General features: G+C 42.5%; 1 protein-coding gene across 5 annotated transcripts; it reads left to right on the top strand.

Moving 5' to 3' along the window:
• The first annotated feature begins 14,698 nt into the window (after positions 1-14,698).
• On the top strand, positions 14,699-53,562 carry C9H14orf39 (chromosome 9 C14orf39 homolog). 5 transcript variants are annotated; one of them, XM_075614825.1, is made up of 18 exons: positions 14,699-14,804; positions 16,522-16,579; positions 16,666-16,722; positions 18,242-18,368; positions 24,126-24,215; positions 35,700-35,887; positions 35,967-36,009; positions 37,232-37,352; positions 37,571-37,653; positions 38,727-38,863; positions 39,633-39,721; positions 42,533-42,621; positions 42,715-42,767; positions 42,862-42,926; positions 44,186-44,394; positions 44,959-45,088; positions 52,536-52,590; positions 53,347-53,562. In XM_075614825.1, exons 2-18 carry the CDS (start codon positions 16,528-16,530, stop codon positions 53,520-53,522), a joined length of 1,764 nt encoding a protein of 587 aa, XP_075470940.1. In that variant the 5' UTR covers positions 14,699-14,804; positions 16,522-16,527; the 3' UTR covers positions 53,523-53,562. The 5 variants fall into 5 exon arrangements, with proteins under 5 accessions (XP_075470940.1, XP_075470938.1, XP_075470943.1 ...); XM_075614823.1 differs by having other exon boundaries at positions 14,709-14,840; XM_075614827.1 differs by having other exon boundaries at positions 14,717-14,761.
• The last annotated feature ends 18,527 nt before the right edge of the window (positions 53,563-72,089 follow it).

Here is a 72,089-nt window from a genome sequence, read left to right as displayed (position 1 = left end):
CCCTCCGGAACCGGAGCTATGGATTACCAAATTTCAGCTTTTCACACTTAGCCGTTTTCCTGAGCCGTTTCTGCCGCCGCCATTGGAACCTATGGCGCAACCCGCTCTTCTCGGTTCGACACTTTTCGGGGGTCCAGGATACGGGGACCCGGTTGTGGTCGAGTGGGGGGAGGTCTAGGAACTAGGGGCAGAAAGAAATTTATTTCTAGGTGCTCTAGAACTGTTTATTCCCACGCCACTTGTCGTTGAACTTGACTTGTAAGTGATCAAAGCTCTCCTATTGAAAATGTATCCGCTTTGCGGTTAAGCGGTTTGGACGGCAGCCAACTCGTTCCTGGAAAGGTCTTTCGAGGATTCTCCATTGAAGTCAATGAGCCCATTGACTTATAATGGAATGGGAAACCGCCGCTCTCCCTCTCGGACGCCATCTGCTGGTCTTCTCAGGAACAGGACTCAACAGCAAGATTCGCCATTGAAATACAGAGAGCCTCAATGGTGGCCTATGGGAGCCTGCAAAATGGTGCCTGAAAAGGCAGGAAAATTACACAAAGGGCTATAATCACTAAACAACTATTAACCCTTGTGCTCCCGGATGGATCCTAGTGTGTGTGTGATGCAGACACTGATTAACCAGATGTTACAATAAAACAAGGGAACAGGGGAATACACATTTACATGTCATAACAGGGGTTAAATCACATTTCTGGACCTCAGCCCAGTTAACCCCTTGTCTCCCTGGTGAGGTCAGGGGATGGCCAAATGGGGTGTAACCCCTTTAATACCGGGCCACCCCCTCTCTCCCTCTACACCTCCCCTTCTTAATGGGTGACCTGTGGCCCACTGGCCCTAACGGGGAGTGGGGCACTGCTGTAAATTCAGTCTCAGAGGGATAGTCCTGGTGTGAAAGTCCATCAGCATTGCTGTTTTCACTGCCCTTTTTGTGCTGAATGGTAAATTCAAATTCTTGCAAAGCCAAGCTCCATCTCAGCAACTTGGCATTCTCCCCTGATACCCTCTGTAGCCAACTCAGGGGATTGTGGTCTGTGATGACCGTGAAAGCCCTCCCATATACATAGGGCTGGAGCTTTTTGAGTGCCCACACAATGGCCAAGCACTCCTTCTCAATGGTGGCATAGGCCACTTCCCTGGGGAGCAGTTTACGACTGAGATACACCACAGGGTGCTCTTTGCCATCGTCCCCCACCTGGCTCAACACAGCCCCCACACCAAAGTCTGAGGCATCAGTTTGTATAAGAAAATGCTTGGTATAGTCTGGGGCAGCCAGTATAGGGGCTCCAGCAAGCGCAATTTTCAGTGCCTGGAAAGCAGTTTCACAGGCAGGAGTCCAGGTAATAAGCACAGGCAGTTGCTTCTTAGTCAGATCAGTCAGGAGTTTGGCCACGGCGCTGTACTGTGGGACAAACTTCCTATAGTACCCTGCGGTTCCCAAAAATGCCATGACCTGTTTCTTGGTTTTTGGAACAGGCCACTCAACTATGGCTTCTACCTTGGCTGGCTCTGGTTTGAGATGCCCTCCACCCACCCTGTGCCCTAAGTACAGGACTTCTGCCATCCCTACCATACACTTAGTGGTTTTAAGGTAAGCCCAGCCTCCCTGATCCTATCCAGCACCGCAGTCACATGTCCTATGTGGGATTCCCAGGAACTACTAAAAACAGCAATGTCATCTAGGTAAGCTCTGGCATAGCTCTGCATCCCTTCCAGTAACCTATTGACCAGGCGTTGAAAGGTAGCCGGGGCATTCTTTATCCCAAATGGCATCACCAAAAACTCATAGAGGCCACTTGGAGTGATGAATGCTGACTTCTCCCTAGCCTCCAGGGTCAGTGGGATTTGCCAATAACCTTTGCTCAAATCCATGGTGGTCAGATACTTTGCCCCCGCGAGTTCATCTAGTAACTCATCCATGCGGGGCATGGGGTAAGCATCTGACACCGTCCCAGCGTTGAGCAACCAGTAGTCCACACAAAACCTGGTGGTCTTGTCCTTCTTAGGCACTAGGACTACTGGACTTGCCCAATGGCTCTGGGACGGAGTAATTACCTCTAGGGTCAGCATCTCCTCAATCTCTCTCTCCATACTTGTCTTGACCTCTGCTGACACTCTATAAGCGTGCATATGCAGAGGCTGCAGGTCCCCTGTGTGTACTGGGTGTTTTGTGAGATGTGTGGACCCTGGCATGTCAGTGAAGAGGGCGCTAAACTGAGCTAGCATGTCCCTGGCTTCTCCCTTCTGCCTAGCACTCAACTGTGCCCCTATCTCTACCTGCTCTACAGTGTTTCCCTGCCTAGCCTCCCCTAGGAGATCAGGCAGAGCATTGCTCGCCGGATCCTCCAGCAGTGGGCTACAAATGGCCAGCACTGCTCCCATACTCGGTGCTCTGTATTCTTTCAACATGTTGATGTGGTATGTCTTGTGCCTCTCAGGCGCTACCTGTACAACATAGTTGCACTCATTCACCTTTCGGATAACCGAGTACGGTCCCGACCAGGCAGCCATCAGCTTGTTCTCCCGAGTGGGTTTGAGAACAAGCACCTGCTGTCCTGGGATGAATTCTCTGCTACGGGCCTGCTGGTCATACCATCGCTTTTGCTTGGTCTGAGCAGCCCTGAGGTGGTCCTGGGCCACCCCCATGAGCATCTCTAACCGGTCTCTGAGATCTACTACATGCTGGATCACTGAAGCATCAGTAGCAGTAGTCTCCCCCTCCCATCCCTCCCGGAATAGGTCCAGATGTCCATGTACCCTGCGGCCATATAGTAGCTCGAAGGGGGAGAAGCCTGTAGATTCTTGCGGTACCTCTCGGTATGCAAACAGCAAGTGCTGCAGGTGAATCTCCCAGTCTTTCCCCTCCGCCTCTATAAAGGTCCGAAGCATCTGCTTCAGGGTACCACTGAACCTCTCACATAATCCGTTTGTCTGGGGATGGTAAGGGGTAGTGCGCCGGTGCTGTACCCTGCAGGCATCCCAGAGACAATGTAACAGTTCACTCATGAACTGCGACCCCTGATCGGTTAGGATCTCACTAGGGAAACCTACCCTAGCAAAAATATTCAGCAAAGCTGCTGCCACTGTCTTGGCACTTATGGTGCCAAGCGCTACCGCCTCAGGGTACCGGGTGGCAAAATCCACCACCGTGAGGATGTAGCGCTTCCCTGACCTGCTAGGAATCATGAGGGGTCCTATAAGGTCCATCGCTACCTTCTGGAAGGGTTCCCCTATTATCGGTAGGGGTCTCAGGGGTGCCATCACACGGTCGCCCGCCTTACCCACTCGCTGGCAGGCATCAAAAGAGCGGCAGAAATTGCTCGCATCTCGGGATGCCCCCGGCCAGTAGTAACGCTGTAATAACCGGGCTCGCATCCTGGTGACCCCCTGATGTCCCGCTAACGGAATAGAGTGAGCTACCCGTAACAATTGCTGTCGGTATCCCTGGGGCACTACTAGCTGTCGCTTACCGGTCAATCCCTCCTCTATCCCCGGGTTCCCTTCTTCTCTGTATAGGAGTCCCTTATGCCATAGGCAGCGCTCAGTGCCCTCCCATGCCTGAGATTCAGACGCCCGAAGTCTCACGCCGGCCAGGGTAGGGTCTGCCTTCACTGCCTCCCTAAACTGGGCTCCTAAGTCTGGCCACCCCCCAGTCATGTCATTGTCAGGGGAAGGGGACAGGGTAAGAGGGAACAGTAAGTCAGCCTGTGGTTGCAACTGATCCTGGCTTACCTCCCCGGGCTCCTCTGCGCCCTCCGCTAACGTTGGTCCCAAAGGCTGGGGGACTGGAGCGGCTGCCGCCGGCATTGCCGCGGTCTGGCTCCGGGTAACCGCCGCCACTGCAGCGGGCTAGGACACACGGTCGTAGGTGCAGGTCATCGGTCCCAGGTATTTGCCCAAAAGAATGTCGGCATCCAAACCGGGTAAAAACCCCACCTCCAGCACACCCTTGCCCACCCCCCAATCCAAAAAGATGCGGGCCACCTGCAGGAAACGTGGCTCTCCGTCGGCCACAGTGATCTGCATCCCAGGGCCTGGGAGCAATTCCTCTGGCCGGACCATATCAGGTCGGACCAGGGTCACTGCAGCTCCTGAATCCAGCAAGCCGACTGCTTGCCGGTCACCGACTGTGACCGGGGTAAGATGTTTGCTCCGGCCATCCGTCTGCTGCAGGTCTGCGCCGAGATGTCCTCCGCTCCTGACTGTAGGCACCGATGAAACCGGGGTAGGGGTGACATGGGACGTTTCGCTGGGAGTTGTTTCCATGACCGGTCCTGGTTCTTTGGTGGAAGCCACCCGCACGCGGGCTACCGGCTTCGCAGCTGGGGTGCGTTGCCCCTGATGGGGTCTGTTGGAACGCAGGGGTTCCGGGCAATCTGGTCTGAGGTGACCAGTGCTATTACAATTGTAGCACCGGCGCTCATGCCGGAGCTCTCCCGCCTTCTGTGAACTGCTGCCCGCAGGCGGCTTTTGGGTCCACTGGGGGGTACTCACAGCTTTCTTGACCGGCACCGGCACGGTCGCCGCTTTGGTTGGTACCTTGGCGGTCATCTGGGACCGGCTGACCACATAGTCATCTGCCATCCTCGCCGCCTCTGTGTAGGTCTTGGGTTTTTTATCATACACCCAAGCTCTCACCGCCGGCGGGCACTGCTGCATGAGCTGTTCCTGAAAGATGAGGTCCAGCAGGCGTTGGTAAGTCCTGGCCTCAGAGCCCTCCACCCAGTGTAGCCCGTACAAAGCCATGCGGGTCACATAAGTGACGTAGGTCTCCTGAGGCTGCCTCTCCTCCAGCCGGAATTTACCCCGGTAAGCTTCAGGGGTAAAACCGTGCTGAAATAGCAAAAGTTCTTTCAGGTGGTCATAGTCATCAGCAAACTCCTCTGTAAGCGCCATCAATGTCTGCTTAGCCAAGCTGGAGAGTAGCGGGTCCAGGCGTGCAACCCTATGCTCGGGAAGCACCTTGTACCGCCGGCATTGCGTTTCAAAGTTCCTTAAAAACATGTCGATCCGATCAGTGCCTTCCACGTACTTGGTGAGACTGTGCTTGTCCAGTTGGAGTTCATCTTTGCGGGTTTGGACCGGGGGGCAATAAGCGAGTCTGTTCACTGCCATTGAGAGAAACGTTAGCCGCTCCTCCGCTGTCCCTCGGTCTCCCCACTCGGTGATCAGTGCCAACATTTCAGGGGTAAACAGACTGGTGGCCGCAGCCATCAGTGCCCCTCTTGTCGCACTTATCCCCGGAGGTGCACTTGTCCCCTCCCCAGGATCCTGCCGCTCCGGCACTGGGTTCAGTCCCTGATCTGCGGGCGGCTGTACAAGGGCAAGCTGAGCCGTATCCTGAGACTCTGCAAGCTCGGCTTCATGTGCTGTGATTGCGGCTATCATGTCCTCGACCTCCTGGTCCACATATTCCAGTCCATATGCACGACACTTGTCTTTTAGATGATTTCTAGTTTTCAGGTAATAGGCGTTCTCTGCTTCACTCATGGTTCTGGGTCGCAGCAGGTGAGGTGGTGTGACAACTTGTGTTACTTGTTGCACTAACGTGAGTTCAATATCTTTAGACCCAGGAACTTGCAATTACCATCAAGTTCCCACTAGATCACAGTACCCAGCAGAATACTGTAATCCAGGTCCAGTTCAATCCCGCCGCTGCCACCAGTTAACTTAATAGCCTGTGACGATAGCCTGTCACAGGTATTAAGGTTACACAAATCACTGGGTTGAACTGAACGAGTCTTAGATATAATAAAGTATATTTATTCCTTTGGATAGGTGAACACACGAATAATACAGTAACACACAAGAAGTACACTTACTTTGGGGTTGGGGAATGAGAAGTAGAAGCATAGCAATTCTCTCGCAATCAGGTAACAATCAGATGGTATCACAAGACAAAGGATAAAGGGTGAACAGCAGTTTATAAACCTTTTGTGCCCTATCCTTAACATTGAGTACAGTGGATTGTTTTTCAATTAACTCTAGCCACTCATTAACGTGGGAACACAATTTGACACATGCCCCCCTGCTAGCTGGTACATGCGCAGTAGAGCTCTGGGGTCTCATTTCTGTAACCCCTCCTCTGAATCAGGAATGCCAGCTAGTCTATCAAACGGAATATCTGGCAGGAAACCCTTTGTTGTGAGGTGTGAAATGGAACACTGGAAGACTGCTCTGGTTTGAGTAATCTCCGCCCTCATGCAAACATTGGCGGTGACAAAATCCTTTGAAACATACTTAAGTCCTAGACATTGGGTCACCTTTCTGGCCATATGCTACCCTGGTATGCAAAGGAATTTCCTCTGGGTTTTACCCATACATTGAAACACAGTATGAAAGATAAAACATAAACATATTAAAATATCCGGTTCCGTTAGGTCCAGCAGGTCCAAACTTCCCAGTTCTCAATGCCGGAACTGGGACACCCTATGGTCCCATTTGCGACTTGCTACGACCTTCGGAACCGGAGATACACAAATACACTTAAAACCGTTTTACATTTTAATACAAAAATCTCCGCTGTAAATGAAATCACGTTTTTTCACTAAATCCCCATTGAAAACAACGGGTTCCGCCGCCATAGACTTTCAATGGCAAACCGCCGCCGTTGGCGGCTATGGGAATCCCCGCCATAGACTTTCAACGGGGCGACGCCGCCGTTGAAGTCAATGGGGTTTTTCCGCTGTAGCCGGTCAATGGGGTTTGGCCGCCATTGGAGTCTATGGGAAAAATCCCAAACTTTCCAAGGGGGTCCATACTCCGTCGGGTTGGTCCAAGCGGGTCAAGGATGGTTCTGCAGCGATGCCGGAGCAGTGGCTACAGATACCCCAAACCCTGATCCGCTGGGCCCTCCGGAACCGGAGCTATGGATTACCAAATTTCAGCTTTTCACTTAGCCGTTTTCCTGAGCCGTTTCTGCCGCCGCCATTGGAACCTATGGCGCGACCCGCTCTTCTCGGTTCGACCCTTATCGGGGGTCCAGGATATGGGGACCCGGTTGTGGTCGAGTGGGGGGAGGTCTAGGAACTAGGGGCAGAAAGAATTTTATTTCTAGGTGCTCTAGAACTGTTTATTCCCACGCCACTTGTCGTTGAACTTGACTTGTAAGTGATCAAAGCTCTCCTATTGAAAATGTATCCGCTTTGCGGTTAAGTGGTTTGGACGGCAGCCAACTCGTTCCTGGAAAGGTCTTTCGAGGATTCTCCATTGAAGTCAATGAGCCCATTGACTTACAATGGGAAACCGCTGCTCTCCCTCTCGGACGCCATCTGCTGGTCTTCTCAGGAACAGGACTCAACAGCAAGATTTGCCATTGAAATACAGAGCCTCAATGGCGGCCTATGGGAGCCTGCAAAATGGTACCTGAAAAGGCAGGAAAATTACACAAAGGGCTATAATCACTAAACAACTATTAACCCTTATGCTCCCGGATGATCCTAGTGTGTGTGTGATGCAGACACTGATTAACCAGATGTTACAATAAAACAAGGGAACAGGGGAATACACATTTACATGTCTTAACAGGGGTTAAATCACATTTCTGGACCTCAGCCCAGTTAACCCCTTGTCTCCCTGGTGAGGTCAGGGGATGGCCAAATGGGGTGTAACCCTTTTAATACCGGGCCTCCCCCTCTCTCCCTCTACATAGGTACAATAACATATTGGAAATTATGGACAGGGTTGACAATAAGTATCTCAATCAATTTTACAAATCAATGGTAATTTAGAAAAGTCAATTTTAAATTTAAAGGTTACCTTTATGATGCCTTTCAATTAACCAAAAAAAGAGCGTTCTTCATAAATTAAATGATAGCGTACACATCGACCAAAACCTCATAGGTTTATTCTTAATGTGTACTGACAGTTCAACTATTCACTTGGAAAATGATGTACGCTATAATTTCATATACTGTATGAAGAACTCTCTAGTTAGTCTATTAAAAGATATCACATTCTACAACAATTGTGGACTACTCCAGGACCAATTTTGTTAATAGAATTTCATAGTATTGACCCTTTAACAAAAGACATTGAATCTTGTCATTTAATGCGGTCAGGTCAATCATTCTTTTGGGAGAATCAATGATTGTTGGAAGTGTTGTAGCAGTACCATTATGAGATGTGGCCGTCAAAGGCATAGTTAAACTCATATCTTTTTGATGTAATTACGTTGTAGGAAATGCTGGGCATTGATTGTCATGTACAAATTGGCCTCTACTCAGACTTTACTCCGGGTATGGACAGCAGATCCTGCAAAAAAACAGAACCGGCCTTAGGATGTGTAGGGCCCAAGGCGGCACGCTGACAGTGGGGCCCCTCCGGTTGAAGGTGTGGGGGTAGTTACCTAGAAGAGCAGCTCTCCTCCTGCTGCGTTGCAGCATCATGACGTAGCGGCGACATGTGATATCACCTTATCATGGCAATGTATCATCATGTGACGTTGAGTCACCATGACAACGCAATGCAGCAGGAGGGACGCTCCGGAGAAGGTAAGACCCCCCTCACCACATACACAAACACTTTGGGGTGAGGAACATGCACTTACCTCTGGGTGAGAAGCAGTCCTGCTGGTCCGGGGGCCCTGCGCTCCCTCCTCCAGTCGGGTGGACGTTGGATCCTAGTGCTGTTAGGAAAAGGGAAAGGAGGGAGCACGGGGCCCCCAGAAGGCGCGGGGTCCAAGGCAACCGCCTTGCCCTAAGGCCGGCACTAATTTGAATGTACTATACAGAGGGAAGATTCTGGACTTGGAACCCTTTCTAGAGAGGTACAAACTGGTCAAGCATAAATCTTTAGCTTCATACAACTAAAGTACTTCGCCAGTTGCTTAGCTCCTGTTGGAGAATTCCCTAGTCATACCCCATTCGAAAAATATATGTTGACTAAAGGCATACCAAAAGGGTCTAATCGCTGCCATATACCAAGAATTAGTCCCTGCTGTCCCAACTGGCCAATCACAGGCGCATCAATATATGATAAGATGTGAAAAAGATTTACAAGTGGAAATTAAGGCAGATGACTTGTCAGATATCTGGGACAACGCCTTCAAAATGTCGATATGCACACTAATAAAAGAAAATATATATATATAAAATTCTATTTGCATGGTATCTCACACCAAAAAAATTACGCAAGATGTACCCAGGTTGTACAGACAGATGCTGGAGGGAATGTAGGGGTGTGGGTGATTTGGTCCTTGTATGGTTGTCACGCCCTGGTGTCTAATGATCTCAAAAAAATGACAAAAGGTTCAAATAAGTTTAATTTGGATTATAGGGAATACAAAGCCCTTCAAGATCTTGAGAAAAATGACAGCATCACTATCAAACCATCTGACAAAGGTGGGAATGTTGTCATTCTGAATACTGCCTAATATGTGAGTGAATGTACCAGACTTTAGTCGGATCGACACTGCTATAAGATACTACCACATGACTCGACTGAAACTTTCCAAACTGAACTGTTGGAGATTTTACACTTGGCTATTGAAAATAAGGTTATCACTAAAAACGAAATGGAATTTATATTCATTAAATATCCCCCTTTGTCCACATTTTACCACCTACCAAAGGTCCACAAGGGTGTCTACCCACCACCAGGTAGGCCGATAGTGTCAGGCGTGGGTAACCTCACTTCCCACGCCAGTATCTATCTTGACACATTTCTTCGCCCCTTTGTGGAAACCCTTCCCTCGTATCTCAAAGATACAAAAGCAGCTTTATTGAGGTTAGAGGATATCATAGTGGACAATAACACCTTGTAGGGATTGACGTTGAGAGCTTATATACAAGTATTCCCCATTCCTCAAGGTTACAAGCTGTCCAACATTATCTTCGGGCAAGAGATACTCACTCAAGGGTACACAATGAATTTGTTTTAGAGTTGTTGAATTTTGTGTTGACCAGGAATTTCTTTTTATTCAATCAAAAAATTTATCATCAAATTCAAGGCACTGCCATGGGCACCACGTGTGCTCCCACCTATGCTAATTTATACCTGGGCTGGTGGGAGGAAACCGTGGTGTTCATGGATGATTACTCTCGGTATACAGACCATATTGATCTTTGGTCACGGTACATCGATGATGTGCTTCTCCTATGGAGCGGCACTAAGGAACTCGTGGTCGAATTCATCAATAAGTTGAATGACAACACACACAATCTCAGACTTACCTTTGAAATTCAAACTGAGAGTATCAATTTCCTTGATATCACTATTAACAAACAACCTGATGGCAAATTAGAGACAACTATATACCGCAAACCCACCGCGACGAATAGTCTCTTGGCAGCAGATAGCCATCACCCTAGACATCTCATTTCCAATATCCCTACTGGGCAGTTTTTACGCCTTAAACGTAATTGTACCACAATTACAGAGTTTAAAATTCAAGCCAAAGATCTCACCAGACGGTTCTTAGATAGAGGGTACTCTAAGACATGTGTCAAAAAAGCCTATCATAGGTCACTTGTCACACCTAGACCTAGTCTCCTCATTGATCACTCTGTCACTGATAATGACATACAGACAATTCGGTTCATTGGTACTTATTGTAATCAGTGGTCGACCATACGCAGGATTCTGAACAGACACTGGCATATACTACTCCAAGATCAGGACCTGGCCAAAATTTTACAGACCAAACCAAATATGGTTAGCCGCCGAGCGGTTAACTTACGTGACCGCTTGGTTAGAAGCCATTTTCAAATGAAATCATCACGCACATGGCTAGATCACAAACCCAATGGCACATATACATGCGGACGCTGTAAGGCGTGCCCATCAGTCAAGGTAACTAAGACCTTTACAAACTCCACAGGCGCACACACGTATACCATAAAAGACTTTATTAACTGTCTAACCACAGGTGTGGTGTACCTTATCCAGTGTGCATGTGGCAAACAGTATGTTGGGGAAACCCACAGGGCATTCAAAATACGGATTTTGGAGCACCTTGGGTCAGTGCGTAATAAATTAGACACCAGTGGCAAGACATGTTAATGATGCACATCATGGGGGACTCCTCTTGCCTGAGGTTCATCGGCATATCTCACATACCCTGGGGCCCACGCAAGGGCAACTGGGACACCAAGATACGTCAGCATGAATGCCGTTGGATTCATTACCTTAACACACTGGCACCTCATGGCCTGAATGAGGGCTTCATCTTTTCCTCATTCCTCACATGGGGTTAGAGGGATCCAGGTATACAGATATATTTACTTCTAGCGTAGAAGGAGCCGTTTTGACTTTTTAGGCGGCTCCGCCTAGTGTAGTTCACTCCTACACCTTCCACCTCTACTTTCAGTCTCCACTACCCCCCTTTTTGTGCATCATTCATATGTATTGCAGGATTACTTGTGAATTATTCCCACAATATACATTATTGACCCTCTGCATTTATCCTGCACTTCCACCTGCAGGTTTGCTTACAGGCCACCTTGTTACCATTGGGACATCTATTTGCTCGTTTTGGTCTGTATTAAATGATCTATCCTATTTTGGAATTCGACATCCAGTGACTGTTTCAGCCTTTGTCCTTATGGTAGTTGCCCCCCCCCCCCCCCCCCGACCCGATTCCTTTGTGTTATGTAATGACTACAAATGTATCCGCTATGCCTCTTTAATACAATTAGGCATACGTCACTCGCCCCTCTCCTCCAGGGAGGGTACAAAAGGTTTCACTACAAGACTGGCAGATATGGTGCACAATATATAACATTGTTTAAGATGATTGTATCTAAATGTGTGATTCATATGAATTGGTGGAACTGTGTCGTTCCCCCGCCAACCCCCTCTTTATTTTCTGTATCCCCTCCCCTACAAAACTTCCATAAACACTGAATGGAAAAAAATATTGTCCTCTACTATCTTGTGGTAGTACTCAAAGACAAATCTGAACACATTTCCCTGTAAAGATATTTGTGATTGTGGCAAATATTCTGAAATGTAAAAGAGCCGTCAAATCAAAGATTTACTATACAATTTCCATGTGGTCTCTAATTAAGTTTTAATGGAGCAATCCAACTGCGTCATTTCTTTAAAATGTTTTTTTTTTACACAGGATTGAAGCAGAGGGTCTCCTGAGCTGAACCCCATTCATTTCAGCTCCGGGAACCCTCTGCCTCAAGTGATACTTACCTCCAAATGGGGTACCGGTATCTCCTGCAAGTTTAAAACACCCGCGTCATGTGGGCCAATAGGAAGCCGCTCCGGATGATGTCACTGCTTCCTATTGGCCTGCAGGATGCGGAAGGTTTGAAAAGCGGCCATTACTTGAACCCCAGCCAGCGAGCTGGAGCAGATACGCATGTGCGATCTCGGTCGCCCCCGTTCTGCGCATGCGCAGACATGGCAGCCGTGTTCTTGGTACCGCCGTATTGGCGGATGACCGAGAAGCAAAACACCGAGAAGCGGGGCCGCCTGTACTCATCTTCATATAGGGAAGTTTTCCCAACTACGTAATTTGTTTTCCCATATATTAGTTTTGTACTTAGTTCCTACGCTAACTCTAAACCATAAACAACTAACTTTTTGGCCCACTCTGGAGGTATTATCAGGACAACACACATGGAAAGAAGAAGAAGACGCTGCTTCTTGCTAGTTCTGTGCCCTTTGTCAGGGCCGATATGTTGCCTGGTGCTTCTATGGATAGTATCAACACTCCATGGGATATACAAAACATTAAAAGTATTTGGAACAACTCCACAAAAATACTAGTCTTATTTTTCTATTACATAATTGCAAGTGTGCCATCTAAGGCTGCGTCCAAGGTGACCATGCGCATGGCGTCATGCGCGCCTGTAGCTGGAGCGATTTGTAGCCTAGGGGTAGACGCAATGAGGCGTTTTGGAGGCGTGGGTGTGACGTCACGGAGCTGGTTCGCCCTCATTGGGTGAACCACTCAGGTGATCCGGCCGTCGCGCGGCAGAAACACATTTGTCTGCTCCATAATTGCGAGCGCCGGCGCTTCTCATCGCGCTTGCGGTCGCACGCTCTCAGGTCTGCCTCGTAGAGGCACGGAATTTTAATTGCGTCGCATGCCCCGTCGCGCTCACCGCGGACGCGGCCTAAGGCTGCAGCCAGACAGGGAGCAAGCGCGTTGGCACTCGTGCGTGGTGACATCACGCGATCAGCCGGGCGATTTGAGGCCGGCTAGGTGCGCGTGCGGGGGGCGTGTCGGAGGGCGTGGCCATGACGTCACCGAGCTGGTTCGCCCTCATTGGGCGAGTCGCTCACATGACATGCCAGTGAGTGCGCAAATCAAATTTACTTGCTCTGCAAGCAGCTAAACGCCATGCATGTGCGGGCGCTCGCTCACGCTGGCCACACACATTGCAGCAATGTGTTTAATCGTGGCCAGCGCGAGCATGAGCACCCGCTCAGCGACACCCTGGCCGCAGCCTAAGGCTGTACTTTCATAACCTTCATTTAATCACCTCAACTGAATGAGCGGATATAGAGTATTATTCCTATACATTGAATGGCAGCGTGGCAAGAAATATCGAATTGTTTTAGAATAGCGTATGTCTTTAATCAGCATTCCACGCTTACCTGAATTGGGGGCTTGTCCATACTGCATCTTGGATTCCACACTCTGGAATTGGGCAAAATATGTGCCCGCCAGACACAAAATGGCAGCGGGTCAGGCCCTGGTGAACAACATAAAAGCCACAACGTCCTCAGATAATGTCGCGGCTTCCTATTGGTGGCCATGAATGTAGTCTGGTGACCATATTTGTGGTGGTTTTGGGTCAAAACCGGCACAAAAAACTATAACTATATCTAGAACCAGGGGTCAACTACTGCTTTAAATCTTAGTACTCCAAATATTTATTTAATGACTTATCATTTTGCACTAATTCTCCAGTAGATGGAGCATCTACATAGCTGCAGTCAAATGTATCAAATTAGGGAAATGTCAACTCTGTAATATATTAAGGAGCAGCCAATTCATGCAATGTCCAATCTAGCTCCTTGTTGGAAATGCACACACATTTCCAGGGGATTACTTGCTAGCTGAGCACTAGGAAACATCTGATTGTCTATGAACAAATGTATTATAAAAGAGGAAACTTACATTGATATGTCTAGGACAAAGAGTGAGGTAAAAAGCTACACACATCTAAATCACCCCAAAAACATGAGTTATCAACATCCTTTGTAACAGATACAAAATGTAAATATTTATTTGTGGTCAGTTTAAGTGAGGTGATAGTTGTCTGAATTCCTTTCACCAAATTATTATGTTTTAATGTTAAAAAAAAGGTATAGAGAAGGCAATATAATTTGTCACGCAAGCTATGTCTGGTTGTTACATAAGACACAAGCTGTGTGAAAGTTCACAGAGAAAAGGAAACGTTGTGTTTTGCTGACTTATAATAAGGCCTTCCCCTCCCCCACACTGGGACATCATGGAGACACTCCCGTCTGTCACAGGACATTGGCGGTTGCGCACCACTGGTGCTTTCGGTCGCGTGGCCTTCTCCAGCTGCACGCCACCGGTGTGCATTCGATCACGTGACTTTCTGCGGTGGCGCGCCACTGGTCCTTTCGGTCACGTGGCCTTCTCCGGCTGCGCGCCACCGGTGTGCTTTCGATCACGTGACTTTCTGCGGTGGCGCGCCAATGGGTCTTTCGGTCACGTGACCTTCTTCAGCGGCTCACGAGCCGGGTTTAAATTTCCCGCCTTTTTTATTTGGCGCGCTGCTAAACAGACATCGCGTGACCACCAAGAGCCTCTCTGCTCGTCGTGGGTGTCCTCTTGTACAATACACACGGAAACAAATATCCATGTACATGTATATTGCACATTGCAATGTGTACACTTTGTATGTATTAGAGGGGGTTAAGGAGACGATGACCGTGGAAAAAAGTATAGAAAGTATTGGCATTTGCATAATAATGCTGAAAAAAACATACATTTCAACCTCCTATACTGAAGCATTCACATTCTGCAGAGGATCATGCTATGTGTTTTTAGCTTTCTTACACTAGTTTCTTATGTTGAATTCTGTGGTGATATCACTTTTATATGCACAGTTATGTGTCCCCATAGGCTTGCATCAGAGTGGTGATTTTTCAGATGTTTTATTTTATTGGACTAAAAATGGTTGCTTGAACCTCCTGTGATCTAAATGTAGGGAAGTGCTGGTGTACAACTACATGCAATGCCTCCCCCGCCTGCTTTTGGAAAATGCACCGATGTTTTGAGCCATTCGACATTAAAAAAAAACGTGAAGCAGAATTTTTCTCTAAACGTTTGGTCTGACATCCTGGAATATAATAATATAACGTAAAAGGCAAGCTCGTTCTTTATAGACCTTTGCCCTATAACCTAGAGCAGAGGCACCAAATCTTAAGGCATAGTTTGTTCTGTTTCACTATATGAAAGGAACACCACTACCATTAGACCCAATTTCCTCTGTGCCAGAGTATCTGTATTTTATGTATATCATGGTTATATTTACTTTTTGTGTGTTTATCAGTTGGTATTCTGCTGATTTTTTTTTTTCCTCTCCAAAATTTATTCGGGCCAGGAGGTACTTGATGGGACCTTGTGCTTGTACAACTTGGGAAACACCGCTCTGGAGGAAGGGATGTCAGACCAATTAGTTAATTGGATAATTTGTGAGATTTTCTCCTCATTGCTATATGATAAACAATTCCCCTTGGATGATTTTGAACTTGGTGCTGTTTACTCCAGTTGTTTTGCAGGTGGTAAATGCTGAACCAATGGTTTTGTTACGGTCGCCATTGTTCACTAAAAGTCATTGGAGGATCCTATCTTGTGCCCCTGCAAAAGTGACTAAAACAGTTTCATGTGGGATAGGATTAGGAGTCCAGGTTTGGACCAACCTAAACCTGATTCACACAATCCTCTGTAGCGAACGAAGCTTCTGCATGCTCACTCGTGAAAACCATCAGGGCAGGGTGGCCAACTCCAGTCCTCAAGAGCCACCAACAGGTCAGGTTTTAAGGATAGCTTCAGCACAGATGGCACTGCTGCTGAAGCAGGGATATCCTTTAATCCGGACCTTTTGGTAGGGTTGCCAGGGGTCCAGTATTGAACCAGACTGTCCTGTATTTGGACACTGTCCAGTAAAAATATAGAAGTAATACTGGGCATATATGTGTCCGGTATTACCTCTGGACATAGTGACCTAACCGGCTTGGGGGGAGTCGTGGGATTTCCATGAGCAGGGCTGTTGCTAAGGGGTTGGGCCACTTCTTCCATCCTGATTGGCTTCTGCTGGGTAATGCAGCCAGTCAGGAGCCTGGGGGTGGGGTTAAGGAGAGGAGGAAACAGCGTGGAGAGGTGTGTGCGTGTGTGGAGCATGGAGCGTGTCACACCTTTTACCATTGTGTCCAGTATTTTTGGAGAAGCCACCTGGCAACCCTACCTGTTGGTGGCCCTTCAGGACTGGAGTTGACCAGTTCTGATCTAGAGGGATTTTAAGTCTTGAACTACTGTGCATTCATTTTGTAAGCTTAATGTCTTTGTGTTTTCAGTTGAAAATGAATGAGATTAACTTGATGAGCAACTTGGACAAGCTTATGATAGAGCTTGGTATGTGTAATGATTTCTCTACCCCTGCCCTTTTTCTAAATCCAGGTTTTTAACATTCAATGTGTATATAAATATTTACACTTTAGTTTTTCAGCTTGAACAGGACTCCCAATATAAAGAACATATGAAAGAACAGATTCAAAGTAAGTCTTGTTGCCTTTCACTAAGAGTCTTCCTGTTTATTCACCCGAGACTAAAATCTAAATCAAGCTGCACAGTATATTCATACAATCAAATTAAACAGATATAACATACACAGCAAAAAGTGGTTTTGTATGGATTCCAGTCCAGGCTTTGGCTGGAACCTGCCCTTCTCCTGGCTGCTGTGAACTCTGTTATTGGATGCACCTGTTCCAGGGCTTAAATAGCAGCCATTGACTCCCAGCTCCCGCCCGAGCATTGTATACGTTTAGTTGTGTTCCTGAGCTCTAGTTCCTGAACCTTCCCTGTTCCTGAGCCTTCCGTGTGGCTTGCCTGTTGCTGTGGCGCGCCATTTCCCTGTGGCTTCCCCGTTCCTGAGCCTTCCGTGTGGCTTGCTTATTGCTGTGGCGTGCCTATCCCTGTGGCTTCCCCGTTCATTGGATTTCCCTGTTGTTGACCCCGGACCGTGCCCCCGACCTCGCTGCCTACCGCCTGCACTGATCCCTGCCTGTCTCCTGGACTTTGCAACTCTGCCGCCAGCCCTGACCCCTGCTTCGATACCGACTACGGATACTCTTACAGGACTCTGTCCCGGGGCTCTAGTCAGTTTATTTGCATCCCTACCTCAGCCCTGCAGGTCCACTTCCTGATTGGAGACGAGCACCGTCACAGGTTTATATTGGTCATCTGTTACCTATTACCATTTTAAGAATATTTTTTGGGATAGAAGTTGTAGTTCCCCCATAAGGTTTGATGAAAATTCCTTACACAGAGCAGAATTTCCTTCTCAGGGTCCGTATCTCTGCCATCTTGGAGACGCAGTCGTAGGCTTACTTACTAGGCCTAGAAAATATTTGTTGTTTTGATCTTGAGGACCTATTTCATTGGAAGAACTGTTCAGTAGGATCTTATTGTCATTTGATACCCACATGCTTTATACCAAATCAAAATGTCTGCATACCATCAGTTAGATTGTAGCCCTGAAGAAAGCAGTACGTATTGTAGATTCAGCAAATATATATTGTGAAATAGAACTTAGGGGCCTATGCAGAGAGCAGCGAATTTTAAAATTGGCGAATTTATTAAAAAGTAGCTTTTTTGGAGAGTTTTATTCTCCATATGCAGAAAAGTGCGAATTCTGCTATGTTTAACATGGATGCGTAAAACATAATAATATAATAATAATCTGTTACGTAATATGCACTGGGTTTTTATATTTTTACTAGCTGGTTGCAGGCACTCTTGCTTGATCAAGAAGTCTTGGGGAGGAGTTTATATTGGCAAAACCGGCGATCCTCACTCTGAAACTGATACAGAACCTCTGGTTTACTGCAACTTTCTATTACTGTTTTATTGACATCTTTATTTCCTGATATCTTTTAGTTCGTGTGTCTCTATGCTATCGTTCCTTTTATTAAACATGTTTTTCTTCATCTCTTTATTTTTTGTTGGAAATAGTTGGCATTGTAACTATTTTTTTTAAATTTCATAAATGTAATTAAAATATATATATATTTACAGTTTGCACAGCTGATGCCCTGGATAAGAAGCAGCAGATACGTGAATTACATAAAAATATTAATAGCAGTGATGAAAGAATTTCCAATTTTCAGAAATACAGTAGACATAGCAGAGACAATTGTACTGCGTAAGTATGAACAATATCATATTGTTTACACATCTGAAAGTACATTTAATACCGCAAATTACATTAAAAATGACACGCTACATAGGATGGTGGTCATCAAAGAGTAAAGTAAAACATTTTTGACAGTGGGAAGTTTTTGGGAAGTTTATTTTTGTTTGTTTTCACTAAAAAGTGGTGGAGCCGCATAGCAGGAAAAAGAAAAACTCACTCAAGCTTCACAACATTGATTTCTAAGGGGAGAATGGCAGCCATCTTAATTTCAGTAAAACATCTATGATATTTTAGACTTGTATCTCCAGATAGCAACATCAGAAAACTATATTAAAGCAGCAGTTCAAGCAGTATCTTACATGTGTGGGTTTTTTTTTTTAATAGATCAGTTCTGTACAATGAGAAAATACTTGTAGCATTTAAAAAAAAATGTTTTAAAGACATTTTTAATGTTTCTAATGCAGGAAGCATTTCCAAAGTCACAGCCCCCTTCTGATAGGCTCTGGCTCTTGAGCCCCGCCCCCACTCTAACAGTGAACCAATTGTATCTAGTAACTGCCCAGTAAATCATATTCCAGGAACTACATTGCCCGCAATGCTGAGCAAGAACTGAATGAAATAACCCTGAGCAAGCTATCGATCGGCAACTTAGCTAATCACTTGTCAGTGTACAGATTGTATTGATGCACATATTGAATGGGAATATATATATATATCTTATACTATATTTGTGAAAGCACTGTATGCCTGTCTGCATGGCCTCTGTCCCTAGGGGAAATCTCATTGGTCCCTTGGCCCGAGGCGGAGTGACGGGCCAAAGGACACAACACACACACATACACCTCTCTCTCTGTCCTCTCCCCCCCCCCATCACACTCACCTCCCCCCTCCCCGATGCTCCACTCGCCTCCCTCCCGCTCCACTCACCTCCCTCCCGCTCCACTCACCTCCCGCTCCACTCACCTCCCTCCCGCTCACTCACCTCCCTCCCGCTCCACTCCCTCCCGCTCCACTCACCTTCCGCTCCACTCACCTCCCTCCACCTCCCTCCCGCTCCACTCACCTCCCTCCCGCTCCACTCACCTCCCTCCCGCTCCACTCACCTACCTCCTGCTCCACTCACCTCCCTCCTGCTCCACTCACCTCCCTCCCGCTCCACTCCCTCCCCACTCACCTCCCTCCCGCTCCACTCACCTCCCTCCTGCTCCACTCACCTCCTGCTCCACTCCCTCCTGCTCCACTCACCTCCCTCACGCTCCACTCACCTCCCACTCCACTCACCTCACCTCCCTCCTGCTCCACTCACCTCCCTTCCGCTCCACTCCCTTCCACTCCCTCCCGCTCCACTCCCTCCCGCTGCACTCCCTCCCGCTGCACTCCCTCCCGCTGCACTCCCTCCCGCTCCACTCCCTCCCGCTCCACTCCCTCCTGCTCCACTCACCTCCCTCCACCTCCCTCCTGCTCCACTCACCTCCCTCCCGCTCCACTCACCTCCACTCACCTCCCTCCCGCTCCACTCACCTCCCTCCCGCTCCACTCCCTCCCGCTCCACTCACCTCCCTCCCGCTCCACTCACCTCCCTCCCGCTCCACTCACCTCCCTCCCGCTCCACTCACCTCCCTCCCGCTCCACTCACCTCCCTCCCGCTCCACTCACCTCCCTCCCGCTCCACTCACCTCCCTCCACCTCCACTCACCTCCCTCCACCTCCCGCTCCACTCACCTCCCTCCTGCTCCACTCACCTCCCTCCCGCTCCACTCACCTCCCTCCCGCTCCACTCACCTCCCTCCCCGGCGCGGGGACAGGCAGTGGCCAGGCAGCCTGCAGCTGCCACGCGGCGCCTAAGAAGGCGGCGGCCGGAAGGACCCCCTTCCTCCCTCGCGGAGTAACTAAGATGGCGGTGGCCGGAAGGAGAGGTGACGTACGTGTGTGTGTGTGTCACTGTGTGTGTGTCACTGTGTGTGTGTGTGTGTGTGTGTGACACTGGTGTGTGTGTGTGTGTGTGTGTGTGTGTGTGTGTGTGTGTGTGTGTGTGTGTGTGTGTGTGTGTGTGTGTGTGTGTGTGTGTGTGTGTGTGTGTGTGTGTGTGTGTCAGACACTCTATAGTGGGGACCGGAGCTACGCATGGGGGGGTGAGAGGGGGGAGCGGAGAAACGTACAGGGGGAGTGGAGAGGAGGGACCCGTACATTTTAAGAAACCCACCCCCCCTCCTGTCCACTGTCCCCCCCCCTCCTGTCCACTGTCCCCCCCCTCCTGTCCACTGTCCCACCCCCCTCCTGTCCACTGTCCTCCCCCTCCTGTCCACTTCCCCCCCCCTCCTGTCCAATGCCCCCCCTCCTGTCCACTCTCACCCCCCTCCTGTCCACTCTCACCCCCCCTCCTGTCCACTCTCACCCACCCTCCTGTCCACTCTCACCTCCCCTCATGTCCACTGTCCCCGTCCCCTCCTGTCCACTGTCCCCGTCCCCTCCTGTCCACTGTCCCCGTCCCCTCCTGTCCACTGTCCCCGTCCCCTCCTGTCCACTGTCCCCGTCCCCTCCTGTCCACTGTCCCCGTCCCTCCCCATCTCCTGTCCACTGTCCCTCCCCATCTCCTGTCCACTGTCCCTCCCCCCACCTTTTCCTAGCGGGAAATTTAACTCACGGGCAACGCCGGGTCTCTCAGCTAGTATATATATATAGAAAAGAGAGAGGAGAGAGCGCAAGCCCCATAGTATAAAACCGTAAATTTATTGAGGGGAAGGGGAAAGGGGGGGTAAAAAATGCACTCACAAGGGTACAAGTTTTAAAAGCATATTGTGATCATAATCACCACCATCCGGTAACTGCAATCGGTGCTGTAGAAGACCCTCAGTCCCGAAAATGGATGAACCACACTGTTTGCAAGATTGCCTGGGCAGTTGGATAATTGGGAAACAGGTTCCATAGATCCCAAAGGAAAGCAGCTTTGCTGGCAGGTCTCTGTGGTGTCCGGCGCTCGAGTAGATTTCCTCCTACGCTCCGTGATGACGTAATGTCCGTGTGTCTACGTGATGACGCTCCCTGACGCGTTTCGTCACACACGGGTGACTTTTTCAAAGGGTAGTGGGGAATAGTAATACGTCCGCATATATATACCCTAATGGTTCCATAATACACCCTACAAACAGCTGAGTGTGATCGTAAAGGTAATTAGAGCCGAATTAGCTTCAGATGACACTTGAAGATATTGTAGCATTGAGAGAAACACATTTTGCTATTGAAACTGATAAAATCAGTCACCACACTGAGGAGCATGGGAAGCTATTACTATTGTGGATTCAATTCTCAGTATATTAACCATAACATACTGGATCAAAAGGCACGATACAACAATATTAAAATACACGATACAACAATATTAAAATATTCAAACAATACCTATGTTTCATAACAATATTTAAAGCTAACCATAGATAGTACTAGATGTGAAAATATATATATATAAAATACCAATTGGTTCCAATTGGTATTTTATATATATATATTTTGTATATATTTTGTATCGTGCCTTTTGATACAGTATGTTATGGTTAATATACTGAGTATTGAATCCACAATAGTAATAGCTTCCCATGCTCCTCAGTGTGGTGACTGATTTTATCAGTTTCAATAGCAAAACGTGTTTCTCTCAATGCTACAATATCTTTAAGTGTCATCTGAAGCTAATTCGGCTCTAATTACCTTTACGATCACACTCAGCTGTTTGTAGGGTGTATTATGGAACCATTAGGGTTTATATGCGGACGTATTACTCTTCCACACTACCCTTTGAAAAAGTCACCCGTGTGTGACGAAACGCGTCAGGGAGCATCATCACGGAGACGCACGGACATTACATCATCACGGAGCGCAGGAGGAAATCTACTCGAGCGCCGGACACCACAGAGACCTGCCAGCAAAGCTGCTTTCCTTTGGGATCTTTGGAACCTGTTCCCAATTATCCAACTGCCCAGGAAATCTTGCAAACAGTGTGGTTCATCCATTTTCGGGACCGAGGGTCTTCTACAGCACCGATTGCAGTTACCGGATGGTGGTGATTATGATCACAATATGCATTAAAAACTTGTACCCTTGTGAGTGCATTTTTTACCCCCCCTTTCCCCTACCCCTCAATAAATATACGGTTTTATACTATGGGGCGTGCGCTCTCTCCTCTCTCTTTTCTGCAGATTCCATTCGGATGTGGTTAATCCCTCTGAGAGCAGCCGGAGACCCCCAAAACCAAACTTTATTTTTCATCATTGGACTGTCATTTTGAGGACTGGTTTTACCCTCTTTAATATATTTTCCTTTCTATATATTTAATTATCCATTGTATTCATTGTGATTTGTATCGCTCATCACATTCTCTACATCATATATAGGATATACACTGTTCACTTCGAATAATATTAGGATAGGCACTTAGTTAAGTATTTTTTAATATTAACACATTATCTATACAATATATTTTTATATCTACACCCTCACTAGGCGCTGCTTTATTTCTTTCTTTTTATATCTATATATATATATATATATATATATATATATATGTGTATATATATATATATATATATATGTAAATAAATATATATATATATATATATATATATATTGTGTATGTATGTATGTAGCGCTAGCAGTGTGTGAATAAAGTGCGTTCTATAGAAGTGAATGTGACAATTGTGATGTGAATTTGAAAGGTGAATGCAAAAATAAAAAATAAAAATAATGATATATATATAACCACAATAAAAACAAAAAAAGAAAAAAAAATATTGTTTAACCTTTAGTGTTCAGTGGCCAATAAAAAATATATAGAACAAGCTGTAAGTCCAAGATAGAAAAAAAATGAAATTAAGTCCAGGTGTAAATGTTCCAGTCACTGTATGGAGTAGGCAGCTTCTAGAAAGATCTAGCCAGATCATGGAAATCTATGAAAAAAGAGAAGCGCCAGCTCCATAGCATAATACTGTATAAAAATCAAATTTATTAAAAAACAACGAGAGGCCGCCAGCACATGCACTCGTTTCAATGTGTAAAAAACAATCATGGGAGACAATCTGTTTGGCCTTCAGGAATCAGGGAGAGAAACTGCAGCCAGAATATATTGCAATGCTGTGCAATGGAGTGGGTGTAGGAGCCGATACTTCCTCTCAAGTGGATAAGTATCGGCTCCCACACCCACTCCATTGCACACCATTGCAATATATTCTGGCTGCAGTTTCTCTGCCTGATTCCTGAAGGCCAAACAGATTGTCTCCCATGATTGTTTTTTACACATTGAAGTGAGTGCATGTCCTGGCGGCCTCTCGTTGTTTTTTAATCAATTTGAATTTTATACAGTATTATGCTATGGAGCTGGCGCTTCTTCTCTTTTTTCATATATATATATATAATTGTTTTTTTGTTTTTTTAACGGCAGCTTGAACTGCAGCTTTAAGAAAAAAAGTGTGACAGTGAGTTTGTTTTTGAGTTGAGTTTGTTGAGCTTCTCTGTCATTTAAAAAAAAATCTGCATTGAATCATGTATTCTCTGGTGATTTGGGATTTTTTTTAAATAAATAAAAAAATCACTTTTCAATTGAGTGAAAATGTACTGGTAGTTTTGTCATAGTTCCTTGGTTTTCATGTTTAAATCCCAAAAATAAAATGTAATTGTTATGTTCACATTTATTTGGATATGCATGTTTTTGAAACCTTTCTTTTTTAAAGCTACAGCATATGTTTTCCAAGTTTCATATTTATGTTTTTATTGTTTTAGGTGGAAGCCAACATATGTTGTTTTGTACAGACATGAAGAGTTCTTACAGAGCCAACTCCACAATACAATACAGGCATTTGAAAATGATAAGTATGGATGCCAACATTGCAAGCATATTACCAAATGATGTCTGAGATTTATAACCCTTATGCTGTTTACATTGTATATTGTCATAATACTACTGTAATTTTAAATGCTGTTTATACAATATATTGTCTTTCTACTGATCCATCTTCAAATATGCACCACTTTTACTTATTTGTATACAGATACTGTGCACAACACTTGATAATTATATGGTTCATATAAGGCAACATGTGCAGAGTTATAACAGCAGTACATTACATAAGTAACAGGTAGAGATAGAAGGTTGGCCCTCTTTAGAAGAGTTTACATTCGGAATAATGGACAAATTCTACATGAGACAATGGAAGAGAAATAGAAAGGAAGTTTTGTAATTGGCTGAATATTATCTCATTGGCAGTGCACAGCAAAATAAAATGTTTGGAAAGGACTTGCTAAGTGATTGTAGGAGCAATGTCAGAAATAATTTTAGAAATACTGAATGTATTGATATAAGAGTAGGAGAATAAGTGTGTACTGTAAGTCACAGAGATGCGATTGCAATATTGAGTAGTAAAGAATGGTAATACAAACTGTTAGGTGTTGGGTTTTTGAGAGAATGGAAGGATTTTGGTAATGTTATAATGATGAAATAGCAGGTTTTGTTAATAGATTAGTAGATTTAGCCCTGTTTATAATATTGCATCAAAATAGGGTAACTCGATAACCCACCTAACTAGGCTCAACCCTAAAATGTAATACAATGTATTCAACAATGATTTGTGTAGATTTAAAGCTGCAGTTCAGTCAATATTCTGCATGTGTGTTTTTTTTAATAAATCAGTTCTGTAGTAAGAAAAAATACTTTTAGCATTTTCTGTTTTTAAAAAAAAAACTTTTAAAGACCAATTTTCTTGTATTCTATTTTAACAGCCATTTGCTAAGGCACTGCCCCTTCATGTCCTGTCACAAGCCCTGGCACACCCCTTTGTCAGCCCTGCCCTCCCTCTAGCACATGTCAGTGCAGGATTGCTCATGAATATTCATGAGCTTCCACTGACAGACAAGCAGAATATAAACAGATCCCTTCACTAATTATGTCACCAAATTTCGACCTATCAATACATGGAGAAAGAATTGACCTGCAGCTATACAGTTCTTTAGGTAATTAGAGATTGCACACATGAAACTATTGAAGTAAAAAAAAAAAAAAAAAAAAAAGACTGAACGGCAGCTTTAAAGACGTCTTCAACTGAATGTTCATTAAAAAAAACTATATATATATATATCATATAAATGTGATCACAACCCATGATCTATGTCCTTGATGGACTTTCTATCATATGGTCGTGGATAGACCTAACCCCAGACAAGTTAAGCAAGGTTTGTCCTTCGGTCATCAACCTGTAAACAGAAAGGAGAAAAGGTCAAGGCTCATTATGCATGAACAGAGCAGCTTCTCCCGGCTTCCTCATATCTTCACACACTCTCCTTCCAGCTAAGACTAGAATGTTTCTAAAGATGAAGAGAGCATTACTGGAACTGGCCTCCTCTCCCTTTTGTTCTTATTCTTTGCATTTCGTTTATCCTATTCCTCTCCGCTACGGTATTGCAGATAGTACTTTGCCATAATAATGATTTATTCTGTAGAGCTGATGGGGTACACAATACTGAACATACTACACCTTTTTACAGGCATAACAAGTTCATACCCTAAAGAGCTTACAATCTAATTGTAGTACTATAGACACATGGGAATAAAGTGACTTGCCATGGACATAAAGAGCTGACATTAGTACTCAGCTCAGTTAATCCCCTTCAAAGCTTTTATCTCTTGGTTAATCCTCCTTTTTTCACATTAACTTTATATATGTTTTTTTAAGATGTGCCTCTGAGACATTATTTTGTTGCTTGTCACTGGGTCTTTTGTGCTATTGTAAATGTATTCATTGTCCCTCTGTGAGCACGGCCTACCTCCTGATATTAATAGGGAGCACGCATTGGTAAATACTTATTGGGAGAGGTACATCTTTGAAATCTATCATTTTAACTGCTTTGGAAACAGATGTAATAAATAACTACTCTAGCCCACTATTGTTTGTGGTGATATACAGTAGCAGGGAGTCACAGGTGGATTTGTCAGCAACAGGAATCTATTCCGTTTATTCCAGATGATTCAAGGAGTTCTATGGATATGATGAATTTCATTGATTCAAGTCAAGCCATTTAAAAAAATGTATATCAGTTTTGTTAGTACAGTATTCTCTTTTTTACATGTTTAAATACATATTAAGAAAGAACTGTCCATGAGGTCCAAAACGGAGCACAGCTATTGGGAAAAACAGGGGCTATAACCAGCAAAAATAGTTACAAAACCTTTAATTCATGGTAAGTGAGGGGTACAGAACTACCCTGACGCGTTTAGGGAGACAATCCCTTTGTCAAAGAGTCCGTTTTGGACCTCATGGACCGTTCTTTCTTATCTCTACTGGCGTGAAGCACGCACCCGGGTGAGCTGCTACAAAAGTGAGTACTTTATTTCCCTCATGACCAAGACGTTGGTGTTACTCCAGGATCACATGTCTCAGTGAGATTATAGACATGACTCTTATGCTATATGTATATACAGTAGGTCTGTCATCTGTTCACAGAGACTTTTATACTGTCCTATTCATGGGAGTTATATACACAGGTCTTATAAGTCTCACGTTGCTTTAATTAGAGCTCTATCCCCAACTTCAAGTGATGATCATATCAGAACTATATATGTCTGCCCATCTTGTTACTGAGCCCTGATATTTGGGACTAGTTCCCTTGCACTTTGTTTAAATACATATTACTTTCTTATTTTGTCAAAATTCATATCAACTTAAACAAACGACTTGCTGCTTTTAATTCATATTGTATAGAAATGCAGTACATATTATTGATGTTACAAATATCTACACCTGGAAGGATAATAGGAATGGATAAACAGCATTTTAAATCTTCTTAAAATGTCAATAAGTAATACATTATATACAATTGCAATGTTACCTTTAAAAGTGTTGGACTGAGATATATTATGATTCCAAATTGTTTGGCAAATATGTTTCATGTTTTTATCAGTTTCAAATATATATATATATATATATATATATATATATATATATATATATATATATATATATATATATATATATATATATATAATGGAACACTGTATATAAACATATAATATTGTGCAATTCAAAACTAGCGTTTTTGGCATGGACCTTGCAAGTCTCAGGAGGTTGATTGTGACATAGGAATTGCTCTAGCTCACTCAAAAGCCTCTTCAGCATGGTACATATCTCTTCAACTAAAAGGAAAATTGAATCCCAAGAGAAGCTGGATTTATTATGGAAAATGTAAAAAAAATTAAGTGTGCTACAACATTATTGATCTCAACATTTGAAATCAACTTTTGCAAAAGAGCGATTGATCCTAAAAATAATAGCTCAATCGTGTGCAAGAAAATTGTAAGTATTTACACAGATAGAGAATACTGAATTGTTTTCCAAATAAGTTTCCGAATGAACTTCAAGCAAACTTGGCAAACTGGCTGTATGCTGTGTTCTGCAATTTGATGTAATTGGGAATTATAGTAAAAAAAAAAAAAAAAGCAAGTCAGTGCATTACAAATATTTTCAACAACACCACAGTTAGGGGGCTATGCACTAAGCTCCGAGCTTTCGCGCCAGGCTGAAAAAAATTAGCACGTCCGATAAAAAATGAAGCCGGCGGCGCGATTCACTAAGGCCCTCAGCCCATTTTTTATCGGACGTGCCCAAAACTGGCTTATCGTGCGTGCAATGTATTTTCCCCCTGCTAGCGTTCTTAACCTTTACGTACGCTAGCTGATAGGAAAAAAAGCCACTTGTAACATTTGCATGGAGATTTGCCATATCCATGCAAGGCTGTTACAGGCGATTGTACAATAAATAAATACATTTATAATGGGGCCTGTATCTCCTGAAGTAGGGGGTCCTCGGACCTGAAACTAACGCGGGTCAGCTCCGGAGACCCCATGCACATCTACACTATAATTAAAATGTATATTAAAAAAAGAATTATTAAACATCAATACACGACCCCCCTCCCCCCATCCGCCCTAACACATACAGTAAAATAATGTGCAAAATAACTATTATCCAGATATGGATAATAGATTATTTGCCCATTATTAAACACTGCATTAGCATACCTAAATAAAGTCAATAAAAACAGTAGCCAGCTAATCCAATCAATACAAGCAGTAACAACATCAACAATTATTTAATTAAACCATTAACCAATGAATTCCTAAACCAACTCAAAATGAATAGTAACACTAACCAATCAAACCAATTAATTACAACAACATTAATGAATGTAAACATTAAAAGACAGAGAAATACATTCAAACAATCTCTGAAAGAACCATAAAACGCATTAGCTAACATAATACAACATTAACTACAAACGAACACCAATCGCAAACATTTTATTACATTAAGCATGAAAAAAAAAAACAATGACATCCACCTAAGAAACTGACATTAAAAAAACCAACAGCAATACCAAGCCAGAAATGCCCCCAAATATTGTAATAATAATGTATTAATCTGTACCCTAAAGTGGTACAGATTAATATATTATAAGTCAATGTGCCTCCCCCAAAAAATCAAAAATCACATCCAATGAAAAAACCTGTAAAAAGAGACATTTACAAACATTGAATATATTACTTACCATTAGAAGCGGTGGCCCTCCGACTCCCGGGGAAATAGGAAGCTCACGTACCTTGAAGGCCTCCAACAGCATCCGATGCCATCCACCATGAAGATCCGGCTCAGGTACCCCAATCTTCTTTTTTCTTTCTTTACTCACCGTCTTCTATCTTCATCTGTAACCATTTCTTGTTTTTCTTTATCTTCTTTCTTCATCTGTCAATCCAAAATACCCCATGTTAAATCCCAGCCGATGCTGTCTCGTCGGCTTCTTGGGCTCAAATGAGGCGTCACGGCCTTAAATAGGGCTTGTGACGTCACATTTAGCCTCAAAATGGTGAACAGCCATCTGATTGGCTGTTCAAACCATGTTCCGACTTTAATTTTTTTTTTTGACATGACGTCACTTAAAGGGAATGATGCCAGCCAATCAGAATGGCTGTGCTCCATTTGCCTTTAAGATGACGTCACGAAGCCGGCGTCACATGGTGTTTCAGCCAATCAGATCGTGGGAAACAATTCCACACTCTGATTGGCTGAAATACCATGTGACGCCGGCCATCTTGGATTTCGTGACGTCATCTTAAAGGCAAATGAAGCACAGCCATTCTGATTGGCTGGCATCATTCCCTTTAAGTGACGTCATGTCAAAAAAAAATTAAAGTCGGAACATGGTTTGAACAGCCAATCAGGTGGCTGTTCACCATTTTGAGGCTAAATGTGACGTCACAAGCCCTATTTAAGGCCGTGACGCCTCATTTGAGCCCAAGAAGCCGACGAGACAGCATCGGCTGGGATTTAACATTCGGTATTTTGGATTGACAGATGAAGAAAGAAGATAAAGAAGAACAAGAAATGGTTACAGATGAAGATAGAAGACGGTGAGTAAAGAAAGAAAAAAGAAGATTGGGGTACCTGAGCCGGATCTTCATGTCGGATGGCATCGGATGCTGTTGGAGGCCTTCAAGGTACGTGAGATTCCTGTTTCCCCGGGAGTCAGAGGGCCACCGCTTCTAATGGTAAGTAATATATTCAATGTTTGTAAATGTCTCTTTTTACAGGTTTTTTCATTGGATGTGATTTTTGATTTTTTTGGGGGAGGCATATTGACTGATAATATATTAATCTGTACCACTTTAGGGTATAGATTAATACATTATTATTACAATATTTGGGGGCATTTGTGGCTTGGTATTGCTGTTGGTTTTTTTAATGTCAGTTTCTTAGGTGGATGTCATTGTTTTTTTTTTTCATGCTTAATGTAATAAAATGTTTGCGATTGGTGTTCGTTTGTAGTTAATGTCGTATTATGTTAGCTAATGCGTTTTATGGTTCCTTCAGAGATTGTTTGAATGTATTTCTTTGTCTTTTAATGTTTACATTCATTAATGTTGTTGTAGTTAATTGGTTAGTGTTACTATTCATTTTGAGTTGGTTTAGGAATTAATTGGTTTCATTGGTTAATGGTTTAATTAAATAATTGTTGATGTTACTGCTTGTATTGACTGGATTAGCTGGCTACTGTTTTTATTGACTTTATTTAGGTATGCTAATGCAGTGTTTAATAATGGGCAAATAATCTATTATCCATATCTGGATAATAGTTATTTTGCACATTATTGTACTGTATGTGTTAGGGCGGTGTATTTAGTTAGAAATAATGTTTAGTATTTTTGTTGGCACAACATTGATACCGCAGGCCCGCGGGTACCCCAGGACTCCCGCGGGGACCCGGGACGGCCGCGGGGTCAGCCGGGGACCCCTGCGCGACCCTCGGCCTCCCTCGGGGACCCCTGCGCGACCCTCGGCTTCCCTCGGGGACCCCTGCGGGGTCAGCCGGGGACACCCGCCGGCCTGTTGTATTGGTTTTGCGCCTGCAAAAAGGTAAACAAAGAATTTTTTCTAAGTCCAGCTTTTTTTATCACCTGCCTTTAGCTGGTGAGCTTTATTCAGCGCAACTTTAACGTACGATCAGTTTGCGTTGCTTAGTGAATCCCGCAGAAGGGCAGGATTCAGCGCAAACAGCTGATCGTACGATCAAAGTTGGACTTAGAAAAAATTTCAAGGAAAAGCCCCTTTTAGAGCGCATAGTGCCTGTTTGCGCGGCTTAGTGCATAGCACTCGCGAAAGCACTTTGCGCTCTTAAAACAACTTATCACTGCTTAGTGCATAGCCCCCTTAGTATTTATGATAAAATATTGTTTTTTTACAATGTTAAATGTTTCATATGATATGACTGATGAATAAAGTGCACTTATTAAACTATTTTTTTTTTTTTTTTTAGAGTGCTGAAAAATGCCTCTTTATCAAAGTTATTTTACTATACACAAAAGTAACGCTTGTTAAAATAAGAGCATGTATGTTTATTTACTTAGCACCACCAATGTGCACAATGCCTACAGAATTAGCAAGACAGGGAGATAATATACAAAGTTTAAACTGGAAGTTAAACAATTGAAATGAGGGAGTCCATGCCTTGCAGATCTAACAAATCTAAATGGAATAATGGGAGACTTATGGTACAGAATACAGTAGGAGCAAGTGCAGTACAGGTTCAGATGCGAGAGAACTGTAGAGACTGATGGAGCAGAAAAGATACAGCCTTCATGAAAGCATAAGGGGTGAGATGAGGTATAGCAGGAGACCCAGCTGAAATTGAAAGGAGGTAGAAGAATGTAGAGCCTTTAATGAGAGTACTGGAATTTTATAGTTAATGTGAAGTTTGATGCAGAGCTATTGAAGGGATTTTAGAAGGCGAGGGCTAGCGAGGCAGAGAAGTGAGAACTCTAGCAGTGGCATTTGGAATAGATTGTGGAATCTGTAGTTGGGAGCCAAGAAGGCCAGAGAGGAGAAGGTTGCAATAGTCAAGTCGGGGGATAATGAAGGCATGCATGAGAGTTTTAGTTGTAGAGCAACAAAGGAAAGGGGGATTCTTACAATGTTGTGGAAGAAAAGTTGTCAACATTTAGCAACAGCATGAATGTAAGAGGAGAAGGTGAGCTAGGTGTCAGCTATTGTATGTAGCCAGCGTGCTTGGGAGAGTGGTTGAATGGTAGTATTATTGACTGTACTAAAGAATAGACGACCACAAATCTTGTCTAGGAGTCTAGGAGTTACAAAAGAACAAAATCAAATAGGGCTGGATGCTAAAGATTATACTATCCTGGCCAAAATAGAGTAACAATACTAAAACCAAGGGTCAAGCAAACCAAATTAAAGTAGAAGTCAGATAAGTCAAATTGGATGAAGGTGCATGCTTATACCCAGTGTTCGACAAACCTATACATTTGCACGGCCCGGGCGAGTGGATTTAACATCGTGGCGAGCTCCTATTGGCCCAAGCAGCACACGTGTGGTACTAGGTGGCGAGTAGATTTTTTTGTTAGGCGAGTAGATTTTTTGGTGATTTGTCGACCACTGCTTATACCAAAACGTTGGCTTCATGTAACTGAAAATTAAGTCATTAAATTAACTGACTTCTACTTTACTTTGGTAGAATTATGTTGAGCTCTGTTTTAAACATGTTAAGTTTCAGGCAATGGAGGGCCATCCAGCAAGAAATAATAGACAATCAGTGACTAGATAGGTGTAAGATGGAGGATTGAAACAAGTTTCTGCATAGAGGTGATATTTTAAACCAAATGAGCTAATGAGATTGCCAAATGAGACTGTATGTAGAGAGAAAAGGAGTGATGCCAAGACAGAGCCCTGAGTCACACCACAAGACGGGTCAACAGGAGAACAGGAAGAGTTACTGTAGCAATAGAGACACTGAAAGAGCGGTTAAACAGATGAGGAGAACTAGGAGAGGACATGCTACGGATACAAAGAGATTGAATAATTTGTAGGAGTTGTGGTTGCTCAACAGTGTCAATGCAACAGAGAGAACAAGAACATTAGAAGTGAGTAGAACCCTTGTGATTTGGCAGTGGGTAGATCATTAGCACTTTGGTGAGGTCCGTTTCAGTGGAATGAGTGGTTCGGAAACCGGATTGTAATTGGTCTGAGTATGAGTGTCGAAGAAATCGAGTAAGTGTGAATAGACAAGACTTTCAAGAAGCTTGGATGCAAAAGGCAGGAGACAGCCGTGGCAATAGTTAGAGATGGTTTTTGATAAGTGTAAAACTGTTGCGTGTTTGAAAGCAGAGGGAAATGTGCCTGAGCAGAGCGAAGAGTTAAAAATGTGTTTAAGTTTAGGGAGCAAAGTGGCAGTAGGAGGATGAGGTGAGAGGGAATGGGGTCAAGTTGTACGTAGAGGAAGGAGAGGGGGATAGTAGCTGAGACAATTCCATTTCTGTGACAGGAAAGGAGTCCAGTGTAAGTAGATGGGTGTTATGTAGGAGGGGTATATGAGATGCAAGATGTCTTGACAGATTAGATCAGGGGGGAAACTCCAGTCCTCAAGGGCCACCAACGGGCCAGGTATTAGGGATATCCCTGCTTCAGCACAGTTGGCTCAATCAGTGGCCCAGTCATTTTGAAAAATGACCTGTTTGTGGCCCTTGAGGACTGGTGTTGGCCACCTCTGGATGAGATCTATCTTTGCCTTAAAGTAGTCAGCAAAGTCTTTAGTTGTAGAGTTGAAAGAGAGAAATAAGTAGGCATCAAAAATAAAGAAAATGTGTTTTGTTAGATTTATGAGAATTAATTATGTACAAAAGTAGTGTTGTTTAGTCTCAGAGAGTTGAAGTCTGAAAGAAGTCAGCGCAAGTGCGAGAGGAAAGGATAGATGTATTAACAACATTGTCATGGTCAGCAAGAGCAGAATGAAGAGAAGTTCAAGTTCATGTGGATTCCACGGCACAGAGGTCAATGGATTGTATGATACAAGTGAAGTGGGAGAAGGCAGGAGGAATAGTGGGAAAGAAATGAAATGCAGCAAATAACACAAGATCGTAATCAGAAAGTGGAACAGATACTGAAGTCACATATTGAGACGTTTCTAGTAAAAACAAAGTCCAAATAATAACTGTCCTGGTGTGTACTGGAGGCAGTCCATTGGTTAAAGCCACAGGCACAAGTAAAAAAAAAAGGAAGCAAGAGGCCCAAGAAACAGAGGAATCATCAACATGGCAGTAAAGTCTCCCTGGAGGAGGGAGTGTTAGAGGGAAAGAAGAAGGAATTCCAATCAGACAGAGGTTTAAGGGTCGCATGTAGAGTTAGGTGGTTGATAGATGACAGACAATGGCAACGAGAGGGGGGAGAAGAGGTGAACATTGTATACCACAAAGATAAAAATTAAAGAGAAGGAGGAATAGGGAGTTGTACTGGCATTGAGAAGACAGGAGAAACTCTACAGTTTCACCTGACCATCAGTGGTGGTGTGTGGTCGAAAGAAAGGCCACCATAGGAAATAGCGGCCTCTAGTGTAGAATAAGTTTGAGAAAGCAAACTTTATGTTTAGACATAAAGGGTCAGAGAGCATGAGCACAAAGAACCATGCATCACCAAGGGCTTGTGTCACTAACAAACATTCTAAAGACCACAGAAAATAGTGAGAGCGGAGAGCAGAAGGCAGGGGATAGAGGTACGTTTGGAGTTGTTGAAATGGTTAGGACGAAAAGATGAGAGGATGAGGGTGGGAGCAAGTAGGGATTAAATAAAGACCAGCGTTGGGTGAAATTTCACCAGTAGCAAGGAGGCTATAGAGAAGAGATGGGAAGATTTGTGAGTGTGCGGTTTTCTACAGGTTGTATAGATAGGTATGTAGGATGAGTACAGGAAGCAGAAAAGTTCATAAGTGCAGAGTAGTGAAGAGGAAAGATTAACAGAAGAGATGGAAGAGGAAGGATGGTGGAAGGAATAAACTAGTTTGGAGAGGAGTGCAGTGGTTGTGAACAAGAAAAGGAGAGAAGGCAAGATGGAGCAATGTAGTATTAGTATAGTGTAGTCTTAGAAATAGTAGCCATGTATAAGGATAGTCTTGATTTAGTATAATAGGCAGAACAAGTCCAGTAATGCAGTGTAGAGTTAAGGAGACTGTGTTGGTGGTTATTCTGTTCCGGATATCACTTTATTTCCTCTGACTGTGGAGACTGATTGTGTTTTACAATTTCTGTTAAAATGACACAATTGTATTTTTATCAGTTATATTAGCAGTTGTAAACCAGATGTTATAAATTTGCCTTCATTGGATTGGATCATCTGAACTATCCACGTCTTTTAATACTGTATTTTGATTATTTTTGTTGTGGATAAACCAATCGATTTATAAAAACAATAACACAGTTTGGTTGTTTAACCTCTTTTCTCAATGCTCGTAGGCCCCTTTTTCATACTGTGTGAAGATGCTTTCCAGTGCTGAAGAAGATATAAACTATTGATTTTGAATAAAGGCCTTACAAAGAAAAAGTTCAGTCAGCCATATGCAAAATAAAATCAAGTTCTCTTGACTGTTTGTCAGCTCTAAGAAGCAGCCAAAATATTTGTAACTTAACTCAGCTAGTGTAACTAGTGAGATTTTTCTTAAAAATGCTACTAGTATGATAAATAGTGCATGAAGATATTGGACCATTTTTACTAAGCAGTGCTATTGCACTAGATTCCTTCCAGCGTTGGTAAACAACTTATGGTAGACACTTGAATGGACCATAAGATGTCTTCCATTATCAGACGGTGTCTTGTAGAAATGTGGGCCATTGTCTTTAGAAAGAAGGATGATGGCATGCTCACAATGGCATACTGAAAATATCACTGGATATTGAAGTTGGAAATGGTTGATTCAAATAACCTAAATATTGAGTTTATCGAGTACTTACTATTAATTTCCATTTTTTTTCAGGAAAATGTATCTTGACTCCATGCAGAAGTACAAGGAGACACTAAGGCAACACCAAGAGCAATACATGGGTTCATTATTGGCAAAGGAGTATTACATGAAAAAACAAGACCTTGATGACATTCAGAATAGAGTATTAAAATGGACTGAACAACTGAAAAGAGAGGAAAACAATATTCTAGATATTTTGGGTAGATTTATGTTCATTATTATTGTTTTTTTTTAATGTTTAGCATGCATGAAAACTAAAACTCACTTTTTATTTTTCAGCCCCCGCGCCTTTTACATCTTACAAAGAATGGGCTTTTCGACTGTATCCATGATAATAGCTAACAGTTTACACATGTTAAACTATAAAAAGGGTTCTTATATAGTACCGAAAGTAAAATAAACAAATGCATTTGTTCTCAATCATGTCAAGAAACTGTTCATATCTAGGTAATATAGTTCAAGTTTAGAGATGAAGTATCCTAATTTATCTGAAATTAGATTTGATTGCAGGTAATGCTACAGTAGCTACATAAGAGTTTATTTTACATCTTCAGAATTTACTGAAGGTAGGACGGAGTCTAGTTTTCTAAAGCTTATATTGGGTGAACTTCAAATGTAGCGGTTTGGACACACTGTGCGGTTTAAGTATTGGGAAGTACGGTGTGCACACCAACAAAATAATCGTTGTTAACTAGACTGGAAATCATACAGCTATAAGTTCCTAGTTTATTTGCCTATTTTTTTTCTTTGTAAGAAATATAGCAATCACATAGATTACAACATTTACACATATTGTCTGCATTAATTCACTTTGCATTAAATAAGTTCAGGTCTAACATGCAAAACTCAGCTGATTATTCTATAAATATTGTAAATAACCAAAGTTTTGTTTGCTATTCCATTAAAGAAGCAGGTGTGACTCTGAAATGAAAGAGAGAGAACACAGTTCTTGAGCCAGTGCTACCCAGTATTGGGCATAAACAGCATACGACTAAAGCTATAATAAGTTGCTTTAGGAGAGACCCGTGAGAATAATGATGAGTAACAATGAAAACTATAATCCTCAGAGCTCATAGATTGGGGTTTATATATATATACCTGCTACAGGGGATAATGCAGCCAGTAGTGGCACAACTGGCAATAGTGGCTGGTTCTCCTCCTGTATCTTGGGAACAAGTGCCCCTAGAGCTGAATGGAATGTGTCATCTTAATATCAGTATGTAAACCAATAAATGACCTGTTAGGCGTCACACTTTGTGGTCTCTCCTCTGTGGCGTCCCGGCTGTATGTTGCAGTAGAGGAATCCAGGATTGGAGAAAAACCTGGATTCCTCTACTGACTCTGAAATGAGATGGAACAAATTGATTTAGAAAAAGAGTCAGTTTCTTTGCATATATGACAACTATTAGCCAAGATAAAAGGACCCAGTGTTATAGTTAATGATGTAAGTGTTTAACATATTGTTTTATCTTGTACTTTGCATATCTTCTGTAACAAATAGAAATCCATAATGTTATTGTCCATTCTTTACCTTAACTTGGAAGTGCATCACTGAGGAAAAATACCAAAGAAATCCATAAACACATTGCTCTGATTTCTCTCAAGACTTCTGACATAATGACTGAAGTCAAAGAACTCGAATTTAAACAGAAGTATGTTAAGCAGGTAAACATATCTTTAATCAGAACTGTGGCAAAGATGTTTTCTATACTAGATTCTACCCAATAATTCCAAATGATATAATCATGGCTAAAAGGTACCTTGGTTTACTTAAAGCCTTGCATTTTGTGTCTGTACACTGTATTCTATTGTCTTTATAGACCTACTGTGTGGTAATGTAATGTTATCCTGTTAATTAGTCCTGATATTTGATCGTATTTTAGCATATTGGAAATGTTGCTGAAGATCAGAGTTACATTGGAAGCAAAAATACAATAATGGATAGAACAATGGAATTCCAAGAAAGGTAAGAGTGCAAATAAACAATACATGGTTGTTTGGGGCTAGCAGAGACATGGATATCATTGATAAAATTAATTTATATTCACATATCAAACCAGATACAATAAAAGTGTGTTGGTTAAAAAATACCGTAAATAAAACATATACAATAAGAGCACAAAGGAGGAGTTATGCACAAAGTAATTACTTTAAAACTGGTAACATACCTTCAACTGAGTCATCTATTGACCTGTTATACTCTTCAATGGAGTTCAGTGCATGTGATGCCAGGAACTGTGTAAAGTAGATTGCAAAAAAAATATTGCAAGACCATTGAATAAACAGTAACAAATAGACCTCATTATGTGCCTGGTAACTACAGTATTTAGTAGTGTGGTTACAGAAAGACAATATTATACTATATTTTATGCACGAGTGCATGTTAAAGGGGTGTGTTCACTCTCATTGCTTGGAGACCTGAGCTCAGATTACCAAACAAATCATTATGAAGATAACCCAAAGTGATTGAGCACTTTTGTTATTCTTTGACTGAGTTACTTACTGTAGATGATTATTAATCCATTCGTTTTGGACCTCATTGGTTTTTATCCTCAACTGTACATAACATATTAGTCTCTATTACAGGGGTGGGCAAAAATAAAAGATATCACTGCTTTAGCACAGATGGTTCAATCGAAGACTGAGGCACTGATTGAGGCACCTGTGCTGAAGCAGGGCTATCCTTAAAACCTGACCTGTTGGCGGCCCTTGAGGACTGGAGTTTCCCACCCCTGCTCTAATAGGTGCTCTGTTTCCTAAGCAGAAGAGTGGCGAGTCGGTATCCAAAAGCAGTATATAAACAATAATTTTATGTATTACATTTAATATTAATAAAAACATTCTATGTTATTGGAGGTGGGGATCCTACAGAAAGTAAAAAAATATGTTGTCTTTTTCCAAGCAATTATGTTAGCACAATGGGGTTCTCATTATCACTAATAATGATAATATAAATGTTTATATTTTTTAAATCGGAAATGTGAATATCTTATTTTATAATAGTAAAATAATTTCCTAATGCTGTGACTTTTTTCACAGTATTTTTGAAGAAGAAACATATTTAAACAGTTCAAATGAAAAACAGCCGTCACAGCTATTAAATCTTCTGTGCTTACCCCAGAAATTAGTGCGGCCGCTACCAGATATTAAATTGTCTTTGCAGCTGACTGGAACAGGTACACGGCTGAAAACCATTATATTGTTTCCTCTTTTTCAGTAGCCTTATTACTCAACAAGGAATATGTTTTATTTTTTCACCACATTTCAAAGGACCACCAAATAAATTATATATGGTTGTACAATGAACTTTCAAGATCACATTTTTATGGTTGAAGAACCCTAAAATTATATGGTCAAATTCTGAGGAGCCCCAACCCTCTCTAATAGCACGTCTAAGATCAGATGCATTGTAAGGAACCCCAACCCTCTCTAATAGCGCATCTGAGATTGGATGCATTGTAAGGAACTCCAACCCTCTCTAATAGCGCCTCTGCAATCAGATGCATTGTAAATTCTTCTGTATTTGGTACCATTTTCAAATTACCTGAAAATAGCAGGAAACCCTTTGGGGATATCTGGGGAACCCCTGTGTAAAAACACAGATTTAAAGCCGAAATAGAAGTAGTAAGTGAATTAACTTGTATGTGGAATTAGTTTATTCAACAAGTGATAGATTTATGTAGCATGGTTAGAGAACTGAGCTACCTAACTTTATTTCAGTATGTATGTTGTTTTTGGTAGTGAATAGCTCCCTGGGCCTCAGTAAGTATAAATATACATCCACAAACAGGTGTAATTTTTGAGTATAAAGTTAACTAGGAAGTTTCGGACAAGTTTTGCAAATGTTACAGGGGCAAGAGCAGTGTGTCAAATGTCAGCTCAGTGGCGTTTCCTCCATCAGATATGAGATTGGCTAAAAATGAGGAAAATAATGATATCTTGCAGGTAGCGAGGGAAACAAAAGCCATATGGACCAAAGAACAGGTAGCACTGTTCTTTCAGACCAGAATCAGAGTATGGAACAAGACCATCAGGTATATATTTATTTGGTATAGAAGAATAGTATTTTTAAGAAATGAATCTAAGCTTTAAATATTCCAGAATGACACCGAATATGATGGGGTATGTTTTAATGTACACGTCTAGTCATTGCAAATATAAGGTGGCATAAGCAAAGGTCTGAGTTGGCACTGTGGTATACTATGTGTTTGAGTTACGTTTGTTTAGTTTATGTTTTTTTTTTTTTCCACAAATACATTTATAAATCTGCAACTGTTTAATTATGGTAATATTTATTACTATTGTGCCTGACACAATTACATTTTGATGTTATTAAACAAATTCATTTTTACAAACTGAATATTATCATTAAATCACAAGTCATATAATAAACATCTGCAGTCCTTTAAGGCTACGCTTATAGTGCTGGCGATGGCGACGCGACGGTCGCTGGAAAATCAAATAGAGATGACTTCCAGTGATCGCGACCAATCCGTCGTGTCGCGCTTGCTATAAGCGCACGCGACGGCGGCAATGCATTTGTTTTGCCGCGAAATCGCTGTCGCCGGCACTATAAGCGCAGCCTTATACAGGATATCCGTAATGTTTACCAATAACATTCCCTTTGCAGAGATATAAAAACATAACTGTCATAAATATTTTGTATAAACTGTTAGCTAAGAGACCCATTTTCACAGTCTAAATACGGTACATCATTATTTTTGGACCATACCACGTCTACAGAACTTACCCTTTTATTCTTTCTTTGCATGTAATGTACAAAGAATGAAAAACTGCAGTGAATTTTTTTATTGTGTGCTTAACTTTATATAGTGTTTGAATATGTGTGATGCTATCTGTTCTACAACAATTTGTTATTCCACAAACCTCAAACATGAACTCATTCTGAGAGTACCCCTATGGCCCCCACCCTCTCTCTCCCAACACTGCTCACAATTTTCAATTTGTCCCAGTATCCGAAGAGGAGATTACACAAGCATTCCTCAAATTAAAACTAAGCAGCCAATGTGGACCTAACTTACTGCAATCTAAGTTCCTAAGACTTGGTGCCCCAGCCATTACCAAACCAATTGCTTCCATAGTCAACTCTATTTTATCTGCAGGCCATATTCCTAAGACCTGGAAAACTGCCTGTGTTGTCCCAATCTTCAAAAGTGGGGGACAAAAACACTCTCAAACTACAGGCTAATCTATCTTCTCCCAATACTATCCAAAGTCATGGAAAAATGTGTTCACTCCCAATTAAGCCTTTACTATACAGAGACAAATTTCCCTACCCAATTTCAATCTGGCTTTCGCCCCAAACACTCCACGGTAACTACCCTGCTAAAAGTTTGCAATGAGATCCAATGTGGAATGGAACTGGGACAACTCACTGTTGCAATATTCCTAGATTTTTCAAAGGCTTTCGATACTGTTGATCATGTTATCTTGCTTAACAAACTCAAGTGCTCTGGAATAGGGAGGCATGCTTTAAACTGGTTTCATTCCTACCTAATAAACACACAGATACCCAGCAAGCTATAAGAAACCCCCCCAAAATTCCTACCTATCAGGTAGATCCCAACATGTTTCTATCTCAGGCTCTAACTCAAAGCCCCTTGGATATCACCTGTGGTGTCCCGCAAGGCTCTGTTCTGGGGCCCTACTTATCTCCGTGTTCATCAATGATCTTCCTACAGCTGGTAAGGGAGCTTCAATACACATGTATGCAGATGACACAATCTTATACTGTATGCACACAGCCCTAGCCTCTCCGACCTTGAACACATACTTCAATCTGACTTTTTGTGACTTGAAAATTGGATTTCTCAAAACAAACTGTTTTTAAACACTGACAAGACTATAACAATGTTATTTGGGACCAAAGCTACATTTTTAAAGCTTCCAATGACTGAGCTCCAGATCAGAACCACCGCTAATACCATCTTAACTCCTGTTACTAGTTTTAAATACCTGGGCATATGGTTTGACTCCCATTTAACATTTGGGATGCACATTGATACCCTGACATTCAAAACCTATGCCAAACTAGGTGTACTTTATAGGAACACATCCTCCCTAAGTCTGCTGGTCAGAAAGCATATTGCATAGCAGATGCTACTGCCAATTATCTACTATGGGGACACAGTATACGGCTCGGCACACCAAACCCACCTTAGCAAACTTGATACCCTCTACAATTCAATATGCCATTTTGTTTTCCAACACTCATCACTGCGAAATGCTCAAAGAACTAGATTGGTCATCACTTGAGTCTAGGCGCAAAGTTCATCTTTCCTGTCTTGCCTTCAAATACTTTCTGGGCAAGCTACCTATCTATCTGAACAAGCTCCTAACCCCTACCACATGCAGCACTTATCATCTGAGATCTGACTCCAAAAAACTGCTCATGGTCCCATGGTTCAGTAAAGTATCCGTCCGCGCCTCCTTCTCTTGCCGTGCACCCCAAAACTGGAACAATCTACCGGAGACTCTCATAGCCACCACCAGTCTAAGTTCTTTCAAAACTAAGGCTGTCTCACATTTTAATCTGGTCTGTAACTGTTACATATGCCTATAATATATATTATCTTTAACTGTGCATGCAATGTCTTGTATATAAAGTATTCCCTGTTCACTTATGTAACTATGTATTTGTAACCATGTATTATTTGTAATCATAACTCTATGCCCAGGACATACTGGAAAATGAGAGGTAACTCTTAATGTATTACTTCCTGGTAAAACATTTTATAAATAATAAATTCAAAATGTTCGATGCCTTAAAAAAAAAAAACGCAGTTGTTCAGCTCTATTCTTTAGTAATATTTCCTTTGTCTTAGAAATGCAATGACTTAACAATTGATAAAAATCGGACCCAGGTTACTCATCTTCTACCAACGACAAGTTTGCACAATCAAATGCAATTAAGGTAACATTGTGATTAGCCGACAACTCTGAATTGGTACATATGATACATTTTTTTTAAATGAACATAACTAATATCCAAATGTTATGTTTATAGGTTGATTCTTTCTCAAAAGCAAACACGTCAGGAGCTGAAAGCTGCAGAAACAGGTATATGTCACGTATTTAAAACAAATTCATCTTTATTATTCTCCACACCTTGTACTGATTTATTATAGTAAACAAAATTGGTATTTATTTGTAGAACACAGAGAAGACGAGTTAAAGGAAGCCCCAAATACATCAAAGGATTCTGCTTATGCTTCTCAGGTATGTTTCTGGACATTTGTTTAAGTTTGATAATATTTCTGACGCAATGCCACAATAATGTTATCTACTTGTCAAAAATAGTGGAATGGATCACTGTAATTTATACTGTATGTAGTTTTGCTATAAATATACCAGCTTGGAACAATTTTTTTTATGTGAACATTAAAATACTATGGGTAATATTTAGTGAGCGGTACTAAGCCATAAATCACAACTTGGGCCCTATTTAGTAAGCAGTACAAAGCTATAAATCACAGCCTTGGTCATATTTGCTAAGGGGCGCTATGCCATTTACCTCACTGCAAATTCACTTGAAGGTGTCTTATGAAGTAGCACCACTTAGTAAATATGGCTCCTTATGGCGATGTAAGACACCGTGTGGCCCATTTATGCTTTGTAAATATGGCCCTAGATCTTACAAATTCTAAGACACCTAATAGAAAATGCAGAGTCTACGGGAAAACTCATTTTGCGGTTCTAAAAATATCACCTTGAACAACCTGTCCGGCTATTTATATTGTCTCGGGTATTAACAACGATGCCTAAACAGTAATCCTATCCATTTGCAAACGAATGTGTTTATTTCATGTAATCAGCTTTCTCAGCACTGTTTTCAATATATACAACAAAAACAAACAAAGATGCCCAAAGCTACTTCCAATGTGACAAAAATACACAGTGCAATACCTATATATTCTCTTTAAAAAGGGTCCTTTAGTTTAACTTTTTGGCCAAAGCGTCTTAAGCCTGCTGCCACTACAAGGCATGACCGTTTGCAGGTCCTAACACTACTTGAGTTAAAATTCTTATTTACCTGTATAATTACATTTTGCTAGGTTGCGACAGCTCCAATGCAGATCATTCTTCCTGTAATTATACAGGTAAATAAGAATTTTAACTCGGGTAGTGTTATGACCTGCTAATGGTCATGTCTTGAAATGGCAGCAGGCTTAAGACGCTTTGGCCAAAGGGTTAAACTAAATTACACATTTTCAAGAGAATATATAGGTATTGCACTGTGTATTTTTGTCACATTGGAAGTAGCTTTGGGCATCTTTGTTTGTTTTTTGTTGTATACATTTAGCCACGCCCACACCACTCCTGTTTGGGGTTTCTAAGAGCTTGTTGGCTATCTCTCTGTTTTCAATATAAGCATTTCTAAAGAACAACACTACATAACATGCAAACCCATTTTATATTTTAATTGTCAGAATGCGTTTGAAAATATACTTTTTTTATTTCATTTTATTCCATTATAGGAAATACTTTCTCAAAGCTATGAAGCAATGGAAGTTAATGTTGCCAAAGAAGATGCTTTATCCAGAAACTTTGCATTTCCTAGGACTCCTCCTTCTTTTATACCAAGAACCTCTGAGATTTCTCCGTCGGTGACAAGTACATTCGCAAGAAGACCTGAACTTAGCATTGTGAAGAAAGGACCGTTTCCCAAAACATCTACATATGAACTGTACGTTTTTGACAGTCTGGTATTTGTTATTGTGTGTTTGTCTACGGTATCCATGTTGCTTATGGAATAGAACTTGCATTTTTATATTATTAAAGGTATACAGTAATCAACGAGAGTCATTTTCATCTTGCGTCAATGTATCAAGGCCTTTGCCCCAAGTTTTGCACCGTCTGCATCACCTGGTGATTTGGGGAGTGGCATTAAGACTAGTTAGGGAGGAGTTAAATGACACACAGATTGTAATGAGATGTAGTAAACGCTGCATCACTTTTGTATCTTTTTTTTTATCATTGCAACCATTGTACCACTACATTTTTATTTATAACTTTAAACTTTCACTTTGTTCTTAAAGAAGTAGTTTCTTTTAGATACGCCTAGCCCCTTCATATTTTTATAGCATACTGTAAATACTGCTTAAATATTTTTTTCATATACAGCTTCAAAGCTTAATAAATGTTTAAATCTGGCACAGTACAGCTAATTTTTAAGCCACTTTGACCACTGAATCTCGGTAAACATTTGCAAATATTTTAATGTATCGATTTTTTTTTTTTTTTCCTCCAGGAGTCAAGATACTGGGGAACAAACGGAAAGATCCCCTTCCTTCAATTTCTTCATGGCATCTACTCCAAAAACGCCAAGACTTAACATATTTGAATCATCTCCATTTAGCTCAACTAATTTACCGGATCAGGTAATATTGCTTTGTTCATCTGATTTCTTAAATGGTTGTTCTTACACTACCGACTTGTAAACCTATCTGCCGTGGGTTGTGGGAGTTTTAGGACCATTAATAGATATATCGGTGCAGAGCAAAACTTGATTGTTTTGTAGACTGTGATATATTTTATTAGGCTAATATGAAAGTTTTTTGTTTATTGTACTAGAGCAGGAGTGACCAATTCCAGTCCTCAAGGGCCACCGACAGGTCAGGTTTTGAGGATATCCCTGCTTCAGCACAGGTGGCTCAGTCAGTCAATATGCAGCTACCCTTTTTCTATGCAGAGGACAGACAGTTCACAGTTTCACTACTTTGCTACTCAGACCTTGTTTTCAGGAATCACTTTAGCAGCTTACTCCTCTCTCATCAACAGCAAGCTTCCATCTGTCTACAGCCTGGGTTTTTACACACCTTGATTAGGCAGCTGGGATCCAACTAATTGTCCTGAGGTTCCCAGCTGAAGTTAACCTAGTCAGTGCTGCACTGCAGACTAGACATAGGTTTTCCAGGCATATAACTGGTGACTTTTGTTTACCCTGTCACATTCCTCTCCTGTTAGTGTGTGGCTGGGGCTACGCACGGCTGAAGCCCGACCATCCACCCCTTCTCTAGAAAAGAAGTCAGCATTTGCGTTCTCTTTTCCCGGCCTATGCTGAATCTCAAATGAGAAGGGTTGGAGGGCCATATACCACCTAGTCAATCTAGCATTGGAATCCTTCATGCTATTTAACCACTTCAGTGGAGCATGATCCGTCACCAAAGTAAAATGGACTCCTGCCAGGTAATGCCTCAAAGCCTCGATTGCCCACTTTATTGCGAGGCACTCTTTCTCAATCACTGAGTAGTTTTTTTCCCTTGGGAACAATTTCCTACTCAGGAAAAGGATATGATGTTCAACTCCCTCAAACTGTTGTGACAACACTGCCCCTAGCCCTATCTCTGATGCATCTGTTTGCACTATAAAAGGGCTGTTGAAGTCTGGGCTTCTAAGGATGGGACCCTCTGATAGACACCTTTTTATGTCCTCAAAGGCTCTCTGACAATCCCTTGACCACACCACTTGTGTAGGGGCACACTTTTTTGTGAGGTCCGTTAAAGGGGCTGCCTCTTCCGAATAGTTGGGGATGAACCGCCGGTAGTACCCTGCTAAACCCAGCAGAGAGCGTACCTGCATTTTTGTTTGGGGGTTCGGAACTTCTTTCAGGGCAGCTACCTTGTCAGCTAGTGGCCTTACTTTTCCACCTCCCACTGCATACCCTAAGTATTTGGTTTCCACTTTACCCAAGGCACATTTCTTAGGGTTGGCTGTGAGCCCTGCCTCTCTTAGAGATTTGAGGACCGCTTTCAGCCTATTTAGATGGGCCCGCCAGTGTTTACTATAAATGACAATGTCATCTAGGTAGGCTGCGGCATAAGTCCTATGGGGCCTCAGTACCTTATCCATGAGTCTCTGAAATGTGGCTGGGGCTCCATGCAGTCCAAATGGCATTGTCACAAACTGGTATAAACCCATGGGAGTGGCAAAGGCTGTTTTACATTTGGACTTTTCCTCTAAGGGTATTTGCCAGTATCCTTTTGTCAAGTCCAACGTGGATATATATTCCGCGTTACCAAGGGCGTCAATTAATTCGTCCACCCTTGGCATCGGATATGCATCAAACTTGGATACCGCATTGACCTTTCGGAGATCCACACAAAATCTTACCTTCCCATCAGGTTTAGGGACCATAATTAGTGGACTACACCACTCACTGCATGATTCCTCAATCACTCCTAAGTGTAACATTTCTTGTACCTCCTTCTCTACCAGAGCCCTACGACTTTCAGGCAACCTATAAGGACGGGAACGTACTTTTACCCCAGGTGTTGTCTCGATTGCATGGGAAATTAAGTTAGTTTGTCCTGGTAAGTCAGAAAAAACATCCTGGAATTGAGTAATTATTGCTAAGAAGTCCCCTTTTTGTTCAGAGGACAACTGTTTACCCATTGGGATTTTATCGTCACTCACGATGTTCTCCCGTGGAGGCTGAGGACCCAAGTCCGTTTCCTCCTCCACCGGGTGGATGAATAGAGACTGCTGCATCTTCCAGGGTTTCAGCAAGTTCACATGGTAAATTTGTTTACCCTTCCTGGACCCTGGTTGAGCGATCTCGTAATCCACATCACCCGTACGGCGGAGTACTTCGAATGGGCCCTGCCATTTGGCCAGGAGTTTACTCTCGCAACTGGGTAACAATAACATCACCTGGTCTCCTGGGTGAAACACTCTCATGCGAGCATTCTGATTGTAATGTCTCTCCTGACTGTCTTTGGCTGATCTAAGATTCTCCCTGGCAAAATGGCCGACCACATCTAGGCGCTTCCTAAGGTCTAGTACATATTGCAGGGTATTCTTAGAAGGGGTCTGCTGTTCCTCCCAGGACTCCTTTAGAAGGTCTAGGATACCCCGGGGTTGGCGGCCATAGAGCAATTCAAATGGAGAGAATCCCGTGGAGGCCTGGGGAACTTCCCGCACTGCAAACAGCAGAAAAGAGAGAAGTTCATCCCAGGCTCTCTTCTCTGAATCTACAAATTTCCTCAGCATCCCTTTTAGAGTTCGGTTAAATCTTTCCACCAATCTGTCAGTCTGTGGATGGTAGACCGATGTCCGAACAGACTTGACCTCTAGTAACTTTAAGACATCCTGCATCAGTTTAGCCATGAAATTTGTACCTTGGTCTGTCAACATAACCTGGGGAAGTCCAACCCGTGAGAATAGTTCCAACAACTTGTTGGCTACTTGCTTCGCCGTTGCTGTTCTCAGGGGGAACGCCTCAGGATATCTTGTCGCATAATCAACAATTACAAGGATAAACCTGTGTCCTTTCGCAGAAGGTTCTAGAAGTCCTACCAAGTCTACCCCAATCCTCTCAAAGGGAACTGACACCAAGGGTAGAGGAACCAAAGGGGCTGGTTTTTGTCCTTTTGGATTAGTTAGCTGGCACTCCGGACATGCTGCACATAGCTTAGCAATATCACTATGCATCCCTGGCCAATAGAATCGGGATGAAATACGGTCCAATGTTTTATCCCTGCCCAGGTGACCACCCCAAGGGACAGTATGGGCTAGAGTGAACACATTTAACAAACGCCTTGGGAACCAATATCTGTCTGGTGACCTCCCCTGTTTGTGTCTGCCTATTCACCCTATATAGAATATCCTTTGATAGCTCAAAATGGGGGAACACTATCAACCCCTGTGCATCTAAAATCTGTTCATCAATTTTCACCACCTTGTCATACTGTCTAGCAAAGACTGGGTCTTCCCTTTGCTTCTGGCGAAAGTCAGGGAGGTACAGGTCTGGTAAATCTCCAGGGCCCATGTCCCCCTCCCTTTGGCTATCCCCAGCCATCACTTGTGACCTCTGACTACTAGAATGGTCACCTTGAGACCCAGATTTCTGCAACCAGTCCTGTTTGTCCAAGCGTCTTTGCTTCCGAGTCTTTTGAACCCGGTGTCTACTGGGAAAAGGGTCTGCCGAGAAGGGGAACAGTTTACCAGGGTTCTCCTGAGCCCTAGAAGGAGGCTCCTCGTGAAAGACTGGGGCCATTAGGTCCGAAAAGAAAGGCCAGTCCCGACCGAGCACAACAGGGGCAGGGAGCCAAGGAGCGACTCCTACTTCGAGGTAAGCCTCCTGACCTTTTACCTGTAGCCGGATTTTTGCCGTCGGATAGCGTTTTACATCGCCGTGTATACATTCTATGCTCCATGGGGAGTCAAAAGAACACACGTTGGGCGGTAACAGTTCCTGGAGGACCAGAGTTTTCCCAGAGCCCGGATCTACAAGGGCCTGGACGTTTTTTCCCCCAATCAGGGCTGGAAGTAACCAGGGCTTGTCATTTTCTCCAGTGAAGGCCGAGGCGACGGTCCTGCTGAATGAACACTCCATCAGTGGACAGTCCACATACCGGTGGCCTTGTTCTCCGCAGGCAGAACATGGAGAGGGTTCCTTCGCAGGAGGGGGCTGTGGATAGCTCTCCGCTGGACCGGTTACTGGAGACCAGGCATCTGGTGGGTCCTGTGGGCGATGTCCTCGGAAGTTCCTCTCATTTTGCAACGAGCCGACATCCGGAAGGAGATGAGGGTCTCTGCGGGGACCAGCATTTGGACTCCGTCCTTGCTGGAACGACTGCTCCTTCCGTTGGACTTGGCGGTTCCGTGACGGGCCATAGGTTCCCCATTGATCGGACCTCCCTCTTTGGGCGTCCGTAAGTGCCGGTGGAGTCGGGTCCAGGACACTCGCCTGCTGCTTAGCCCCAAGGAAGTTGTCCACGAGTCGGACCGCCAAAGCTAGGGTTTCAGCAGCGTGGCGTTTTACCCACAAGCGTGCGGTAGGGGGTATTATTTGTAGAAATTGTTCCAAAACCACCTGCTCAAGAATTGCCTCCTTAGTGCACTCCTCGGGTTTTATCCAGCGCGTACACAAGTCCAATAATCGCTGAGCGAGGACCCGGGGTCTCATCTTAGCGGTGTACTTCATGTTTCGGAACTGCTGCCGGTAGGTCTCTGGAGTCAGACCTAAGCGATCCAGTATGGCGGCTTTTACTTGTCGGTAGTCCATTGCCTGATCTGTAGGGAGGCCCTGATATGAGGCCTGGGCTTCTCCTATGAGGAGCGGGGCCAAAGCAGTTGCCCAGCGATCTGCAGCCCAGCCCTGAGCTTCGGCGACTCTTTCAAACGTTAGTAAAAAAGCCTCTGGATCCTCATTCGGAGCCATTTTCCTCAGGAGTATCGGGGGTCTGCTGGCCAGTTCTGCACCGGCAGACCCTTAGAATTGGGTCAGCAGCTTGGCAATCCGCTCATCCTGTGCTGTCTGTAGTCTTTCATCTCTCTCCGCTTGCAGCCGGGCCTGCTCGCACCGAAACGCTTTCAACATTTCTTCCATTCTTGTGTGTGTGTGTGTGGCCCATTAACTGCAGGAGCCTTTTGAAAAAAATCAAATCCCACTTCTGACACCATATGTTGCGGGGTACATGCAACTACACACGTGGGTTTCTTGACAAGGCTGTTTTATTTTGCCTTGAAAAATATACAGCACACAAAACAAAAATAGCTCTTTTTCAGCAACAAACGAAAATGGCTTTTCCTTCAGCAAACCGAACAAAACAGTTTCTCTTTAGCAGACAGTTTCTCTTTAGCAGACAGTTTCTCTTTAGCAGACAGTTTATATATATATATATATATATATATATATATATATATATATATATATATACTGTCTGCTAAAGAGAAACTGTTTTGTTCGGTTTGCTGAAGGAAAAGCCATTTTCGTTTGTTGCTGAAAAAGAGCTATTTTTGTTTTGTGTGCTGTATATTTTTCAAGGCAAAATAAAACAGCCTTGTCAAGAAACCCACGTGTGTAGTTGCATGTACCCCGCAACATATGGTGTAAGAAGTGGGATTTTATTTTTTTCAAAAGGCTCCTGCAGTTAAAGGGCCACACACACACACAAGAATGGAAGAAATGTTGAAAGCGTTTATATATGCAGCTACCCTTTTTCTATGCAGAGGACAGACAGTTCACAGTTTCGCTACTTTGCTACTCAAACCTTGTTTTCAGGAATCACTTTAGCAGCTTACTCCTCTCTCATCAACAGCAAACTTCCATCTGTCTACAGCCTGGGTTTTAACACACCTTGATTAGGCAGCTTGGATCCAACTAATTGTCCTGAGGTTCCCAGCTGAAGTTAACCTAGTCAGTGCTGCACTGCAGACTAGACATAGGTTTTCCAGGCATATAACTGGTGGCTTTTGTTTACCCTGTCACAGATAGGCTAAATAGTTTGCAATTTTTCGGGAAGTATTGAAATCCCTGCTCTCTGATTGTTCAAAATTCTGGGCATTAATAGTGCATGGCATTTTAGGCACCTCACCAAATCAGAGAGTCAGGATGACTTACTTTGCTGGTGCGGCGGTAGGGATGTCTGTCTGGAGGAACTGGTGTAAAATATGTCCAGAGGAGCAGAGGACTGGTTAAAAGTCTGAACAATGTCTGGAGGAAGCAGGTGTAAGGTCTGTAAGGTGGGAGATCCGGAGGCAGGCTGGAAGAGCGGGTGGGCCGCCCGACTATCCTGTTGAGCAGGAGAGAAGGCGTGTCATTGGTAGAGCGAAAAGGGAGGGGGTCCTTTGGTAATTTGTTTTTTATTATTATAATTTAGCCTATTATCGTAATAATGCACCCAGGAAAGAATGGGGGAGGTGGGAGTGAGGTCAGGTGGGGCGTGGGCATGTGGGAGGAAGGTTTAGAGTACATGGGGGGGGTACGGGTGTGGAGGAGCGGGACGGCCCAGCCGTATGGTTGAGTGGTAAGGGAGCATGTCAGGAGGAGGGGGTACCATTGGTAATTTTTTTTTTTTTTATATAATAATACAAAAAATTATCAAATGGTAATAATCTACTGAGAACCGGACAATACCTGGCCATTAATGTCTGGGTGGGTTAAAGGCTTAATATCTTTCACTCTAGGCATTTATGGCCAGGTAATGCCCTGCCCCTTGTGGATTACTTAATTAATTAAAGGCTTATAGGGAGGAGTGGCTTGAGTGGCCTGAGTTTGAATCAGGGGAGCCTGGTTCAGTTCCTGGTGTCCGCTCCTTGTGAAATTGGGCAAGTCACTTTATCTCCCTGTGCCTCAGGCAGCAAAAATATAGATTGTAAACTCTTCTGGGCATGGACTGTGTCTGTAACATTCCTATGTACTGCGTACTGCGCGCTATACTGTACTGTACTGTAATTGTGATGCGCTTTCAGTTTCATTGGGAGAAAAGCGCTACATGAAATAAAGTTATTGTTATTATTAGGGTCACAATTCCAGGCATTAATTAAAACCTTGTTCTCTGATTTGTCAAAAATGTGTCCATTATTAGTCAGTAATGGACAGCATTTTTGGCAGCTCGCCAAAGTTGGCTGACCACCTGGTTGAGCGAGATGGAGGAGGGGTGATTTGGTTCGTTCAGTTGAGTGGGGTGCAGGTGTTGTGGTCACAGGTGGTGTAAGAAGGTCTTCTGGAGAAGAGGAGCCAGGGCAACAGCACAGAGAGAGCCTCTGTGTCTGGTTGGGGTGCAATTCCCAGGGTGTACCTCTGACTGCAAGGCTGGAGGAAGGAGCTGGCCTTTGGTTGAACATGGAAGGGAATAAGGGAACGCTGGAGTTTGGTTGAGCGTGGGTGGGAATAAGGGAAAGCAGGCCTTTGGTTGAGTGGAGGGGGTGGGGGAGTGGCTTTGTCTTGGGCCTTCAACTCCTCCACCTTGGGCATTAATGTCCAGGTAATGCCCTGTCCTTCTGGGATTATTACTCAATTATATACATTATTTTTTTCAGCAATGATGTAACGTATACAACTTTTGAAACATCTTATAAATAGCATTTATTTTTCTCTAGGATGAAAGCTACACTGGTCTGAATACAAATACAGCATCACCTCTGAAAGATATTGGTTAGTATTACTGAGCACAGGCATTGCAATTATTTAAGAGCACAGTTGTTCCCGGCACACGTTTACGCTTTCCTTTTTGGAGTCTTTATCAGTCTTCTGAAATTTAATAAATCTGTTGCTGTTTTTCACATAAAAGTTGAATTAGTTTATTACAGCATGAAGATTATAATTTTTTAAGAATGTACAATGTTTACTATCAGAGTATTTTTACATTAGCGTGTACTTCTAGCGCATTTAAAGATAATGAAATTAAGAGGGTCAATTATGTGAATTTACGATCGTAATCATGTTAACACAACATACAGTAATTCAAATGCTAAACTGCAAGGTTTTAACAAGAATCTCTCCAAGGGCAATGGAATAAACACAGCCCGGTGTTGGGGAAGCAGAGACTAAAACTACTTAGGTGAAATTACGTGATCATGATTTTTTTGAAATTCAAGTATCTGACGATTTTCCTGGAACATACTGTACTTGCAGACAGCTTGCCATCAATACATTACATGACTGGGTTGCAAAAAAGTTACAGGCGATAGAGAGCATGACAGACAGACACCTGAATTATATCAATGTTATATTGTCCGAAGCATCCAATCGCACAGTGATGTACTGAAAACTATTATTGACTGGAATGGGATTTGTTTAGTCCATTGCGGTGCTATTCACAGATTTAGACAATATTAAATCAGGCCCTATGAAATCACATACATATTTTGCTTTGATTACTGTCTTATATTTATGTCTAATACTTTTTAGGCAACATATTTGGGAAGCTGGAAGGAGATGATGAATTTGCTTTCCCATTCGCATCCAAGCCTTCTCAAACCTTTGATGATGCCAAAGATGACTTTGGTTTTACATTTTCATTTGGACAGGATCAGAGAACACCCCAAGAGTCTTCTCAAAGTACAATGAACTTCACATTCTTTTAGTCATGTTTTTGTTGTTGGAAGAAAAACAGGTGACTCGGCGGTCACAGCTCCTCACAAATCAACCAGGCGCATTGAAAAATTAAAAAAACTTTATTGAATCAAAGGAAGAACATCCGCAGGAAAGATACTCTGACGCGTTTCGTCCAAGGAAGGACTTTACTCTTTCATAAAGTACCCTTGCTATAAGCCCATCTATATATAGGTGATGACATAGTATGATTGGTTAAAATCCTGCAGGGATGGACCTCCCCCTTCACCTGCAGGCTAATGAATGAATCATGATAACTCCCTGTCATCAGATATATACAAGAAGGCGCTTCATGCAACAAAAACATAATATCAAACACATATACATAATATCTGCAAAAAAAGAAAACGAAAGACGAGAAAAAAATAAAAGAAAATAGAAAGGAAAGGGTAAAAAAAACATAGTATTAAAACCAATTGCTGAATATCAGAAAAGGATAATAGCTAAAATATAGTGATGTATTAACTATAAAGAAAATGATGATAAATAGATCATAACCTAAACAATATCCTATATATAATGGAATAGTTAATACATAGAAGAGTTGATAACCACATGACCTAAAAATGGAAAGGAAAACAATGTGAACCAGATTATATTGAATAGTTAAATAACACATTGCTGCATATAAGGAAATACACAACATATGATACATAAACCACATAATAAATACAATATAATATATATATAATCTATTTATCATCATTTTCTTTATAGTTAATACATCACTATATTTTAGCTATTATCATTTTCAATAAAGTTTTTTACTTTTTCAATGCGCCTGGTTGATTCGTGAGGAGCTGTGACCACCGAGTCACCTGTTTTTCTTCCGCTTGCATCTATTTCCGGCTGGAGCACGCCGAAACCACGAGCAGCTTGCTACTATGCTGCTTACTTATCAGCAATATTGGCAGACTACACATCTTACCGTGAGTACTGACCGGCTGATTCTCTCATCGCGGGACACAGGGTGTAGGTGAGGCCAACAGATACTGGATACGTGACTTACTTTTAGGCATTTCCTTGGGCGTGCCTTTCCGTACTTCTACCAGTGTATATATGTTTCCCAGCCCCCCACCCTGATTTAGTCCAGAGACGCATGAAGTTTTAACAGCTTTTATAGCAACAATGTATGAAGATGTGGTGTCTTTCTCCCGGTTCTATGGACTGATATACTTACAGCCTTGGTAGTAGCCTCAGGTATTTTGGGGGTTATTCCCCACTTTTCCCAATGTTTTTGTTGTTGTTTCTGCAAGCTAAGATCATATTAGAAGCGTTCTTTTGGAGCTTAAGTATTGTTAAATGTTTTACTTTAAAACATAAGATCGCATTCTTTTTTTGCATTGGAATCGGGCTAACACATATGCAGCTACTTTGGTCCTTCTTCATGCAAAAATAAAGACATGGAAAAGCTTCATTTATACCACACCTTCTATCTGTTTATCTAATGTATTATTACACCTCTCACAATCTCATACCTTTTTGTATTTATGTTAGCATATTTAGCATTCTACTAGTGTATGTGTTTTATGTCTCCATTTTTAATTGGTCCTTTGTTTATTTGCTTTCCAGGCTGTATTAATACATGCGATGTGAACACACCACAAATACCTGGGAAATAAGCCTATTTGCATATTGAAATGAGCTTATTTCCCAGGTGTGTTCACAAGTATCTCTCCACGTGGAGTATAAATTTGTCTCTCTGTCTCTCTGTCTCTGTCTCTCTCTGTCTCTCTCTGTCTCTCTCTGTCTCTCTCTGTCTCTCTCTCTCTCTGTCTCTCTCTCTCTGTCTCTCTCTCTCTCTCTCTTTGTCTCTCTCTCTCTCGTGTGAAAATATCATACATACCACGTGATGAGCTAGTATTCTCATTTTTTTTTTGTTACTTTTGTCTCTTATACGTACAGTAATACTGTTATTTGTTTAATATATTAGCAAGTTTCCACCACCAGATATATGGAAGATTTCTTGTTGCATTAAAAGTGAAAAAAGGGACAGATGTGGTAACATTGATTCTATTGCATTGTTAGTTCTTCCCCAAACTACTGCTTTGCATAACTGCCCACTATGTAATTTCTGAGTGGGTTATTGTTAATATACCTTGATACATTAATGTTAAAAGATGGCTATTCTAAGTCTAGGCTGAGCGACAGAACACGTCCCTCATGACGTAATTTACAGTCTTTCCACAAAGGAACAATGTACTAGTTCAGGAGTGGCCAACTCCTGTCCTCAAGGGCTATTAACCTGGATTACTCAAAAGCCTTGCACTATCTACTGAATGTTGGTGGAGAACCCTGAAAACCAGCACACCAACCACCGCACACTCAAATGGCAAACACCATAAAGTAATAACTTGCAAACAACTACTCAAGTTTCTACTCATACTATTACTCTCTTTAGCAGGTGATATTGAACCTAACCCAGGCCCTCCCATTACAACTCTGTCCCATACCCCTGAGAATATCCCTTCAAATTCCAAAAAGGGTTGTCGCCCATATAAATATCCAGAGTCTGCTGCCCAAACTGGATGAACTAAGAGCATGGTGCCTTATGCATAAACCAAAAGCCATCGTTCTTACAGAAACATGGCTAACCCCTAAAACCCCTGATGCACATATTGCCATTCAGGGATACTCCATTTCTAGGAGATATAGGTCAAAGAGAGGATGAGGGGTGTTATTTTATATTGCAGACACCTTACAATTTACACTGGTAAATTGCCCCCCAAGCCCACCCTTTGAAATCCTAGTTGGCAGAATATGCCTCCCCTTTTCTAAGCCCATTTTGCTTGCTGGCATCTACCGCCACCCTAAAGCCCCTCTACAATCCATGACTGATATCACCCAGTTTCTTGGCTCCATTTCCTCTCTGAATGTGAAGAGTGAGCTGCTAGTTCTTGGGGATTTTAACTTCAATTGGCTCGACCCTAAAAACCACAAAATCCAGATACAAATCAAATCGCTTAACCTATCGCAACTCATTTCCCAACCCTCACGGACAAACCTGAAAACGCATAACTATTCCTTGCTTGACTGGATTATCTCCTCAAATCCCAGCAGAATCCAATCCTCTGGCATCTTTCCTGACATTTTCAGTGACCATGCAATAGTGCACTGTGTAAGGAAAATTAAACCGCCCCAATCAAGCCCTAAAGTTCTCCACACTAGAACATTTAGAAACTTTAACCCACAACAGTTTCTGGATGACCTTACCAACTGCCCTTGGCACAGAATCGATTTAATTCCCGACCCTGATTCTGCGCTCGACTATTTCCAGTCCGAGTTCTTAAAACTCTGTGATACCCATGCTCCACTATGCAGAATAAGGATACGGGGTGCCCACCTTCCATGGGTTACACCTGACCTTATAGCACTCTACCAGTTGGGGGATGCCTTGTGTAAAAGCTACAAAGTAACTGGCACTACCAAGGATCTCAATCACTACAGATGCCTGCAAAACATGTGCACAAGGCAAACAAGGCATGCAAAAGCACAATATTACTCTGACAATCTCCTCCAGAATACATCAAACCCAGCTAACTTCTGGAAGGTTATCAACAACATATTCCAGCCTTCTAACCATCAACAGTCGAGTAATATCACTAAGGGGGATATTACTCTGACAAACCCCATCGACATTGCAAATGCATTAAATGATTACTTTGTGGTGTGTGCTACTAACTTATTAGCGAAACGCAACCCAAACCACAAACCTGAATCTCATCCTGGGAGAACCCATATAGCCCCACCCCCTCCCAACACTGCCCACAATATTACATTTGGCTCGGTATCCGAAGAGGAGATTACACAAGCGCTCCTCAAATTAAAACTAAGCAGCCAATGTGGACCTGACCTACTACAATCTAGGTTCCTAAGACTTGGTGCCCCAGCAATTGCCAAACCAATTGCTTCCATAGTCAACTCTATCCTGTCTGCAGGCCATATCCCTAAGACCTGGAAAACTGCCAGAGTTGTCCCAATCTTCAAAAGTGGGGACAAAAACACTGTCTCAAACTACAGGCCAATCTCCCTTTTCCCAATCCTATCCAAAGTCATGGACAAAAATGTGTCCACTCCCAATTAAGCGATTACTATAACAAGACAAATATCCCTAGCCAATTCCAATCAGGCTTTCACCCCAAACACTCCACAGTAACTACCCTGCTAAAAGTTTGCAATGAAATCCAGTGTGGAATGGAACAGGGTCAACTCACTGGTGCAATATTCCTAGATTTTGCAAAGGTTTTTGATACTGTTGATCATGCTATCCTGCTTAACAAACTCCAGAGCTCTGGAATAGGGAAGCATGCTTTAAACTGGTTTCAGTCTTACCTATCAGATAAATCCCAACATGTGTCCATCTCAGGCTCTAACTCCAACCCCCTGGATATCACCTGTGGCGTCCCGCAAGGTTCTTTTCTGGGGCCCCTACTCTTCTCAGTGTTCATCAATGATCTTCCCACAGCTTGTAAGGAAGCCTCAATACACATGTATGCAGACGACACAATCCTATATGCACACAGCCATAGCCTCTCGGACCTTGAACACATACTTCAGTCTGACTTTTTGAGACTCGAAAACTGGATTTCCCAAAACAAACTGTTTTTAAACACTGACAAGACTGTAACAATGGTATTTGGGACCAAGACTACATTTTTAAAGCTTCCAGTGACTGAGCTCCAGATCAGAACCAACGCTAACACCACCCTAACTCCTGTCACTAGTTTTAAATACCTGGGCATATGGTTTGACTCCCACTTAACATTCGGAATGCACATTGATACCCTGACATCCAAAACCTATGCCAAACTAGGTGTACTTTACAGGAACAATTCCTCCCTAAGCCTGCTGGTCAGAAAGCGTATTGCACAGCAGATGCTAATGCGAATTATCGACTATGGAGACATAGTATATGGCTCGGCACCCCAAACCCACCTTGGCAAACTTGACACCCTCTACAATTCAATTTGTCGTTTCGTTCTCCAATGCAACTACAACACACATCACTGCGAAATGCTCAAAGAACTAGATTGGTCATCACTCGAGTCTCGGCGCAAAGTTCCCCTTTCCTGTCTTGCCTTCAAATACTTTCTGGGCAAGCTACCCAGCTACCGGAACAAGCTCCTCACCTCTACCACATGCAGCACTTATCATCTGAGATATGACTCCAAAAGACTGTTCATGATCCCAAGGCTCAACAAAGTATCCGGACGCTCCTCCTTCTCTTACCGTGCACCCCAAAACTGGAACAACCTACCGGAGACTCTCACATCCACCACCAGTTTAAGTTCTTTCAAAACTAAGGCTGTCTCACATTTTAATCTGGTCTGTAACTGTTACATAAGCCTATAATATACATCTTCTCTAACTGTGCATGCATTGTATTGTATATAACGTACACCTTGTTCATTTATGTAACTGTATTTGTAACCATGTATTATTTGTCATATTAACTATGCCCAGGACATACTTGAAAACGAGAGGTAACTCTCAATGTATTACTTCCTGGTAAAACATTTTATAAATAAAAATAAAATAAATTAATTAAGGATATCCCTGCTTCAGCACCAGTGGCTCAGTCATTTTGTCATTCAGTCATTCTGACTGAGCCACCGGTGCGGAAGAAGGGATATACTAAAAACCTGACCTGTTGGTGGCCCTTGAGGACTAGAGTTGGCCACTCCTGGACTAGAGTCTCTGTACGTGCTGAAGGGAGTTAGATCTCAAAAACAAACACACAAAAACAGTATTGCAGCGGATATAAAAGTTCCAATCTCCATAAGAAAGTCAGCTTTATTACCGTTTGGCTAGTCAAGAGGAACAGAAACAACACTGACTTTCAATCTAATATTTTCATTTTCATTTTGGAACAGCAATTAGTAAAAATAGTTAATTGACACAATATTAGATGACTTGCTTACAAATCATTTTCATTTATTGGATTTAAGGATTTAAGTAGCCCTCTCACTTAAAATTGTGCCAGCTATTATGCTAGGTAAGAATACTTCTTCAGCCAGTCTGGAAACTGAATTTATTGAAATGTACTGTATAGCTTAAACGTAATCTTCAGCTAGATAGTTTTTTTTCTGGTGCATTGTCACTAAAGATATTGAAATAAATCTTATCCAACAAACAAGTGAATGGAATTGAGGAATGGGCCAGTCCCAGTAGAGCCCAATCACAGCTTGATTACAATAAGGAACATAGATAACATTAAAGCAGCAATCACAGCTGCTTGTTTTGTTTGGAAAACAAATACACAATACCTGCACACCTCCCTTTATGAAGTATACAGCTGGTACATAGATTGGCTTTACATTTATAGAAAACAAAAATACCATTCCAGTGCTCCTCCAAAATTGGCTTGTAATTGTCTAGCAAAATGTCTACATTTATAACCTAATTCTAGTACCCAAGGAGTCGTTTAGGCTGCGGTCCCAGTGCGTTCTGTAGCACGCGCGCCCGGCAGGGGGGGGTGCGGCGCGTGCACAGCGCTTCAACGCAGATCGCGGTCCTGGGAGAGTTTGCTATGGGAGGGGGCGTGGCAGGGGTTTTGCGGGGCATGGCCATGACCTCACGCGGCTGGTTCGCCCTCATTGGCTGAGCCTCCGCCGCAAGTTCCACGTACAATTTTTTTGTATGTGTGAAAACTTGCAGTACAGCGCGGCTGCTAAATGCGCGCCGATGCATGTACTGGGCCCGGATAGATTGGAGGTGGTGCTTGTGCGCACTGCGTGCGCTGTAGAACGCACTGGGACCGCAGCCTTAGTTGCATCTCTTGATCAAAACATGATGCAAGCCTTCTAACCCAGTCAAGGTAAACTCTAAGCAGGTACCTATATATAAATATAGCAGGTACCTATACTGAATGAATACATTCTATAGCTGACAGGAAGAAGAGAAATGTGTTTGTATTATTTTTCATTAGGGAATTTGTTTACCCGCAATTTTCTTATACTTCATAATAAGGGAATTTTGTTATTGAATTATGCCAGTTTTTTAAATCACAAAACGCATTATGCTTCATTTATTTAACCCTTTCAGGGCACTTTCACATATTTCACCACGTTTAGTCCACAGGACAGTAAGAAATGGTTTTCTTTCAGTGTAGGTACCTGATATATTTGGAGTTTACCTTGACTGGGTTAGAAGACTTGCATCATGTTTTGATCAAAAGATGCAACTAAAGGACTTATTGGTTATTAGACTTAGGTTATAAATGTAGAAATGTTGCTAGCAAATTGCAAGCCAATTTGGGAGAAGCACTGGAATTGTTTTGTTTTCCTGTTTTGTCCCCTATGATTCGAAAAGCATTACTTTTATATCTGGAGACCGCCCCCCTCCCCAGCTCTCTAAATACTCACAGGTGAAGCTACCAGTATCTATTCTCCCTACCGGGGAAACAAAATGGACACCAAATCCCGGGCCAATAGGAAGCTGCAACGTCATTGTTTACGACCTATTGGACAGACATTTAAATGCCCGAAAGAAACACCAGCAATCAGTATCTGGGGAACAGAGGGTCCCCAAAGTGAAAAATAGTATTTAAGCTCCAGGGACCTCATCGTTTTAAGTTAAGATCGGGGGACCCCATGTTCTGAATCATATAAAAAAAGATGGGATTGTTGCTCTAAGCAGGTACATGCATAGAAAATATTTGGTATCCAGAAGCAGCAAAAAATAAAAGTGTCACAACAAAAGAAACCATCTTGCATCACAAGAAAACAATCTTATATACTACCGTTTTAATGCGCTTAAGCATTCCAAAGAAATACATCTTAAATGCTACTTACTGTAGCAGATTGAAATGTGTAGACTTACTGTATTATAAATTGTAATCTCCCCACTACATGGTTGATTGCATGGTTAGTATGAGTTAGTTAATCCTCTTCGGCCAATGGAATAAAATAAGGATTAGTTTTTCATTTACTGCTACTGAGTAGGTCATTAAAACCTCAGACACTAATGAGTCTGAACAGGTGATTTGATTCTCCCATACAGCAATAAGATAGTATCATTAGAGCTGCGTCTTTGTTCACAAGATTAGCTATTATGCGATAACTAATGTGGATATACCTATTTTATTATGGACTAAACGAACTACAGTAAATGAACAAAGGGGTCAGAAGAATCATGGAAATGTCAAGCCCACAATGTGGCATTTTCCCAGGAAAATTGAATAGTTGCCAGTTTACTTGCCTCAAAGGCTAAATGGCTCATTTAGAAATAGTTGTCCCCCTGCATTTTCATTTTGATGTCTCAAGAGGTGGCATAAGTCACAAGAAATCAAGTCCACATTCCTGGTACACAGGGCCTGTCCTAATACTGTCTCACTAACACCCAGGTTGTTTTCAGATTAACAGCTCTGCTTTCAGGCATAACTTTATGTTCTAATATAGTATCTAGGTTAAAAAATAAATAACTAATGAAACTTGCCTTTTAAATCCCTCAACCTATTCATAAAGTTGTAGAATAGTTGGCGCATGTCAACTTTCATTCACTACAATGAGAGGTTACGATGATTATAGATTTCACAGGCAGTATGGTTACTAAACCCCACAGTTCTCATTTTCTGCTAACCATGCAGTGACAATGTAGCTATGTCACTGATAGTAATATTAAACAGGTTTTGCAAGAAAATGTTTCCAATGTGTAACACAGCCATTGACTACAATCACATATGGAGATTGCAACTGTAATCATACAAGTAATCCAAAACTATATCCAGCATCAGGACAACTTCCACTTAGGGCCCTATTCAGTGACCTCCGATAAAGCAGCTTTGCTATTGTAAAAAAATGTGGCTGCTTTTTCCGCGCTTTAGATGATTACACTTTATGCCCAGTTTAATAGAAACTGCTTAATTTTTGGTAGAACAATCAAGCAATTATCATTAGAGATGAGCGAGTCCATATTGTGGAAATCCAAACACTCCCGGAACTTCCACTTTCCGAACAAAAAGTGGCCTGTGGCTCGCAGGGGCGCAATCAAAATCTGATTGGGGGGGGTTCAGTCGCGGCGTAGTGACGACATGTGATGATGCGTTGCCAAGGCAATGCGCCACCACGTGATAGTGCCGACGCTTCGCCATGACACAGCGATGTGGATGGAGGAGGGCGGCGCCCTTACAAAGGCCTTGCTCTCTCCCACAGAATCAGTTTCAGTGCTGTGGGGAGGAGTGTGGATCCTCTGTAAGAGCGATAGCAATTCTTGGGGGGTGCAAATGCACACTTACACCCCCCCCCCCCTGTTGGGGGCTTGGATCTGCATTCTAAGCCTGAACTGAAAACGAGACAAAACCTTTGTTTTCATTTCCTACTCAGCTCTCGTGGTATTTCCCCTTCCTATAAAGCAGGAGTGGCCAACTCCAGTCCTCAAGGGCCACCAACAGGTCAGGTTTAAAGTATATCCCTGCTTCAGCACAGATGGCTCAGTCAAAGGCTGAACCACTGATTTGGCCACCTTTGCTGAAGCAGGGATATCCTTAAAACCTGACCTGTTGGTGGCCCTTGAGGGCTGGAGTTGGCCACCCCTGCTACAATGGCAGCTGTCTCCCTTACATCAAATTCACATTTTCCCACAATTCAAAACTAATCAACGAGTTTTGGGAAAAACAAAACATGAAAAGATTTTAGAACCAAAAAAGCATGGGGTCAAGTGCACACCTCTAATTATCATACACAGACACAGTAGATATAAGGAGTGGTAAAAACCAGTGATAAAACCAGTGATAAAAAAATGGTGCTAAAACCAGTGATTAAAACAAAGTTGAAACTAGATATATTTCTCCAATTTGGAGTTAAGAAGAAATAGCTGTGTTAGTCCAGTTGCAATAGTGCAGAGTAAATAAGTACTGTACTTCAGTGTTGGCTGATACCTTTTTTATTTGGACTAACAATAGATATTATAAGACCAGCTTCCGAAAGCTGTCCCCTCTTCTTCAGGTCAGCAATACTGAATTACAAAGATTCCATGAACTTAACACAGATGTACAAAAAGAAAAACAAGATAGTCCGCCGATACAGAGAAGGCATAAACAGACAGGGCAATACATGGATGAAAGGGACAGTGAGACACAGGACCACACATCCATCCGCAGTGCACAGAGGAAGAGGGATTTTAACTGTAAATTTCGCAGAGGCAGGGAAAAATATTGCAAAAAATTATGGCAGTGGGTTAAAAACCCCATATCAGCATTAAGTCCTGTTGTTTGTGTCAAGATGTATTATCATTTTGAGTTCAAATGTTTCCTGTTCTTGAGTGCTTTAAAACATTCCAATGGGGCTTTGAATTTTTAAGTAATTTATGGAATGATCTGGCTGTGATAAATGGTGTCCTACTTGAGTGCAATATCTTCCTTCTTCGTAGTGTGTTATTGTGTGTCTGCGTAGGTTCGTTCTGGTTTGAAGTTTTTGGCTGGTTTCCCCAATGTAGCATCCTTGGTCCCATTTTCTGCATTGAATCATCTATACCACATTCCTTGATGTGCAGAAAATCCTCCAATTTGGAGGAAGGGTGTCATGGCTGACAAAATATCCCACGCACACTCACAATCATTACATCACTTTCACTCACCATTTTCTCTTTCTCCTAATCTAAAACCTGCTGACATGTATTTCAAGGAGCAAAACATGTTTGTTTTTTAATAGCTGGGAAGCAGGGAGTCTGCAGAGCTGAACCCTACTCGTGTCAGCTCCGTGGGTCCCCTGTTTCCTGAGATACTTACTTGTGTAGGGTGTACCGGTAGCAGCCCTGCAGGTTTAAAGGACCTGATCACATGGCCCAATTGGAAGCCGCAAGGGTTGACGTCACGGCTTTCTATCGGCCAGCGGGACAATTCATGTGCCATTTCAGTAGCCCCACATGCCCAGCCAGAGCTGCTACCAGCACCCCCTACGGAGGTCAGTATATTGGGTAACAGTGGGTCCTCGTAGTTGAAATTAAGACAATTAAGCTCTGGAGACTCCCTGCTTCTCACCTATAACTATAAAACATTTTTTTTAAAGAACGTAGGCTTGCTGCTTTAAGCTGCACTGTTTTGTCACTTTGGTAAACACTTACCTGACGAAAGGACGATTTCAGGCCTGAAACGTCGCTTTCTTTGATACTTGTCCTGTTCTTTTGAAATAAAGGCAATTTATTTTTTTTACAGCAAATGAGTCCTGAATAATGTTCCAGAAAATACGATACAAAACCGCAAATCGTGAGTGTTACTCTGCTAGCTGGGCAGTGCGCAGTCTCTTGTACTATTTTCTGTTTTCTCCTAACTAACCTGACATCACGATTATGCAATTTAAACAAAAAACCTAAATGGCTCCATTTCAGTGAAAAATGCATGATGGAAATTTCCAGGCCTTTATATAGACACTTTTACAGAAGAGTTGCCTGATTTAGAGGAGTTTTGCCTTATTTTTAAGGTAGATTCACAAGTCTTAATGACTTCTTTACTTCTTTAGGCTGCTCCCAGGTTGTGAGGTTTTTTTGCTTCTCTCGGTTGCTTCTCAGATCTGTTCAACTATTTAAAAGTATACTAAACCTACAGATAAAAAAGTTCACATAGAGAATAACATTTTTCGGAACATATGAAATACTCACATTTGAGAATACTATTCATTTGCATGTTTATATGCAGTCACCATTTTTTTTTTTGAATGCTTTAGCTACCACTTCCCCTTTTATTAAATAGGGAGAAAAGGGCTTTGATTCTTTTAAAAAATAATTTTTTTTTAACAATTAAATAATAAATATTTACAAGCCATTACAAATATTCAATATCTAGACAGTAGCCATCAATAGTATTGGCATATTATAACAATGGCCGGTATTTGTGTTATCTGTTTTTTTGTTACCCAATTTGGCAGTTACCGTGATGATTTTGACAAGGGCTTGCTGGTAGCATAGTAAATTCAAAACTGGTTACCATATTTGTTGATAACATGGTATGAGGAGTGACAGTTAATAGCCAATGTACCATACTGTTTGAATTTGTAAATTGCAAGTGAAAATGCAAATTGTTAATATTTTCTTTATTGAAAAGTAAGTCCAAACTTTAGTGTAAATCGTATTGCCTGCGTAAAAAGCTACTAAGCTATTGGGTATAAATAAAAGTGTAAAGTACTACAAGATGATATCTTTCAGAGATACTAGTGATATGCAAATTCAACAGTGAAGTCAAGGGGAAACATTTCGATGGACAATAAGAAAACACGCTCCAGGACACACTTATTCCAGAAATGTAAGGAATAATGTGCAGTTCTACATAAAACTATTTTCTTACATCAAGATAATATGCGTGTCATTGCTAAATATCGGGCCCATATTTATTAAATTGTGCTATGCCATAAGACACTTTACAGCCCATTCATTTAAATGGGTTGTAAGGAGTCTTCCGATGCAGGAAGAGGTCTTATGGAATAGCACCACTTTGTAAATATGGGCCTATTTGTTTTAGCAGATTTGTAGTAGATTGTGATATATTTTAATCCTTTGACCCCACCGCCACTTGCTCTCACGTAACGGCTTCTCCGAAGCAGTCACATGATTTCTCTGTCACTGATGACGGCACGAGAGTGCAGTCTTCCTCCTCCTTTCGTTCCACTTAGTGACAGATCAAGTTTTGTGCTCTTGTATAGTGATCCCGCCTAAAAAAAACCCGAGCAGGGTCTTTAGGACGGAGCTGCTATGTCATGGGGCCCCTGGAGTGCCACACCCCATAATGTAGCTACGTCCATAGGGCACCCAAAAGGGGAATGGACCAACAAGAGTTCTTCATAGATAAAATGATATAGTCAACAGAGATTTCCAAATGTCACACACTCTGTGTGTACTATACACATATCGAAGAAACCTGTGGGGTTGTGAAAGTTTTCTAAACGATAATCTGAATTGCAGATATAGTACAGCTAGCGCTGCTGTTTCAGTGAGCCAAAGGGGCATTGGTCAGTAGCAACTGTGGAAGTAATTTGTGGCATGTGCCCACCTGGCCTCACATCCCTCAGTTGAGTTTTGCCCCCATGTCCTGAATTACAGTTCTAATGTCCACCACGTCCTCAGTAAATCAAGGGTTCCCTGCTCCTCCCCTCATCATACATGGCCCATATTCACTGCAGACACTGGCCTCATGGTCCTCCCTCTAGCCCCTCTTAACTGCTGTAGGCTTGCCTCTCCTTCTGCTCCATCCTGCTCACCATGTCTTCTGTGACTCCACTCTTCCTCTCACATTATTATTACCCTAGTAGCCAGCTTTCCAGCTCCCGCTTGTGTTCCTGCTCCGTGTTGGTCCTCCTCGTCTTTCCCCTATTTGTTCTCAGTAGGTTTCGGTTATAGGCTTGGGATGGTTGTCCTCCCTCGACTCCTACACGCGCTCTAGTACTGAGCAGCGCGTTATGAAAAGTTTGAAATAAATTATAACGTGACAACATATTTCACAACACAGTACAATAGGGTCGCAAAACTATAGCAATAAAATATCAAACATTAACATTCAATGGTACAAAAGGTACGCAGGTCCCTGCCCCAAGCAGATAGAATAGATAAGGAAAGGTAGTGGAAACATAAAGGTACAGGGGAAGAAGAGAATGTGTGTATTTTGGATAGCTGCTTTTTATTTAAAGGAGTTGGCATTAGGGAAGAAGTGGGATTGTGCGGTGATAGAGCTGTGAGAGCAGGTAATGTGTGAAATATTTTACCAGGACCAATTATAGAGGAGCAGTAACATCTCTGACACACACACACACACACACACACACACACACACACACACACACACACACACACACACACACACACACACTCTTTGACCTCCTGTCCGGACCAGTTCAGGAGAGAAGCTCTTGTAATGTGTTCCCCCCATCTCCCCTCCTCCCTGCGAGAGGGCGCGCGGAACGGAGCAGGCAGAGAGGATAGCAGTGAGCTGACGGCTGCTGCTGCTGAGCTCGGGAGACACCGGGTCACTGCTATGCGGGGGTACTACCGCGCCCCTGGTCCTGGGACAGCTGGGAGAGTTCTCCCTGCTCTCCCCCCCAGGTGGCTGCGGAACCCCTGAGGGTTTGAAATCCACTGATTTAGACAAATATGCCAAGTCTGAACATATCCTATAAATTAACACTGTTTTATGATCGGCCTACACCTCTATGTGTAATAGCATATCTAAGAAATGTTTGCCAACTCCCCCACATCAACTGCGAAAAGTCCCTCGTTTAAACCACAAGACATTTGTTATCACAAATATGTAATCTGAACCTCTGCAAAATCATAAAGGAAAATTGAATCTCAAGCAAACCACTGTTACTGTAGACCTCTGGATACCTTATCCTTAAACCTAGGGATAGATCCACAAAGCTCATAATGGAACATTACCTAAAATAGTAACGGATGTTGTTATCCCTCAGGTTAAGGCTTATCCTCCAAGCTAATTATATGCAAAAACAACGGTTGTTATTGAGTTTATTAGCATATGTTGTTGTAGCACAACATTCCAGTAATGTCACAGAAAGTTTGTCTTATTTCCTTCCAGACCCTGAATAAGGGCTTTCACTCCCCGCCCCCTCCCCCACTCGCCTCCCCCACTACTCTCCCTCCCCCACTCCCTCCCCCCCCCCCCACTCCCTCCCCTCCCCCACTCCTCTCAGGGTCTGGATTGGAGTAGCTTCGAGTTTACGTATCACTTAACGAACATAAACGCCTCTTTTTCATATCATTATCACTAACGGCTGTAATAGTAAATGCAATGCTCTTTACGGGAGAAAATAGGACTTAACCTTACACTATTGGCTTTTGCCGTCAGGCTTAACATGACGGTAAGTTAGATTGACGTCACGTTAAGTGATTTAGCAGAGCTTTGAGGATCTGGGCCATAGTGTAGTATAGGGGTGGCCAGCTTCAGTCCTCAAGGGCCATCAACAGGTAAGGATTTAAGGATATACCTGCTTCAGCACAGGTGGCTCAATCAGTGGTTCAGTCGCAGTGTGGTATAACTAAACATTCTGCTAACAAACAGCAGTTGAGATAAACTAAGCAGTTAAACTGCTATTGAACATCTTTAAAGAGTAATTAAATGTCTAATGATTTGCTTTGATTAATAGGACAATCAACATCTGTTCTCTGTAATAGGGATTAGTAATCCCAGACTGTTTTTCTCACATCTGAGAGTAGTTCTTGTTATTCTTTAGTGATCATATCAACATTTATTTATACCTACATAAATGTTAAAATACAAAGGAAATATACAAACTTTTGATTATCAACATCTTGTATCTTGACACAATTCCCTTTTTACAAGATACATGTATTTATTCATTTATATCCTTCCTTTTACAAAACCTATAATGCATGGACTTTTACAGGCAGTGTTAATTTGAAATGTGTAATCACCCAAAATATTTTGAAAGAAATGCAGCAAATCAAGTAATGTTTCAAATGTTCAGCAGTTTGTTTTTCTTTTATTTTTAAACCACTTTATCTAAAATCGTTTAATTCTAATATAATGAAACAACAAATATTTACATTCCCTAAAAAAAAACAATATATTGGAATACATAATTAGAGTGAGGCAGTACATAACAAAGTTAAACATTATTATACCAATCAGGTATCACAAATTGCACCATTGCCTGTTTAAAATGTTTTTTTTTTTTTTTTTAATTATAGACTTTAGTCTTGTAGGAGTTTGGTACATATATTTGAACAAATACAAGTTTTGCTAAGCACATAGTTTAGTTTCCCCTTATCCCACAGCAACAAAAGGAATAACAAACCTAAGTCTTCAAGGCTAATAACTCTGGTCGGGCACTCATCTCCTTGTTAAAGTATTGATTCTAAAGTCCTCCAGATAAAGGATAGTTGGGCTCAAGAGCTAATCCAATCGGATAAGAGATATCCCCATATGGTTGGCCACGAGATTTTCCTTAAACCAATCAATAATCGCTTTGATGAGGAAAACATAAGATATTTCTTGTAAGGATACTGCTTGATTACTTGTTCTGTTCCAACTGCAATCAAAATAGTATTATGCTTTACCTTTTCCAGTTACTGCAGAATGTTTTGAAACAAGTTCCATGTGTACGGTGTATATAAAAATATCTTGGCACTACAAAATGTGCTGCAGTTGAATGCATGGTCTTTGTACTACAAACATACAAAGGATTTGTATTCCAGCAAGCTATCTATCTATGTGCAGATGACATAGCCCCTCTGATTACAAATCATAGGTTGAATATCAATAATATAAAATATTCTGATTAAATGAAGCATACTACAGTTGTATAAATAGTGGTAATCCAGCAAGGTATGTTGATCTCTGTACATTTAGCGCATCCCCACAAGTGTGAAATGATAGACAGAAGACTGCATGCTAGCAGGATGTTTTAGGGATTCCACACACCGAGGATTGGCGGATCAGTCCCCTACATCCCATTATAGTACAGCATGATTTGGATGAGCGAGTCACTGAGCCAGCTGTAAAGGTCACCGTTAACAGAATATCTCTTCCACTAGAGTGCTTATTGAGTGTATATATAAAGGTTATATATTAAGCTTTCCTATCGACCATCTTGACGTTCACTTCATATATCATAGTGTCTTTCTTAGGCCTGCCACAAGATTGTATTTGGTAATCTAACTGTATCTTGCACTGCTAAGCAGCATTCATCCTAACATTCTATATATCAAAATAACCAGTATCTTTTGTGTTCTTCATGTTAAAGCAGCAGTCCAAGCTGCCGTTTTTTGAATGTTTTTTTCCTTTTAATATGTGCATCAATACAATTCACACAATGATAAGTAATTAGCTAAGTTGCCAATCGATCCGTTCTCCTGTGATCGATCAGTGAAGATTCAGCTCAGGGGTTCACTAAATGGCTGTCAGTGCAGCAGAAGAGGACAAAAGATGTAAAGTTCTGTGGGGAAGATCATGTGACCAGGCAGGCATTAGATACAACTGGGACAGAGCCTGTTTCAGAAGAGGAAGGGGACATGACTTTGTAAATGGTTGCTATAGAAATAGAAAATGCTTGTTACATTATAATACATTAAAAATTTCACCCAGAGTTGTTGTTTAAAAAAAATACTACAAGTTTTTTCTCATAGTACGGAACTGATTTATTAAAAAAAACCACAATAGCTTGGTGTGCAGCTTTAAATTGCATGATGAATGTGTTCACACATGCATGTGTCAGAAATGACCTGTACGAATCTTATTCTGGAACTAGTCAACAATAATGATAGACATCGTCAGACTAATATTGTATATTTCTAATATGGTGTACAGTCACTGGGATACACACCTCAGTCAGTGACCTCTCGCCAGTACAATTTATTTATTCTTTCCCTCTTCCTCAAAACAGTACTGGCCATTCTTTAAGACAATCTATCTCAATCTATGCATAACTTCTGTAGCAAACGCATGCCTCAGCTTGCGGCTTCATGTCTCACAGTGAGAACATATCAAAGTAAGAATGTAGCCAGTGTAAGACATTAACTGACACGTATGAACATGATATGTATATTCTAGTATGATTTTCTTGTAGTATTCCATCTATCTTGTGCTTATGATAAAACCACAAGGGATATTTTTATATTCTGTACACTGTACGCCGTACAGTTTTTGTCACTTTTTTTACCCACCTTAACGTATGTGCGGTTGAAACCTCTTTCAGCGTTATATTGCACAGCCAGTATAACCAATCTCACACTGATGAGACCCAAAAGGTTGAAACAGATGTCTGTGAGTAGGTTTACCGGCTTTACACTTCTTTAACCCATGACCAGGGAGGCTGCGAGGAACCCCCCCCCCTCCCCTTGTTGACCGATACCCATATATAACAGACAAGTAACGACAGGCTCGGTTTGGAGGTTTTAAAGGCCGCGGCTTTGTTTATTAAACAATTATAGTAGAGTAAGCACTAGTCCCTGCCAGAGTGCTCGCTTAATGTGTTAAGGGCAGGGGGTCAGCCAGGCCTTGGCCTGCTACCCCCGTAGCCGGCCGTTGTCGTGAGTGGGTTCCCCGGAGTCACGTTCGCTTGACCCCGCCTACTCGCTACTACCCCCGGGCAACGCCCACCCCAAGCCCGTCTGGCAAGGACAAGCACTTACCCCCCCCCCCCCCCAAACTGCCGCCGCGACAGTGGCAAAATGGCCAAACTGACCCCTCCTTTAGGAACTTCCGTCCTTTCTATTTCTCGGGACGTTTTCCGACTTAGCCCTGTAAAATATAATGGTACATGTTAATTGTTTACAGGCAGTATAGCTCAACAGCTCAACAGCTCAACCATGATAATCATTCTCTCCCATTACAACAGAGTGGCCCCAGGGCAAGTACTTGCCCCCAACTACTTTCGAGACAGGGATGAGTGGGAATTTCGCTTACAGCCGGGAGCAGAATGAACGCTCCCGCCTGAGCCTTAAGGCTTCGCCTTAGCCCCTCCCTCGGGCCGTGACAGCATCCCAGAGACCTTAGAGAGGTGCGAGGGGGGGGGAGGCTTGCCCCCTGGTCATGGGCATCACTCCCCTAATTAGCTGGAGGGATTGCTGGCTGTGCTGAA

Source organism: Ascaphus truei, chromosome 9 (genome assembly GCF_040206685.1).
Source record: "Ascaphus truei isolate aAscTru1 chromosome 9, aAscTru1.hap1, whole genome shotgun sequence".
Classification (NCBI taxonomy): Eukaryota; Metazoa; Chordata; class Amphibia; order Anura; family Ascaphidae; genus Ascaphus; species Ascaphus truei.
Note: the sequence above shows the minus strand (reverse complement) of the source record. Positions and strands in the feature narration are given on the sequence as shown.

Excerpts from the sequence above, each read along its gene's own strand:
- C9H14orf39 (XM_075614825.1), top strand. The coding sequence starts at position 16,528 with ATGAATGAGATTAACTTGATGAGCAACTTGGACAAGCTTATGATAGAG. Across the intron at positions 35,888-35,966 it reads CAATATTCTAGATATTTTGG|CCCCCGCGCCTTTTACATCT; the intron begins GTAGATTTATGT and ends TTTATTTTTCAG. Across the intron at positions 37,654-38,726 it reads ACAATGGAATTCCAAGAAAG|TATTTTTGAAGAAGAAACAT; the intron begins GTAAGAGTGCAA and ends CTTTTTTCACAG.